This window comes from Cydia amplana, chromosome 3 (assembly GCF_948474715.1).
Source record: "Cydia amplana chromosome 3, ilCydAmpl1.1, whole genome shotgun sequence".
NCBI lineage: Eukaryota > Metazoa > Arthropoda > Insecta > Lepidoptera > Tortricidae > Cydia > Cydia amplana.
The window spans coordinates 20,675,592-20,747,680 of record NC_086071.1 but is presented as its reverse complement, the minus strand read 5'-3'; the positions used below and the strand labels follow the sequence as shown (position 1 = coordinate 20,747,680).

Sequence of the window (72,089 nt, the reverse complement as noted above, 5' to 3'; positions counted from 1 at the left end):
GAGTGAGACACGCCTGACGTAACTTACTTTCTATGCATCTCGCTCGTTCTCGCATATTAGTGCGAGCAAGATGTAGGGTCAGTTGGTCAACGGTGGCGCAGGCGGGTACTGTGGTACACAGGCATTTCGCATGAAAAGGATAGCTATAATTTATCAGCATCGTCGTTGTTCGGAAGCGCTGCGCATTCGAGCAAGATCGCACCAGTCGGGCTGCGTCAGAGTTGCGTGGTTAATGTGTGAGGAGGATTTTTTATTTTGGTAGTCGAAATCTGTGCGTAAAGGTAAGTTTTATTTTTGTTCCAGTGGCAATATCGTTAAATGTACACGCTTGATGTTTTTTTTATGCAATCCATACTTATCTAGGAAGGTGATGGGGGGAAATTAAACAAAGAATGGGCATTTGATACTTCGAAGTATTTTAATGTGTTCAAAATGGCGCCGTAGGTCACACTGGCGTAGCTCGCAAAGGTACACAGTGGTACATGAACCACCGTGAACTGTACGAAGTCCACCGTATGATCCACTGTGTACTAAAGTTGAATATACTGTTTACCTAACCATGATTTCCTTTTGTCTATGTTTTGAGTATCCAGGTCGGTAGAAGTAGTAGTTTTAGGTGTATCTGATAATATAATGTGGGTATTTTGAATGCCATGTTTTTTTTATTTTTAGAATGTATCGGCGGCCAAAGCTACGCTCTATTGGTCTCCATACCGAATAAAACATGACGGAGGCTCTAAATCAAAACGCAAAGAGACGAGCATTAGAAAAGCCGCCAAGTTAACAGGAATACCCCTAACAACCCTAAGACGCTACAATGATAAATCGATAGCTTCCGGAAATGCAAAATGATATGATGATAATCAACATCGACTGATTCAATTAAGTCTTAAAGTTGTTTGCAAAGTTGTTAATAAGTAATACATAATGAGACTGATTAATTTATACATGATATTGTTTTATTTATAATAATTTACTCTGAAATAAACCACTGTGTACCACCCCGAGCCACTGTGTAAATGAGCCCGAGCCACTGTTTCGACCCCATAGAACACGGTGGCGCATTTCCGACTTTTAAAAAAAAACACATAAAATTTTTACCTAAGATAAGATAAGAAAAGATAAGAAAAACAGAATTTAACCTTAATTCAAACTTATGCACCGACAACAACACACCCTGACGAAGAAGTTGAAGACTTCTATGACCTATTAAATAAAGCTAGCGATGAGCACCGTGCCACGTATAACCTGATTCTTGGCGACTTCAACGCTAAGATAGGGATAAGGCAGCCACTGGATGACACCAAAACAGTCGGGCCTCACGGTCTTGGAGACCGGAACGAAAGGGGCTCTCGTCTCATCCAGTTTGCCTTTGGACAAAATATGCAAATTGCAAACAGTTATTTTTTCAAAAAACCCCATCGAAGATGGACCTGGTTATCACCGAATTCCCGCACTAGAAACGAAATATACTATATAATTGCGTCTAATAACAAAATTATCAAAAACATACAAACAATAAACAACATAAAATTTAGCTCCGATCATCGTCCACTCCGTGTCAAATTAATTTTCAGCAAGTCGATTTATCGCAAACAACTCATTTTAAAAACTAAAATACAAAAACATGACAAAGATACACTCATAGTGCACAAACATAAATTTAATTTAGAAATAAATAATTACTTTGATATATTGGAAAACCATAAAGAAGATAACGTAGATAGTCAGTATAACGATATAGTCAACAGTATCAGAAATGCTAGCAACAAAATAAAAGCAACCAAAAATAAACATAAAAAGCTGACAGAAAAAACATTAAAACTTATAGATGAGAGACAGTCTTTACACCACGCAAGAAATAGCCCAGAATATAGACAAAAAGATAAATTGGTAAAACGTAGTATCCGTGCAGATATCAGGCACCATAATACAAAACTGGTAGAAATAGCTCTAACGAAAAACAAGTCCCTCAAGGCCGCAAAAAAAGGTGCATCTCAGGGGCAAAGCTGGATAACTAGCCTAAGGGACAGCAGAGGAATAAAACAGGGAGACAGGAATACAATTTTGAATATTGCTACTGAATATTATAAGGCTCTCTACTCTGATCCCCTCCGAACCCAAGATTCACCAATCGAAGACGATAGCTTCAACGCCATCCCACCAATTACAGAGCATGATGTATTCCTAGCACTTCAGAAAATGAAGTACAGCAGAAGCGCGGGTGAGGATGGCGTCACAACTGAAGCATTGAGAGTTGGGGAGCCATCATTAATTCCACATATTTGTAAATTATTTAATAAAATTATGGTAACTCAAACTTTTCCGAAAAATATGTGCCACTCGAACATAATCCTGTTGCACAAGAAGGGCGACAAGGCTGATATACGTAACTATCGCCCTATTAGCCTTGTATCCCATCTTTATAAAATATTTATAAAAATAATAGAAAACCGCATTTCGGGTCAACTTGATCTGCACCAACCACCCGAACAAGCGGGATTCCGCCCCGGCTTGTCTACCACCGACCACCTGCACACGTTAAACCAAGTTATCGAAAAATGCCACGAACATAATCTCCCCCTCTACTTAGCCTTCGTAGATTATTCAAAAGCGTTTGACAGCATATCGCACCATGCCATCTTTACAGCTCTAAGTCACCAAAACATAGCCCCTAGTTACATCCAACTTCTAAGCACCATATACAAACATAGTACAGCGGCCATAAAATTACAGTCTTCTGGCCCGTCCTTCGAAGTGCAAAGGGGAGTGAAACAAGGAGATCCGCTATCGCCGAAACTTTTCACCAATACATTAGAACATGTCTTCCAGAAGCTTGCGCCGCATTGGGGAGACAAGGGGTTGGTTGTCGGCGAGAAAAGGTTAACTAACCTTCGTTTCGCCGATGACATTGTCCTTTTTTCCCCAACGGCATCCGAGCTACATCATATGCTAGAAGACCTTAGCAACGCAAGCCTCGAGGTTGGACTGAAGATGAATATGTCAAAGACCAAAGTCATGACTAACGGCATAAAACGTAGGATTGAGGTAAACGGAGAACACATTGCATATGTCCATGAATACCTTTATTTGGGCCAAATAGTCTCTTTCCAGGCGCGACAAGAAAAAGAGGTCGATAGACGGACCGAGAACGCCTGGAAGAGCTATTGGTCCATGAAACACCTCATGAAGGGAGACCTACCTCTGTCTCTCAAACGTAGGCTCATGGACATGTGCATACTTCCAGCCAGCCTATTATGGATAGCTTTATCCATCTTTATCCACGTGATAAAATAACTGTCACTGTTTAACACCGTGGGAAAGAAAGTGACGGACACCGTTTTATCACGCTGTCACGTAGACAAGAACGACCATCATATCCGTACAGTCCTCACCTATGGTGTTCAGACTTGGTCTTTGACGGAAGCTCAGAAGTCCAAACTCGGGGTTTGTCAGAGAGCTATGGAGCGCAGCATATTAGGTGTGAAACTAAGGGATCACATCCGGAACACCACGCTGCGCTCTAAAACTCAAATAATAGATGTAGCTCGAAAAGCGGCCAAGTTAAAGTGGAACTGGGCTGGTCATGTCTGCCGCATGCCGAATGACTTATGGGCCAAGATAACCACAGAGTGGGTGCCCCGTGAGTCGAACCGGAGATCCGGCAGACCTCGTCGGCGATGGCGGGATAACTTAGACTCCTTTTTGAGCGACTGGCCAGATGTAGCTCAAAATCGGGAGGAGTGGAAGAAGAGGGGGGAGGCCTTTGCCCAGCAGTGGGACACAATAGGCTCGCAATAATAATAATAATAAAGATAAGATAAGATAAAGATAAAAATATATTTAATTGCACGGAAAGGATACAACAGTGGTTACAACACGACTTACTGGTAAGAGTTGTGCATAACTAAATTGACATGCCGAAATTCCAGGAGTCCCCGCACTAGGCTAGGCCTGTATCGCGGGAGACCAGATGTACATTGTATGTCATGCAAGTTAACTTAAGAGGAGAAAGATACCTAATTCTAATTTTAACAATTGTGTAAACTATGTAAGTCTATCTGTTATTACATTACTACTAATTTTTGTTTCTAGGTTCACCTTTAGTATCAGTTATAATATCTCAGTCTAATCAGTTATTTTTATATCTATTAAAGTTTTCAGTTAAACAGTTTTTAGAGTTATACAATTTTAGTCTAGTTTAGTTAGTATTACATTTATTCGAGAATTGTGTTAAACAATTTTTAGAAGTAATGTCTCAGTCTCATTATAATCAAGTGATAATAACCAATTAAAAAGTAACCTTTTAGCTACATGCACACTGCACAGTGCAATTAATTAATTCGCTCTGGAACTTTACGGCCGTATTGTAGATCAAAGAACTAAGGACGTCGCCAAATCGTCTCCCAAAAGCGGAATTTACCCTCGGGATAGGTAATTTAAATACGCGTTTAGAAAGTAATTCTGCATAATTTTCAGACTTAGCCGCGTTTTTATGTATCGAAAGACAGACTTTATGTATGTAGAGCTGGCGGACTGTGAGTACTTTAGCTTCTTGGTAGAGGCTGCTTGTCGGATATCGGAAGGGCTTTTTGAGCATTACCTTTAAGACCGAACGTTGAGCTCTTTCAGCACTGACTTAATATAAAAGAAATAGGCACACAAAGCAGAACAAAAACGTCAAGAAATGTGGATCCCAATGACGTTTCGCACCATTTGCATTGATGATAAAAACGCTTACGTAAATTTTGAGTCAAGATAAATGTTTCGTACAGAAAAGAGCTTAATGTCGTAAGCATTAAGTGTCAAATTTGCAAACATAAGTACCAACACTGTTAAAAAATTTAGTCCGATGGCACTAAACGTAACGTATTTACGTCAAACAACGTCAAACGAGAATAATGAACGAATGGAGTCACTTTGGTACACTTTAATATGTATTACTGTACAGGGAAACCAATTGAAGTAATAAATAAAACAAATTTAATTTAATCGGGAGCTCAAATAAAATTAATTCGTGGTTCAAATTCAAACAAATTAAATTTTTAATTCGTAAGTATACGTCTTTAAATACTAATTTCCTTGAAATAAATTCTACTTATTAAATAACTGTGTATTTAAGATCTACATTTACTCATAGCACGGGTGCACGGGGAAATTTAGATACTGATTGGATTTTTTTTATAAAGTCTACCTATACTTTATAAAAAAAATCCTGTGGTTGTCACTGTGTTCCGACAGGTTTAGCATTTACAGTTAGTCGATATAAGACCTTATTGGTGGTGTATATGTCGGAAACAGGGAAATGGGCCGAACACACAAGTGCCGTTTTGCCTTGTTTAAAACTGCATCACCCCTATCTCTTGCTATAATTAAATAGCAGTCCACTTTGCACGTCGCATAGGTTTTCTTGGAAATCTTCAATTTAAACATAATATTATTTCTTATGAATTCCATATAAAAATAAAAATAAATATTGACCTCACATCGACTCATTAGAATTTTGTTCCTTGACATCCCTTCTTTGGTACTAACAAATTAATTTATTCAAAACCATAAAATTACCACCAGATTACATAAATTATGTAATGCTATCCAAAGAACTAACCGAAAGAAATACATTCCATCCTTTTTCCTTGCTTTATCATTGTTATTTTTACATATTTTAACGGCACATTTCGTAATTGTTGACAACTTCACATTTGAGCGTTTCAAACAAGACTAAACGAAAAAGTAATGCATGATCTGTTTTGACATCACTTTTGTGGGGCCATTTTTGGCGGCTGATTGGGTATCCAGTTCTTTATACTATATCAATGTCTTTCAGCCATTAATATTGACGTCTTGGCGGCACTGCCCCATACTGAGATAGCGTATGTGATTAGAGACTGACATAGGGAGATATATATATTTTTTAAGAGTCTCAATGAGATGGTAACATAGGATTGCATCATAAATATTATTCGGCTTAAAGACATTGTTAAGTAATTTGAGACGGAACTAAAAACGACGGGAGAGTGATAAATTTAAACGAACGTATTCTGAGAACGAGAAAACCAAACGCTCGAAAATAATAAATTAATAAAACAAAGAAATATAAAAACAATACAATTTACGTTTCTAGCTAGGGTCTAAGGAAGTAAAAGAAATGCAATATAGACAAGTGTGCGATAAGACAATTCAAGGAAAAGAATAAAGAAACTTATTAACTCTTAAAGTTGAAATACAACCTAATATGAAGTCTATCGCTGACATATACGAGTGATTATACAATGCAGGCACTACTCTGGTTCCTTCAAATCTTTGCAGAATAAGTCGACATGTGCAAGACAACGGGCTGACACTCGAGATCACTTCCCATGCGACTCCAGCGCCGCCAGAGGTGCGAACGCGACAGCGCGGGGCCCAGTACGAAGGAACGAGACGGAGCATTTGCTGGGAGGGACTGCAAAGACGCCGGACCAGAGACGAGCGAAAATCATCCCTGTTACATTGTATTTAGGTTAAGATAATATGTAAATAATAAAGTTGTAGTAATTAAGTTTGGTAAAGTTAGTAGAGAGAAGTTGAGGACACTTATTTGAAAGACGCGGAAGAGATAGGTCGTCTGACTTAATTCACCATTTTCACGAACAACAAGTATCTCAATATTGTTCCAAATAGAGAGTTGTAAAGCCAGTGTCGAGTGGCAGACGAGCAGCTAATCCAAAGCTAAGTACTCTGTTAATGTGAGGTGACAAATCGGATATACTGATCAATTTATTTCATCATATTTTCATAGCGTTGTAGGGCAAGGCCGTAGGGCTTTGTCGATTTAGTGCCATAATAAAATTATCCGATTAGTCACTGAAAATTGACCCCATCGTGTGTATTTGACTGTGTTGGGCTGAGGTATTGGTTGAGAAGAAAGAAGAATATGAATTATATTCTTCTCCTTAAACCGCGCCGCGGTGATTTCGGTATCACTTCACATCATTCCCTTGTTATTTCCTGAAACTTATCAACCAATACTAGGCTATTATATTCTGATTGTGTATTTGTCTTGTAAATTTCGCTACTCTCGTTCAACCTTTAATAAAGATAGCGTAACTAGGCCAGTTTGGGAATATATAGATAATTTGTCTCCATGGTTATAATATTATAATAAAGGGTCTATATTTTTGTATGCGTAAGCTAGTGATTAGGTTAGTTATATTGGTAGTAGATCAGATTTGGTTTGTTGTAAGCAACATGTTAACCTTTATTTGAAAAGAGACCAAAAGAATAATCTGAAGGGGTTTCTTCAGCGATTCTTCCTCTTTGCAGTGTCCACCTTTCCGAATCGCGGGTAATAAACACCTATAAATTGATCTGCTTTTAATTTAGTGTTTCCTCTCATACTATTTCCATACTTGCTCTAGGCCCTAAGCCTTTATAGTTGCCTTACAGCTAGTTTGGACAGACAAGAGGGTATATTGTTAGATACCGAGTTAATATCCACTTATACCTTACATACCTGGCTTTAATAAACGACTAGAACCGATTTCAGGTAAAGCTCTGATGTGTATTGGTAGTTTTGACGCGGCTAGAGGAATTACACGACGACGCCACCCGGCCTGACTGTGGACGGCCCTAGCACGCCTTTTGGGTTCATTGTAAATTACAGATATCTAATTTCAGACACTTGTTTGATTAAGGGTTCATTGCTATTATATTACGGGGGGAATAAGCCGTTATCATTGCAACTGCGGGTCTAGGGACAAGATTAATTGCTAGTACACATCACGGTTATATGATTTGCGTAGAACAACCTGTGTCTACCTATACGAGGCGCCGAGGGTTAGCTTATAGTGGCCACTCACAAGTAATAATAAAGGTATACCAGTTAACATCAATTACTATTACAATCCAACATCATATAGTGCACTTGTGCACCTGCTAACCCTCCATACGATAACGCTAGCTAGCTTACACACTTATTAGACACAGGCTCTACGTGGGTAGCTGACGAAACAGTTCTAGAAGTTTTGGTACCTCAGAAGCTGCCTTGTTCAGTACAGTTCACTTACGCTTAGGAAAAACTGTTCCGCGCCTCTCCGGCGTTGGACGCAACACCGGTCGAGAATTAATTACTTTCGTCCCAGACGAACACGAATTATAGTGGTTCAGGCTCTTTCTGTGAGGAAGTGGTTCTGAGGTGTGTGGCCAAGGTTATTGTTTGTCCAAGCTTCACTCTATAGGGCCAGAATACCATTACATCAAGTCTGCGGAATGTCTTAGTTTCTTAAATATGTACATCGTTTTCCTAATTCTGTTAGAGAGACATTTTATTTGGGCTTTGAAATTTAAGTTTTCGTCTATAAGTAAGCCGAGATATTTGATAGAGTCGGTACGACATATTACTTCACAAGAACACGATAATAAGCTATTGACATTATTGCAATTATGAATTTTGATTAATTGTTTAGATTTAGAGGGGCTGGAAGCGGCAGATTTATGCCGTGCCCCCAGATCATTTGTTATCTGCAAATAATAACATGAATAAACATTCCTCTTCCTCTTTATCATAAACCGGAGTCTATATGAATAATCATCTATGACACGAGCTTTAACTTCATTGTGGCATCAAAAATGGCTGAATTAGTTTCAGCCGGCGTCAATAGAGGGCGGTAATTTTATACAGGGTGTCTATTAGCTCAGTTTAATGCTGTTATCGATGCCTGGGCAATAGAGGAAAAATTTTATAATGTATAAGTGAAAGGCTTTTGGTACTGCAACAGAGAATTTATTTTGGGTGTTATCGTAAATAGTAAGTACTTATTTATATCACTACACCTTATAAAAAAAGTCCTCCGCCCGTCTGTATGTTTGTATGTTCGCGATAAACTCAAAAAAACTACTGAACGGATTTTCAAGCGGTTTTCACATATCGATAGAGGGATTCTTAAGGAAGGTTTTTGTATAATTTGTTAATCCGTGCAAAGTCGCGGCGGGTCGCTAATATTATACAACTCTAACATAATATAAAATACAGGTATCGTCGTCTAGAGTCAGAGTTGACTTTTTCATTTTATAACATTAAGAAAGGATTCAGTTACGTATTTTGTAATACGTACCCATTACTCAGTACTCACCTATTACTCGCTCCGACGCATCTGTCGGATGTAGATAATTTCTCATTTACATAAAACGTATGTACATTATGTACAAACCTTCTTAATCCCAGCCTTGACTTTACATAATTACGTTTCTATTTCAAGACGCTGGAGGACGAATTAATGACATAAATAAATTATTCTAACGTACGAAGTCTAATTTAGGCGGTAAGGCGGGGGGCGGGGCGAGTAGGGATGTGAGGTGTGAGGCGTTTGAGTTTACCTCAAATGAGGTATTTTTTAAACACAAACCTCAGAGCCGTTTTAACACCTCTGTTTTGTTTAAGTTTGTCTAATTTTGTGTATGATTCAATAGGGATTATTACGCGAAACTTTTTTTAACATACTTCTAATAATAATGTCGGTTTTTTGTTTTTCTAACTGTTAAAAAAGTATTTCTGATAAATTGCAAACTGTAAAATTAAGATAAGACTTATCCAATAACAAGACTTAAACTATTATTACCTACTTTAACTAGAGATCTTTGTAGTGGTTTTTTGTTTAGATTTTTTTTTAAGCCGCATAAATGTCAATGTGGTTCAGTGAAGGGGACGGACTGAAAATCAGCGCTGCGTAGGCAATTTGTAATGAAATGACTGACGCAGCGTATGCTGAGCCCGTTCCTTTTGCCGCACAATTATTCTTATTTTTTCAATCCTTATGTTTTGTAACCTGTATGCTTTTTGTGTTGCAATAAATGGTTTCTTATTCTTATTCTTATTCTTAAACTCTGCGTAGGGGGCGCCACTCCCACAATAAGTCACAATAGGTCTACCGCAAACGAGAGAGTCGAAATTTTGTTATCTAACCTATCTATCACTCTTGCATATTCGAGCGATAAAGAGGCAGATAGCTGAGTTTCGATTTCGCGTTTCCCGGTAGGCCCTTTGTAAACAAACCGCCCTGATGTATCAATGTCATATTTGATTGTCTGTGAAAACTTGTCAAAAAACAGTTTAAGGTACAGTATGTATAAGTAGGTATACTTAAGTCGCTAGTGCTGCACTCGCTAGTGCTCGCTAGGCAAAACATTGCAGTAATACTCCCTCTATTGAAACGTTTTTGCGTGAATCAAATTTTAAATAAGTATGAAAATTGAATGTGAAATTTGTATTAGAATTCGATATGTGTTATAGGAACGGTTGAAAGAATTCATATGAAATTGGGAACACAGTTCAGAAACTGGTAAAAAAATACTTTATCATTTCTCACTCTCTTAAGTGGGTCGCTTTTGATCTACGAAGTGTGCAGAAAATGATACGTTTCTGCACTTATAAAGACTCTATTTCTGGCATATTGGCGACGGAACCTTACAATATAAATACACATACAAATAATTTATTGAGAAAAGTATAGTACAGTGGTTGCTCTTAAAGACTAATCTATATATATAAATGCAAGTGTCCTGACTGACTGACTGACTGACTGACTGACTGATTCATCAACGCAGAGCCGAAACTACAAATGCTAGAAAGTTGAAATTTGCACACTAGGTTGAATTTATAAAGTGTACAAGAAATAAGAAGCGATTTTGAAAAATTCAACCCCTAAGGGGGTTAAAAAGGGGATGAAAGGTTGTATGGGGTGCAAGTTTTATTTTAAGCTAGGAATTTGAAACTTTGTAAAAATGTACTATATTAAAAAACAAGAAAACTAATTTCTGCGTTTTCGAAAATTCATCCCCCAAGGTGGTGAAAAAGGGGTTGAAAGTTTGTATGGAGATCAAATATTTTTGTGAGTGTTGGACTTGAAACTTTGTATATGGGGATATTATTATAAGACAGGAAAAGTAATTTCAGCGTTTTTGAAAATTCATCCCCTAACAGGGTTAAAAATGGGTTGAAAGTTTGAACCCATTACAAATGCTTTGAAACTTCTTAGAAAGACATAATAGCCGATGACAAAAAAAAGGAATTGCGACGTTTTAGGTAATTCAACCCCTAAGGGGGTAAAAAAGGGGATGAAACTTTGTCCTGGGGTGCAAATTTTATTTTAAGCTAGGACCTTGAAACTTCGTAAAACGGTATTAAATTAAAAAACAAGAAAACTAATTTCTGCGTTTTCAAAAATTCATCCTCCAAGGTGGTGAAAAAGGGGTTGAAAGTTTGTATGGAGATCAAATATTTTTGTGAGTGTTGGACTTGAAACTTTGTATATGGGGATATTATTATAAGACGGGAAAAGTAATTTTAGCGTTTTTGAAAATTCATCCCCTAACAGGGTTAAAAAGGGGTTAAAAGTTTGAATCCATTACAAATGCTTTGAAACTTCTTAGAAAGACATAATAGCCGATGACAAAAAACAGGAATTGCGACGTTTTAGGTAATTCAACCCCTAAGGGGATAAAAAAGGGGATGAAACTTTGTCCTGGGGTGCAAATTTTATTTTAAGCTAGGACCTTAAAACTTCGTAAAAAGGTAATTAATTAAAAAAACAAGAAAACTAATTTCAGCGTTTTTAAAACTTCATCCCCCGAGGTGGTAAAAACGGGGTTGAAAGTTTGTACGGAGTTCAAATTTTATTTTAAGTTAGGAACTTGAAACTTCGTAAAAATATATGTTATTAAAATACAAGAAAACTGATTTCAGCGTTTTTGAATTATCATCCCCTAAGGTGGTAAAAAGGCGGTTGAAAGTTTGTATGGATATCAAACATTTTTTCGAACGCGGGACTTGAATCTTTGTATTTCGGGATATTATTAAAATACAGGAAAAATAATTTCAGCGTTTTGTAAAATTCATCCCCCAACAGGATTAAAAGGGGTTGAAAGTTTTAATCCATTACAAATGCTTTGAAACTTCTTAGAAAGGCATAATAGCCGATTACAAAAAAAGTAATTGCTATTTTTGTGGAAATTCAACCCCTAAGGGGGATAAAAAGAGGATGAAAGTTCGTCTTAGGGTGCAAATTTTATTTTAAGCTAGGAACTTGAAACTTTGCAAAAAGGTATTAAATTAAGATACAAGAAAACTTATTTCAGCGTTTTTGAAAATTCATCCCCTAAGGTGGTGAAAAAGGGGTTGGAAGTTTGACTTCGAGTTTGACTCGAACGCGCGACTTGAATCTTTCTATTTGGGGATATTACTAGAAGACAGGAAAAGTTATTTTAGCGTTTTGTAAAATTAATCCCCTAACAGGGTTAAAACAGGGGGTTGAAAGTTTGTATAGCGTTCAAATTTTATTTAAAGCTACAAACTTGAAACTTCGTAAAAATGTATTTTATCAAAAGAGAAGAAAACAAATTTCAGAGATTTTGATAATTCATCCCCCGAGGTGGTGAAAAAGGGGTTGAAAATTTGTTTGGAGGCCAAACATTTTTTTGAGTGCGGGACTTGAATCGTTGTATAAAGGCATATTATTAGAATACAAGAAAAATAATTTCAGCTTTTAATAAATCATCCCCTAAAATGATTAAAAAGGGGTTGAAAGTTTGTATAGGGTTCAAATTTTATTTAAAGCTAGGAACTTCAAACTTCGTAAATAGGTAGTTAGGTAGTCGGTTTTATTAAATAGAGGACATGAGAATCTTCTAAGGGGGTTTAGAGGGATTATATCGAGGACAATTTTATTCAGTTAGGGGCTTGAAACTTCGTAGGTTGTGAAAGACAAAGTCTCATGCGTTGTATAATATTAATAATTAACAAATGATTATCCATCCTACCGCAATCACTTGCTGCACAATGTTCTAAGCTAATGTAGAAATATATAACCACCAATATACAAATCCACGCGTACGAAGTCGCGGGCAACAGCTAGTAATTTATAAATACAAGTGATTTACAAATGCCTGAACTAGGATTCCCTGTGTTTCAGGCAGCAAAGGGCAATATTAATTATTTATTACTTATTCACTTAATTATAAACTATGGTACACAATATAAATCTTATTACCTAAACAAAAAGTGGGTTCTTAAGTATTAAATATCAGAGTACAGTAGGTATATAATAATTTTACGACTATTAGTAAGTTCTCTGTATCATCGTACGTCTTTTTTTTGAAGAGCGTTGCTATTAAGACGTGTCTTATTGGTGTTAAGTAAAATTGCTTGTTGGACATTTTTGGTCAAGTACAGCATACTATTTTCTGCATCAGCAGAATTATAAACGGGGCCAAAGTCAAGATTGCGTAAATCATCTCCAAGTTTGTTTACATTTTTAAACAGCGGCGAACATGATGTTTGCAGGTTTCGACATCGCATGCTTTAGACTCTGATACAGAGAAACTATCTAGGTCAGAAAATATGCTATTGTTCATTGGTAGTTAAACTAATGAAATAAGAAGTGCAATATAAGTATGTGAAAAGTTAGCGCTCCTAGGCGTCTAATAATCTATAGAGTTTAAATACCTTTTTTCGGCCATTTTTCTAGCTGGGCAGTCGGCTTCGCCTGTTTGGTGGTTGCATGTTTTCTTGTAGTACGAGCATGTTGCACATTTTGGTGCTTCGTCCTTTTTTGTGCACTCCTTAAATGAGTGACCCGCTTCACCACAGTGGCCGCAGATGTTAGTCTCCATTTTGCAGGTCTTCGCTGCATGATTGTAAAGCTGACATTTGAAACAGCGCGTAACCAAGGTGAAATCCCTAACAGGGCACGATGACCAATTCACAAAAACTCTGTCGTTCGTAATTAAGGCCTTGCGTATCGCTCCAGAAACTTCAATTATATAATTACAGGTCTCGGCGTCCTTTTTTCCGGATTTGTGACTGAGCTTAGTGGAAGCCATACATTTTTCGAGCGACCAATCTTGTAATTTATCGGCTAAGTTTTGATGGAATATGCACTTGAGGACTTCAGGTTCCTGCATGTGAGGTGTGTGTGGGAGACAATGTGAGGAAACCAGTAAGCGTATACGTACTAAGTATTTTTTCTGAAACACTTCAAAATAAGCTTAAAGGATGACTCACGCTAGACCGGGCCAGGGCCGTGCCGGAGCTTCCGGAGCTTCTTTTTCTATGGAAAGCACGACGTGAACACCGATCAACTGTCACAGAAAATAGCATGTCGGACGCCTCGAAGAAGAAGAATGCTTAAATACTACACTTTGAAAAGGTTCAAATTTATGGTAAATAAATTGCAAGCTCAACGTGAAAAGTCGCAAGACACATTGAGGTAAAGAATAATCTACATCACTAAATCGTGATCTCGGGTACTGTACTAAATGTTACTCTATTACGACTTTAACATCCAGTCTGTTTTGTCTTAAATAGCTTTTGAAGGCTTTTCACGTTGAATTAGGTTATCTTTCTTCTTGCTTTTTTGCTGTTTTTGTTAATATAGGTCTACTGTTTAACTGAGCCGGTTGGTAAGAATTTAAGTTATTATGTTATCTAAGAACTGGTTGGAGGTATGAAGCAACATTTTACAAGCCTTTTATTAACATCCAATCTATGTACCTATCTATGTATGTTGTAACTATGTTTGTATGGGTAAAATCTTGCAAGTTACATTTGACCCCCTCCCCGACTTCTAATGAAGCTGAATTTTGCATACATAAATGTAAGTCGGATGACAATGCAATATTATGGTACCATCGAGCTGATCTAATAATGGAGACAGTAGGTGGCCATAAGAACTCTGTGATAAAACAAAGCAACCTAATTGTGTTTGGGGTTTTTAGAATTGTCTCGATAAGTAGGTATATTAGGTGCCTGTGGAATATTTTTTTTGTCAAAAACTTATTTATTATGTTAAGTAAGTAAAAATGTAGTACATATATAAACGAGTTTTAGTCCCACAATTATTATTCTACTACATTTTACTAGAAAATTATCGCGCAATTTGTTTATCAGCCGCCTCAGAGAAGGGGTAGACCTATAGATCATTTATGTAAGCAAGCTATAGGTACGGCATGACATTGTGGGGTAACAGAGGATGAAAGAAAAAAAAACTGAACCGTGTAATTTTAAATAAAATATCTGCGTGATTTTGCTGGATTTTATTAGAATTTTAGACTAAAAATTAAATACGAAGAAAATTTCATTGAAAATGTATCTTTCGACTTTCATAATTTTACTGTCAACTTAAAAAAGGAAAAACCCATTTCATATCAAATTAAGAAACACCATCCACTGTACAATAATTTGAATTTGATCTGGCAGCACTCACGCCTCCACTATAATTGGCCACTTGTGTTCCAGTTTTGAGGCCAGCCTTGTACGTGGCAGCATTCGCAAAACACGAATGAGAAAAGGTTATTTTTGTTAATTTGAGAGAAATTTTGAGAGGCAGTTTGTGTTTGGGTACCTAGAAAAAAAAACGAGTTGATCACTCGTAGGGCCAAGGAAGGAACAGTGGTTCGGAAAAAAATAGCCGGGTACAGTGGCTCACTCAACCTAATTCCAAGATGATTTATTTGCTTTCAATACAACAGTAATCGAACAAATTCAAGTGAACGAGCAATGGTTTTTCTAACACGTAAGTGTGCTACAGTGTATATAGCGATATTTGGGCAACTGAGCCACTGTTTGCGTTGAGCCACTGTTCCCGCCTTGACCTGTTACATTAAACGTGACGTTCGGATATCAACTGCAGCTGAAGTAGGTACCTAGTTACTTACTGTTGCTGTATCGTTGTTGCCGCCTTTTTAACCGACTTCCAAATCTAAAAGGAGGAGGTTATCAATTCGGTTGTATGTTTTTTTTATTTTTTTTTTTTTTTTTTTATTTTTTTTATTTTTTTTTATGTTTGTTACTCCATATCTCCGTCATTACTGGACCGATTTTGAAAATTCTTTTTTTGATTGTATGTATATTCATACAGATTGGTCCCGTTTTTGTCAAAACCCAGTTCTGATGATGGGATCCATGAGGAATCGAGGGAACTCCTCAAATCTTAAAGGCATACATATAGTGATTTTTGTGTTTTTATCAACAAATCAAGCATATACATTCAGAAACGTGACATTTGATGAAGTGGAACTGCTGATGATGATCAGAACAGAACTCTTCAACGACGCATAGTTCACGTTTGGCGATTTGTCCTCTTCGTTATGTTTGTTAAGCAAGTTAAGTTTTTAAGCCACATTTTTGTCAAGCTCGAGTTCTGATGATGGGATCCATGAGGAATCGAGGGAACTCCTCAAATCTTAAAGGTGTGCGCATAGAGATTTTTGTATTTTCATCAGAAAATCAAGCATTTTTATTAAAAACTGTCGCATTTGATGAAGTGGAACTGCTGATGATGATCAGAACAGAACTCTTCAACGACCCATAGTTCACGTTTGGCGATTTGTCCTCTTCGTTATGTTTGTTAAGCAAGTTTAGTTTTTAAGCCACATTTCTGTCAAGCTCGAGTTCTGATGATGATATCCATAAGGAATCGAGGGAACTCCTCAAATCTTAAAGGCATACATATAGTGATTGTTGTGTTTTAATCAACAAATCAAGCATATACATTTAAAAAGTAACATTTGAGGAAGTGTAACTGCTGATGATGACCAGAACGAAACTCTTTAACGACGCATAGCTCGCGTTTGGCGATTTTTTCTTTTCGTTATGTTTGTTAAGCAAGTTAGGTTTTTAAGCCATATTTATGTCAAGCTCAAGTTCTGAACATGGGATCCATGAGAAATCCAGGGAACTCCTCAAATCTTAAAGGCACACGTATAGAATTTTCTGTATTTTCATCATAAAATAAAGCATTAACATTAAAAACTGTTGCATTTGATGAACTGGAACTGCTGATGATGATCAGAACAGAACTCTTCAACGACGCATAGTACATGTTTGGTGATTTCAAATTTCGACTTTGACTTGGACTGGGACCCGGTCTCGGATCCAGATCCGTACTCGTACCCGGATCCGGTTCGGACCCGGACCCGGACCTGGACTCGGATTCGGACTCGGACCTGGACTAGACCCAGACTCGGACCCGGACTCGGACACAGACCCGGACCTTGACCTGGAAAACCACCATGATACCTAAACTAAATAAACCACTATGATTACCTACCATAAAATTTAGGTATAAAGTATGATGAGGCCAAACCCCTCCCGCTCAAACCCCCGTACACCGCACCGCATGCGCCGTTAAGTGGGTTAGGTTAGGTTTGAACTGCTATCCTCACAGAACCGAACAAAAGTGGGTTAGGTTAGGTTAGAACTGCGAGCCTTACAGAAACGAAATGCTTCCTTTTCTACATAGCGCACCATCTACAATAATCTTTCACCGGGCCGCATAGAAGTCGGTTTTTTTTTCTTAAAAATTATTACTTGTCAATTTCCTTTTAAAATGAGTAGCTTTCGCCGACGCATTACAGCGACGCTTCATCACGTCACGTCATTCATTTCATCACCCATTTTGACAGATACAGCGCCCGCAGCAATAATGCAGCTGCAGTTGCCATCCGAACGTCACCTTATTTTCGATAGAAACTTATTTACTTTTCTCACAAATGGCGTGTCGTGCCGAAAGATATTTCAGAGCTCGCTCATTACCAGGACGGGTATGCCCGGGCCCGGGCAGGATTTATGCCGGAAGAGGCAATATCGGCCGCGCTAATGACCCGCGTTGCCCGGATATAGCACACAGAGGCTGGACAGCATACTAAAATTGCAAGTTAATGACAGGCAAATGATAGTACCGTAAAATGGGGTGAGTAGGTTTCGCGGTGCGAGTTGGGTTATGAATGGGAAGAGAAGGGATGAAGGGGGGTGAGATGGAATTTTAAGGCTACTGCTACAAAAATAATGTATTCCAATTTAAAATGGAGCTATAGTAATGCTCATAATAAAAAAAATCGATCCAACAATCTTTCAAAATCACCTTTATATGAAAACCCAGCTCACCCCAAATACGAGGGACTACGGGGTGAGGTGGGTTTTCCTGTTTATCGTCAAAGTTATGAAATGGAACTACCCAAAATAAAATAAAAACTAAAATACAAACGTCCGGAACACTTATTATATACACCATTCAGTTTGCATATGTAAAAATGAAATGTTATCGAGGTTTGAATGTCAGTTTTGACCCTACTCACCCCATTTTACGGTATATTATTTAAATATCGCCGGCTGAGAATACGTTTGTGTCATATCCATTATTGAGCAAAATCGTTTTTCATGATTTCTAAAATAACAAAAAATAAGTATACCTATGCTATAATTGACTCTAATCGGTTTTTGAAAAATTACATTTTTCAAAAATGTTGTGTCATATCCGCATTTTACTATAGGATATTTACACTTTATTAACGGAAAATCATCACAAAAGTGTGACATATCCACAACTTTTGTGTCATACATAATATCATACCTACATTGTACGTTTAACATTTACCTACTCATCACAAACGGATATGGCAATAATAAAAATGCTTTTATTTCATGATTACCACTATATTCACAATATTTGTATAGTTCTATAAATAGTAAACATACTTATGTGCCTAAATTATAAATAAATAAATATTATAGGACATTATTACACAAATTGACTAAGCCCCACGGTAAGCTCAAGAAAGCTTGTGTTGTGGGTACTCAGACAACGATATATATAATATACAAATACTAAATAAGTTCAATATTTCCCAAATGTATAACTTTTCGAGAAATTTTTTTTTTTTGCTTCTTTTCGCTCTCCTGTAAACCAATGTAAGTAGCGTATGGCACAAACGTATTCTCACCCGACGATATAAGTAATTATGTACCTAATCTTTCAATTAAGCAATAGTTGGTGTCTTATTTCACCTTCTTTTTTGTTGTTTTGACACAAAACCGTTTTAAAAAGTTCCATTTAGGTACTTTACCTTTTTCAGAAAAAAAGTACTACTTAGACTTACCTACAGCACTTACTTTTTTTGAAAATCTGACAAATTTTGGGTTATTTCCAATTTTCTACACAGAGGCATGAGGAATACTGTCTGGTTCACGATTTGGCAGCACTTAATTTTTTAAATTTCTTCTATCCATAAACAAAAAAATATAATATAAAAAATATAATAATTAAATTGTATCTAAAATTATACGATTTAGTAGGGGATTTTTTACTTTAAGTATTTTTTCTATGGCTTACGAGTTTGTTTTGCAATCTATGCAGCATTTTTTTAAATACGCAACATAGACAATTGAAAAAAAAAAATGAAATCATAAATTCGAATTCTACACTAAATTCTAATAATATTTTACTGACATACTCTGTGTGGTATTCAGGAAACGTGCTCTTTCATCACCGGAAACGGTAGAACGCCATCACGCGTGTCGCTGCCGTCATTGCGGGCCAACGTTTTTTACTATACCTACCCCTATTTTAGTAAAAAATCGACCCCCCCCCCCCCCTACTTTGGAGGCAGGGTTGTTACCACCGACTAAACTAAAAGGCCTTCAGAAACCCTAGTGTAAATTTCATTCGATAGCGTGACGTGACGTACGTACGCTAAGTGTCATTTTGTATGGGATTTCGAGTTTCCAAAACATCCCGCTTAGCGCGCTATAAAAATAAAAATATACATACCGCAAACGCGAACGCTCGTCACGCTATCGAATGAAATTTAAGTACACTAGGGGTACAGAACTTCTAGTGTAAATTTCGTTCGGTAGCGTGCCTCTGAAGCAGGGGGGTTAGATTTTGTACCAAAATAGGTTTTTAATTCAAACTATTGATATCTAATTCTTAATAAATAATGGGTTATAGGACGACCAACGCACAACCGCTTTTCCATACAAACGAAATCTTCCCTTTGAAAAGGTTAATTCACTTTCTTACAATGGTAAAATCCGGTAATGTTATGAAAACATTCTAATTCTACAATAATTGAAAATAGAATAATAGAACAATATCAAAAACTCGACAGCCAACATGATTAAGGCGACTACATTAACCAATGACCTTCAAAAGCAATAATACTTTCATAAACAGTACATTTATTAGCATCATGTTAGTCGTAGATAAGCCATATTTTTTATGATATAAGAGGCAAACGAGCAGATTAGTCGCCTGATGGTAAGCAATTACTGTCGCCCATAGACATCCATAAAACCAGAAGGGGTTTGTAAGTGCCTTGCGGGCCTTTAAGATAGGAGTAAGCTCTTTTTATGAAGATTTAAAGGTCGTAACGGTCCGGAAATACCGCAGGTGACAGTTCATTTCACAATAGTCAAATAGAAGTAGTCACGTGACTTTTCGTAGCATCTATTTTCGTTTGGTGTTTGTTGATGTACGATTGTCAATTGGCTATTCCCCCAGGTCGTCCCACGATTTCACCTCTATCTATTTACTAAAATAAACTACAATTATGACTTACGAACAACTTTTTTTGCTTCTCACATAATAAGTGTTTAACCTAGGTAATCTAATATCTAATGTGAACGCTTGACGACACTTAACCATTAAACTCCCGTGAGACACAGATATATTAATATAAATGTACCAAAGTATATACTTAAAAACTTTTGCAATATGAACACTTACTAAGTAATAATTCCGTCACTCGTAATGTAAAATGTCGTCTCACCGGGTAGTTCAACGAATTTACCGTCGTCGCCATCTTTGTTTTGTAAATTTTTTATGTATTATTCCTCTATTTATTTAATTTATTTATTTATTGGACAAAGATATTTTGTGTACAAAACGCGAGTTTTAAGTTAAATTTTGAATTATTTACCAAACTATTCGCCTTAACACACGCTTTCCTTAAAATAGAATAGATGATTGTTTCACCCGCCATTTGACATCAGCTCGTCTGACATGCAGTACATATTGCTATTATTGTCTTTAAGCGCAGTGAGTTGTATAGATCCACTAGTTCGGACCAACAACGGCTTCGTCCAAGGTGTCATTCAAAATGGTATTATCAGTTTCATGGGAATACCTTATGCAATAGTTGACCCGTTTAACCAGTTTGGGGTGAGTTTTTTAATACCAATTTTTCACGTCTGTGGCAAACAAGTACAGAGGACGAGAGGCCTATGGAATACTATGGTTGTTTCAACTCTAAGGGCATTAGATGCCCGTAAACTTAAAAAACTTATTTATTTATTTATAACTATATTATACAAATGGCGGACTTAATGCCTAATGGCATTCTGTCAACCAGTCAACCATCGGCAGTCAACTTATTGTGATTTTTCAACCTTTAGCCAAGTTACTCATCAGATGACTGTTTTTTATCAAATTGCCAAATTTTTAACGTATTTGGGGTTGGGCCCCCGGCCCATACCTAGTAAAATTGCTCAGTATAGGCTATATTTTCACCTCACAAAATTCTACTAAGGGTTGAAACAACCTCGTATAAAGATCTAGTGCATAATTATTTTCCATCGTATTTTCACGGAAACGTACGAACTTGTCTTGCTATTTCAGTCTGTCTCGTTACAAAAAGAACCGAGGTTGACTGAAGTAGCATGACAAATACGAACATTTCCGATAAAATACGATGAAAAACAATTATGCACTACATCTATACATTTACTATCAATGACATCATGATTTTGCTATCTTTGCAGGAAACGTTAGACGTTCCCCCATTTGAAGGAATCTACTCAGCTAATGGTGATAAGGCATTATGTCCACAACAAGATGACATAAGTTATAATATAATCGGCACCCTGGACTGCTTACGAATCAACGTCTACGTCCCCGAAGAAAGTAACTCTGACAGTCTACTCCCAGTCATGGTCTTCATCCACGGCGGAGATTTCAGGAGATGGAACTCTAACAGAGACACTTACGGTCCAGATTTCCTTGTCACCAAAGGCGTCATTCTAGTAACCTTTAACTATAGACTAGGCGCGTATGGATTCATGTCTATACATAGACCAGATATACCAGGTAACGCTGGATTAAGAGATCAGTGGAAAGCATTACTATGGGTCAGAGAGAATATAGTAGCTTTTGGGGGGGATAATGATGATGTTACATTGTTTGGTGAGGACGCGGGCGCTGCTTCCGTAGAAGTCCATATACTTTCAAAAAATTCTAAAGGCTTGTTCCATAAAGCTATATTACAAAGTGGATCGTTGCTTTGTGATTGGGCCATGGCAGAACCGGATACACAAGCACCGATGAAACTAGCTAAATATTTAGGACTAGATACAGATGATGTCGACGACGCTTTAAACTATTTATACAAAATTGAACCTAAAATGGTAATAACTGCCTCTATAGAAACAGGTCTAATTGAATCATTTAAACCAACAGTCGAAAAGAAATTCTTTCGTGTAAAATCTATGATAAGAGACAAGCCAAGCGAACTATTAAATGAAGCGTCATTAGAAATCCCAATTATAATAGGATTTAATAGTAGAGAAGACCAGCCTAACATGCGTTACTTCTCACATTCTCTTGATGGTTATTTTAAAAGAATCAATGCTAGTTTCAGAGCTAAGTTAAATAATTACTTCAATCTAGATGAGGAAGATGTAGATGAAGCTGAGATAATAGTTAGATATTTTTACATATCCGATGACGCCGTCGGTCCTCATACTATTGAAGCTATGTTCGATTTTGATGCTGACTTCTCTTATATGTATCCAAGTTTAAGAGGGAGCCGATACTATGTAGAAGCTGGTGCTACAGTTTATTTGTATGCATTTGATTACGCCGGTCAAAGGAACTTTATGAAGAACAGGTTTAGGGTGAATTTGAACGTTGGAGCTATACATGGGGACGAAATTGGGTATTTATTTCAACAATCGCCTGACATTCATCCTAGACGCTCAGAAACAGATAAAGATAAAGTGATCATAAATCTCATGACATATATGTGGACGGATTTTGCCAAAACCAGGTGTGATACAAGTCTATTTATAGGAGTTAGTGTAATTAAATGAAATTAGTTAATGTCAGATTATTTTAAAATATGATTTAACTGGAAGCAAACATATGCAAAAGTGTTTAGAAAGGAGAAACGTCCTTTCAAGCTATTTATAAAATATAGTTTTTGACATCTCACCTGAAGTTTTTCTTCAGCGCAACGTTACAAAAAGGCTCTCACTTAACTCTATCACTGTCACTATCTTAAATTATGTCAAAACTTACGTGATGTCTGTTCCTATAAGGGTTGTGCTCTCAAGAACAGGACATTGAACAGTGCAATTAATTTTTTCCTAAACAGTATTTTGTGCATTAAGTACATCATCATCATCATCATACCAGCCCTTAATTGCCCACTGCCCGCCACTTGTCCCGGTCTTGAGCTAATCTCATCCAGCAGTGACCCGCAATCCGGATGTGTTAAATGCATAGGTTCATAATAAGGGTTCATAATAATAGGTTCATCATAAGTCTTTAACCAGTCTGAAGCTATCCATATTAACTTCTTACCAACCTGGTTAAACGGTAGACCGCCTCTTGAGACCCAAAAGCAGCTGTTTTCTTAAATTTGGAACCCTTAGTTACTGTCTGAAAGTTCAGAATATTATTTTAGTCACTGTCAGAGGCCCTAGATCACGCTGCCGCGTTAGGCTTAAGAAGTGCTGGCTGGACGTCGTGATATCGAACATGGAAGATAACAATCCCACACCTAAGGATGCCGATCACCGGGCAAAGTGGAGAAGATTGAGTAGGAAAGCGGACTCTGGCGCTAGGCCGGGAAAACGCTAGGTTGAAAAAGAAGAGTTCTAGAAGGTTAGGTAGGTTTGTTAAATATTTGACCATAATCATTATTTCTTATATTTATTTCAGTAACCCAACTCCAGGAAGTCACGTTTTCAAATGGACCCCAGTCATTGGAGAATACTCATACGCTTTGCTAGGGGACAAGCTTCAAATGATACACCACCCCTATCATAGGAGGATGGCCTTCTGGGATAAATTCTTTCAGATTTTCGGAGAAGCTATGAGGTGGTAGAATGAAGCATGCAAAAACGGAAATATGAACTCCTTCAACTCATTATCCAGGGTTTAAGGGAAACGATCATCTGGAGGAAGACGTAACTCATGCCCCAAAAATATTTGATCATGGTTTAAATGTGCGTGTGCTATACACGCTCATTATTCCACGCGGCTGTGTCTAAAGTCCATTTATCCCTCATGATAGCCGACCTCTGGTAGGAGATGGCACTGGAAGAAGAATAAATCACCTCTTCTAGTCTTTGTCTGCCGTCTCCAATTCTCCTTCAATTGCTAGAAGAGATCCCTTAGGGATAATGATCGCTGTTGTACTAATGATGTGTGTTTGTTCCTTATGTGTGTTTTTTTGTACAATAAAGCGTTTTAACTAAACAACTTAAACTTAAAATGTCATTTTTATGAAAAAAAGACTAGTTGGGTTTTGCTTTTGTGAAATAAACTTTTGTACGTATTCCGACATTCATGAAGAAAATTTAAATAGCGGTTTGCATAAATATTTCACAGTTTTAATAATGAAGGTTCCTTGCGAAATTCGTAATGCTTTGAATTACCATTTTCTTGGTTAGCGACAGAGAGTAGTAAATATGAAGACCAACAGCCTACATACAAAATCGCATTTCCCGCGCTAGTCATATATTTTGTACTAAGGACAAGTAGGTATACGAGGTATATACATAATATATATAAAAGTTATCAGATTTTTTTTTGCAAACTATGAAAACATTTCAAGACCACAATCTAGAAGCCAAGTTCAATAGCTTTATTTAATTGACGACGTTAGCGTATAGATCAGTTTTGACACAGTCAGTGACTACGAAAGTACTGATAACCCAGTAAGGGTAGGTACTGGGTAGTACTAGGTACTGGGTTATCAGTATTTTCGATTAACTAGCCTCTTGTAGCAGTGAATTTATGCGGCTGACTTAACTTTTGGCGCAGTTTGTACTGCAGGTGACTCGGAAGACAAACAAATGGAGTATATATGCAGCTCTATTATTTAGTTTGAAATTATTACGGCGATATTTATAACTAAAAAGCATTATATCATGGGGAAATAATCTGGTTGACGTAACGGTGACCGAAGAGCTGGCGGCTTCCTCGCACAACGTATCAGCATTGCGAGACAACGAGGAAATGCCATTCAGCTTGGTACAATGCCTCAAGGGCCTATTTTAGATTTAAGCTAGTTGGGTCAATCAACTATTTCTTGTTGTTATTCTGCCCCATCAGTGAGGAGACAGAAGTAGCATAGATTGTTAGAAGAACTACTGTACCATGTTCAGTAGATGTCCCATTATGGAAAGGTCTTATAACTACCATAAAATGCAAGTTTGGTTCATTTAAATACGAAAAACCTAGAATTTTAAGAGTGACTCAGGAGACCGTAACCATATCCGAACGTGTGACGAGAAAAAGTTGATACCCAGTTATTAACTTATCATGTACCTAAATAAAAGCTATTACCTAATAAAAAAAATAGAACATTTAGTTATAATTTTGTGTCAAAGTGTAAATTTGAATAGACTGGATTAACGTTAAAAGGACCAGAGAGCGATGGATTATCGTGATGACCCAGATTTTCATTTACCCCTATTATTAGACCTACAATAGGGTGAATCAATCACTGAAACCCTTTCCCCCCCTTTCCCCCCTTTCATCCCCTCATCATCAATATTCATTAACCATCCGTCTGACTTCATACAACTCAATGTTTTAATAATCATTATCTCTTGAATAACATTATTGAGTTAGAAGTTTTCACACCTCTTAATACACCTGTTTCAATGCAAAATCAACCTTATTATCAAACTCCGCAGAACGCATTCATCAGCATTTATAAATTTGTTGAATTTCGGAGAATCACACACTCATACAGTCGGTTTAATGGAATTTGAACTATAAGGTTTAGTTAATAAGGAATTGGTGTGCTGAAAATTTAGATTAAACAATATGAACGCATTGCGCCGTTGAAAACAAGCTCCGTTCCTTGTTTGAATTTGTAACTATTACGCGGAATGCGGAATTGACTCTCGATGCCTAGAAATGTGAATTAAATTTGCATTCATCACTTTCCTAATGATATCATACGTAAACTGAAATTATATACATACCTATGTTATAAGTCAGCCGGTCTACGTATTTTCGATGATTGGTAAATAAGTACCTAGCGAAGTTGTCTTTTGTTTGGCTGAGTTTTGAGACTATTATTTAATGTTAATTATACAAACTTGAATTACTTTTTACAGTTCAAATAGACTTTGAAAGCTAAGAATCAAATTACCACTTACATTCTAAATAAACCGGTTTTAATTGTATGGAATAACCGGTTATTAGCCAAAATTTCATACAAATAAAAACCGGTTTACTTTACATTCCCTTGCGAACTAAACGTACCGAACAATCTAACCCCGTGACTAAGATATTAGAGACGTTCACACAGTTTCCCGAATATTCGTGTATTCATAGATCGTGGGTTCAAGTCCCACCCAAGACAGTGAATTTTTCCACTTTTAATTTATTTCGAAATTCGAGATATAGTTGGTCAAACCAATTTTTCAGTCAGTAAGAACCAGGAAAACTATACTCATCCTTTTCTTTTGGGTAGTAGTGTAAACCAAAGATAGAGTAAGACCAAAGAAAGTCTGCAGCGCTAGATTAAAAGTAGTTTTTAAAAATCGGTATGTGACAACACCACAGAAAATGGATTAAATAGTCTTGATACTTGTGAAATTTCTACCATATTTACCGTCTATGAAAAAATTAAGCTGTGCATTATGGTTAAATTAATTTAATTCCAACAATAGATATCACTATTAATATGCATACATACATACATACATATACTCATCATCTTCCTCGCGTTGTCCCGGCATTTTGCCACGGCTCATGGGAGCCTGGGGTCCGCTTGGCAACTAATCCCAGTAATTGGCGTGGGCACTAGTTTTTACGAAAGCGACTGCCATCTGATCTTCCAACCCAGAGGGTAAACTAGGCCCGTATTGGGATTAGTCCGGTTTCCTCACGATGTTTTCCTTCACCGAAAAGCGACTGGTAAATATCAAATGATATTTCGTACATTAAGTTCCGAAAAACTCATTGGTACGAGCCGGGGTTCATATTCATATTCATATTTATTTATTGCAACTATGGTATTTTTATAGATATTACAATGTTTGGGTAGTTCCACATGGACCCTGGGAGGGCATAGCAAACATACATGCTTAGGATCTAATCTTAAATCTATGTGTATAATATAAAAGTAAGTATATAAGTCAATTAATTGTCAATATGTGTATTCAATACAAATAGGCAACGATTTAATTATTAAGTAATGTCTAGTTAATGAGTATATAGTAATCAGAATGTAGATTTAATGTAGTAAAAGTGGGTTAATATTTCGATGCAGTATGTCAACAAATTGATTCATTTTAACCTTACTTACAAATAATGGTCGAATTTAATATTAGTGCACAAAATTAGTGGTGTTACTAAACGGACGGGTCAGTAAAAAAATCTTCTAAATTGTAGTAGCATTTGTCAATCAAATAAGTTTTAAGTCTAGTCAAAAAGGTTTTGTTACATTTTTCTGCTTTTATGCTGTTATCTATTCTGTTGTACACTTTTATGGCCATAGCGTACGGACTTGAGCTGTATAATTTTAATTTAGAGTCTGTTATTGCTTCGAACCCGCGACCTCCGGATTGCAAGTCGCACGCTCTTACCGCTAGGCCACCAGCGCTTTTCACATACATACATATACTAATATTGATAAATAATATTGGGGGAATGTGACATTTGGCTTCATCAAAATTATTGAGCTTTTGTAATATCCGCGACGGCCTAGTGGTTAAATATATATACAGCTTAGAGGGCCTAGCGCGAACACCCAAGTCCGCAAATAGCGGGCATCTTTCTCTTTTACTCCCATTAAGGCGTAGGTAGATTGACAGAGAAATTGCCCGCAATTTGCGAACTAAGGTTTTTGGAAAAAAGAAATAAACCATTAAAACAATAAACGTTATATTCAATATAAATTTAAGCTTTAACTAGTAGGTACCCATGCCGTGAGCATAAACATGGAGGTTGTGGGTTCTAGCTCGAAACCCGACTAGTAGGGTAGACCGAGGCGAATCGGGTCATTTCGCGTTTGTCGGTAAATAAATACAATTTTTAAAGGTGATACTGTTTTTATTAATATTCAGTTGGACAAATTATTTATTAATTAACAGAATCCAAGGTTCAGACATACAATAAAAGTTAAATATGATTTATGAAAAATAAAATACTAAACCTCTAAGAAAATCCGATTCGCCCCATTTTTAGGGGTAAATCGGATCAAAAAAAATTGTGTCATAAAATCTAAATTAATAATATTTAACAACGTTAAACATATGATTAAGAATCACGAAGGGCAAATACTTGAGATCAACTATAATTGGTGTCTTTAATATTGCATTTGAGCCTTAATTTTATTGTTCCTTTCTAGTTCAATTTTTTATCACACCGCAATATAAAGCGCAACATAAAATCACTCCTATATGCTACTATATGTTTTAACAATAAATCTAAAACATGCTAATGGCCTTTTAGCAACAAAAATGAATAACTTAAATGAAAATAAACAAAAAAATTAAACTTTTGCATACCAAAACTTGAACATCACATATAACCGATTCACACCATATCAGAAAATTTGTTGTTTGTTACGGGATGATAATTGCAATAGTCGATAGGCAAATAACTTCTCGGCGTCTTGGTTTAATGTTGGCTGTCCACCACGGCATTTTGCTATGCTTTGAGACATTGTGACTCGCCTTTTCAAGCTCGTGAACGGAACGTTGTACAACTCAGCCGCTCGACGTAGGGATAGCTGTTTCGTTAGAACCTTATCAGCAGCTGTAGTCATATTTTCTGCCGACCATTCCCCCTGGTGGGTCTTCTTTTTTATACGTACGCACCATCTTAAACATGCAAGCATATAATAAGCTAAACAAAACCGTCCAAAAACCCTGTTTTACAATATGATCCTAAACGCCCCCCATCAGATGATCCGAATAACCCCATATCATAGGTTTGAATTATTTTCGCTTAGCGGAAATATACTTTTAAATACAATGAAAACAAAAACAAACCAGGAAACACTATGCATGATTAACAATAAGTAACAACAATTACTAACCTTTAGCCTTTCGTGTTCACTTTTATCACGGAATGTATTTGCACATTTTTTACATCGGAGTCAAAATCACAATACACCTGTACGAGGGACTCATCGGGAACCGTCACCGTGGCTAACGCGTGAGCCTTATCCAAGGGCAGTAACTGTGGCGGGTTGCGTTAAGAACAGAGCTAACCCGGGACGCTAATTGGCTGGCTGTAACTAACCACGATTTTTCAAATTTGATAAAAATGCTTATTTTGATCCGATTTCCCCAGTGATCCGAATCGCCTCGGTCGACCCTACCAATGAGTCTCTCGAAATATTAGAGGAAGTTCATAAGATAAGTATGCCTATACCTATTAGGTGTGTTCAATTAGCTGCGAAACCTTAGTCTACACCAATATTATATTATCTACATATGGTGCAAGTATTAAGATGTATCAGTCCACTTACCCGTCATCAACTCCAAATTTTGTAAACATTGTCGTTTTTGAGCTGAAATCGCCTCGTTCTGATTATTTACTAGTGTAAAATTATTCGTCATGCGGAAAAATAACTACCGCACGCCGGTTTTGTAAGGTTTCACCATGTTTTTTCCGTTCATCACAAAACAACGAATATTTAAACGATTTTGACAAACGCATACCATTTGATAGTGAATGACGTTTACTGACTGACTGCTAAAAAAACATTGCCATATATACTATTTTAATTCGCTGTCAAATTATTGCGCTGCAGACTTTCTTTGGTCTTACTCTAGTATGATTCTCTCTGTCTATGTTTGAAATGAGACGATCCTTTGACAAACTATATACGACGAAACGTGCCGAGAAAAGATGTGCACTGCCTTTTGCCCTTAGTCTCGTCTTGGCGGGGGCACGGCCGTACCCTCAGATATGGCCTATAGCAGAAATCCGGGCGGACACACTGACATTGATTTTGATATTTGGGCCAGCAATACAGTCGGCAGTAATGTCGCACAGCATTACTGCAGTAATGCTAGCAGTCACAGCAGCAGTAATCTGAGCTGAATCCGAGCCGTACCGTAACTCTACTGAGCAATAACCCCGTGCCCACGATATTAGATACGTAAAAACAAAGTTTCCTCGAATATTCGTGATTTATGGCCACCCGAGACCATCCGACGTGATTCATGACGGACCATCATGTCCTTGTTTTATAACTATACGTGCTAAGTGGGGTATGATTTCCTACTCTTTATTAGGAGGGTGGGTCATGCGGCGTCAAATATTACGTCTAGATATGACATGGATTAGATATGTCAGTGTCAAAAGTGACGTTATTGTTTAAAGAAACGTATCTTAAAGTTCGAATCGAGCCGATGGTAATAATCGTAGCAGCAGCATACTAATTTCGGGTCAGTTTTTTAGTGAATAATATTTAGTGTATCAGGTGTCGTTTTCAGGATTGATCGAAAAAAGAGCAGTAAATAAATAATTATTCTTCTTATTTTTGCCTAATCTTATATTATATTCTTCTTATTCGTATAATTTTGGTACAGGCAAATTTTGTATATTAGATAAATAAATAAATAAATAAATCATCGAAGTTGGGGGTCAAAGTTGATCTTGGTTTATCATGGACGTTCGTTTGATCCATACAGTACCACTTTTTTTTTTTTTTGATGACCCAGGGGGAGTCCCTTATGGATCCCACTGGCCCGGGAGAAGCCTTGTGGGTATGTCCGACTTCCACGGACTAAACCCCCTGGGGTGTTCCGCCGCGCGCTTTGTAGGCGGGGTTTCGGGAACTCTATTGTAGACCTCCGATACCCCGTCGGGCCATACACACCCCTAGTGTTTTCATTCGTTAGCGTGACGTGACGTACGCGTTTGCGTTGTTATTTTGTATGGCCTTTTGGGTTTCCAAAACGTCCCGTTTGACGCCCTGTTCAGAATACCATATGTCTGGTCTTGGTGGCTGTTCCTCGTGAACTGATCTTATTTTGTCGTGTCGTTGTCATATCTAATTTTGAATTTAAATGTCTGTAGTTCCAAATATGTATGTCAGTCAGCCAGTCAGTCAGTTGGACTATGTCAGGTCGCCACGGAGGTTGGAAGCCACGACACCATACAAAAATAGACATAACGCAAACGCAAACGCACGTCACGCTAAATTTCATTCGAAAATTTACGCTAGGGGTTCTGAACGTATATAGGTATACGGGCCCTTGCCCTTGCACTGCAAATATTTCAACAAACACACAAATTGTGATCCCTCTCTGAACAGACCTGGATTTGTGGCTAATGTCCGACCCCGCGTGAGCTGGCATATTAATGTCACATTATAATTACCAGGCCTTTTATATGCTGAAGGAATTCCAATTGCTTACTGAAAAATCGGTTCAGATCAAAATAAACCATAAATAATATCATCTTCCTCGCGTTCTCCCGGCATTTTGCCACGGCTCATGGGGACCTGGGGTTCGCTTGGCAACTAATCCCAGTAATTGGCGTGGGCACTAGTTTTTACGAAAGCGACTGCCTTCCTTCTCAGAGGGTAAGCTAGGCCCGTATCTGGGGGCACGGCAGTGCCCCCGCCAAGTCGAGCAAAACAAAGAGGCACGGCCGTACCATCCTTTTCTCGAAGCAATTCAAGCCATTTTCGACGTCCTGTAATTTTGTGCTGGCTGAAGCTAGAACCCTGAATTTTCAGTGACATATAGGGCTTAACATGTTTTAGATATATTCTCAAAAATATTAAATCGAAACTTGTAGTTTTTTTAGAATTATTGTACGTCAAAGTTCCTTAGTTTCGACACTGACACACTCATTCACTCACCTACGATCATTATAATTCTAAGGCACTTCTAGCATACCCACAAGCTTCAAATTTTAAACATAAGTAAGTAGTAGTCATTATACGTATTATAAAAATTAAAGATATCTTATTGATACGGTTTTAACACCCCCTGGCACTGATTAAAATAACCGACTTGGTTTCAGATTACATCTCAAACTTTTTTGTAGTAGAAGCGTTGCGAGACTTGCACCTTTTTACATGTAATGTTTTTGATGGGATTGGGATTAGTCCGGTTTCTTCACGATGTTTTCCTTCACCGAAAAGTGGCTGGTAAATATCAAATGATATTTCGTACATAAGTTCTGAAAAACTCCTTATCCGGTACAATCCGGGATTCGAACTCGAACCCGCGACCTCCGGATTGCAAGTCGCACGCTCTTACCGCTAGGCCACCAGCGCTATAAACCTATAAAATAAATAATAACCATCACCAATAATAATAAGGCGTTCTACTAGCTCTCCAAATGGCCTCTACGTGTTGGATCTCTATCCCTACGACGCCTTATAAATGACCGGGCTTAAAAACCCGAGAGTTTGTGACGGAGATACAAATAACCATTATATTATATAGATAGAGCCATCAGAAAATAATTAATAATTAAAAATTAAAATGAAACATTCTAATACTTATTCCTTTAACACTATTTCCGTCGAGTCACTGCCTTGTTTCTGTCAAAAGGTCGTAAGTCCATACAACTAAATACTGATTTCCATCCTTTTTGTCAGTAATCTGTTCTGCTCAGTTGCCGACGCAAGGTCGTATGTCCATACAAGTATATACTGACTTACGTCTTTTTGTGAGTAATCTGTTCTGCTCAGTTGCCGACGCTCAGCACCTGTTTAATGAAAATAAAACGGTGTCCCGGGACAGAGTCGAAGTAGGGAAAAATAACCAGTCATAGCTTCCAGCAGGGAGGAAGACTGAGAGTGTTTTTTATCTACCTACATATTTAAAAGGAAAGGAGCCTTTATCAATAATACATGTCGGCTCCGTTGGGCCTCTATATTAAAGAATTTCAACGAGTGTTACTAAACAACGACATCAAAAAAACTGTACACGAATTTCGCAGTTTTTGACAGGGGTTCCGCCAATATTGATTGAAAAACCCCAATATCCGTTACAGCATAACCCCTATCTTGAAATAGTTGCGCCCTCTTGTCTCGAGTCCGGACACATTCCATTAGGAAGTGATGTTGATGTATACATCCTCGACAGAGTTTAAAAACAACTTTTTCACATTGTAAAACAAATAACGATTACACAATATCTCTCATGTATTTATCACTAGTGTTGGTTAATAGCCATATTCGAACTTTAAGATAATTACGTCAAATATTAGATATCTAAACGATATGGATCGGATATGTCAGTGTCTAACAAGTGTCAAAAGTGAAGTTTTTGTTTGACAAAACGTCACTTTTGACACTTGTTTGACACTGACATTATCCGATCCATATCGGTTAGATATCTAATATTTGACGTATCTTAAAGTTCGAATATGGCTGTATGATTCTTATTTAAGTTCTCTGCTTTAAGACTCGACTCAATTTTTCAGACTAGTCATTAAGTCGAAACTTGTGTTCTTATCGAGACCTGAGTCATTTGTAAAGACTTGAGTCCTTTAAAGAGAACTTTTTAATTATATAAGTTCCTAAAACGTCTTCTAAAACGCATTGTGAATAGGGAATGTAAACCGGTTTTTATCTGTACTAAACTTAGGTTAAAACCCGGTTTTAACCGGTTTTCCGTACAATTAAAAACCTGTTTACATTCCCTAGGTATTTGTAAACCTTGTAAAGTGTGTTCTCGCGCAAAATCTCTGCCTCCAAGGTAGGTGCTATTCATTAATCCTTCAACAAAGGACAGTAATGGTCGCCTCCCTAATATCTAGAGCTCCCGATACACGTGTTACACGCTGACACAGGTACCCGTGTTCTTAAGCCCGGCGGTATTAAGAACCCGAACTACACGAACCCGCCCGGATTCGGAAACGTTTACCCGTGTACCCGTGTATTTCGTGTACCCGTGTACACGGATCTTATTTACCCGCGGGTTCGACCCTTCACTCTCGTGTTGGGGAAATTCGTGCTTGAAGACATACGATTGAATTGGAAAATTCGATTACTTTGCAGTTTTACCGGATTGATTGGTAATGTCTAATAGGTAGGTAAGTATACTTTGTTTCAATAATTCATATTTTTAGCTTTACTCTAAATATGTAATATTAAAATTAACAATAGGTATCTTAGTATCCGTTGATTTCATTGATAGCTCGTTTTCTTCATTGTAGTTTTTTGATATTGAAAGTAAACCTAAATGATAATCTAATACAAAAGTAGCTAGTTATGCTTACTGAAAGTACCACGAACGGATATGTCATTATTTTCCTTTGTAGCGCGAGGGTGGGCAATTCTGATGCTTGAACAAACCAGTATAATAATACTATCAAGACCCGGGACATAAGTATAATAATACTAATAATATAGCCATTGATTTCCATGCAAATTTACATTTAGTCGTTTTTTCCTTTACATGGCCCCGCTTTGGGTAAAGGCCTCCTCCATTTGTTTCCTTTTTATTCTGTCTTGTGCTTTAAGCTTCCAGTCTCTACCAGCAATTCTTTGTATTTCGTCAATCCAGCGGTCTTTGGGTCTCCCTTTGCCTCTTTTTTTCCCGATAGGGCCCGCCCATTCAGTTACCCGTTTTGTCCCTCTTCTGTCTGTGATGCGAGCTACGTGTCTCGCCCATGTCCATTTCAGCTGTAGAGTGTGTTGTCCTGCGTCTATTAATTTAGTTTTCTCGCGAATGTTTTCGCTATTACATCTGTCACTGAGCTTAATGCCCAGGTTACTACGTTCAATAGCTCGCTGATATGAACGTATTTTTGTTTTTATTACGTCCTTTGTGAAGAACCATGTTTGTGCACCGTAAGATAGACAAGGCAATAAGCACGCATCTCTGACCTTTTTACAAACATAAGTAGATACTAGGTAACCTAAAAGCCCTCTTACATCGGTTAGCGTGATCGATCAATTCGCCGCCGCTCCAGTGTATTTACAATCGTGCTGATAAATAAACTGTGTTGTTTTATCTAAATGTTGAATAGCATGAAGAAAATGTACAAGAATTCATACATACAGTTCATCACAAAAAGGGATTAAGTATTTAAAATGGCCATATGGTATGCAATAAACAAAGTGCAGGTGTTTCATTCAATATACCGTGTTGTTTTTACAATATGAATTAGTGCTTTTGGTGTTATCTCTTTGTAACAAGCTTCTGCAAAAAATACAACAACTAATCATTCAGGTAGAATTATCTCATTGTTTTGTTGCAACGCGGCACTAAAGAGCATTTTGCTAATGACAAACACAGCAAGAAATGAATAATATCTGTGCCTAAGATTTATAAAGTATCTCATCACGTACGGTATGGTCTTTATTTTATCTATGCATGTTATTCTACGTCTACGACGATAAAGAACTAAACCGTAAGTACATATTTTTTGTATAGCTACCTAATTATTCCTTGAATAACGAGTTATTTTGTAAAGGGGCTGTTCATAAATTACGTCATCGATTTTTGACGTTTTTTGACCCCCCCCCCTTAAAATCATCCAAAAATCATGCTTCGAATGACCCCGTTCCTTCTACATCATCCGATTTCCAGACCCCCCCGCCCCCAATTTGAAATGACGTAATTTATGAATATCCCCATATCTTAAATTATGACAAAGGCAATACAAGATTAATTAAATTAGTATAATACATATCAATAACATTGAAAATCCGATAAAACTGATCGGATTCGATTCCAGTCGGAGCTCCTGATCCTGAATCTTTGTTTTATTTAAAGCTCTATACATTACTTCAATCTCCGCTACACGCCAAGACGGGTTAGGCCCGCGTGTATTTATGTTCCGTTCACCGTGTACACGGGTACACGGGTACACGGGTACACGGATCTTAATTACACGGGTACCCGACTACACGTGTAGAACGGGTCAGAAAACCGTGTATGTGTAGTTCGGAAACGGGTACCGAACACGTGTACACGAAACACGGACACGACCGCGAGCCCTACTAATATCTCATGACTGTGCACTAATTACTACCCTTCTAGTTTGTCAATACTGAATTTTTTGACGATTTGACGAATCTAGACTTTAAGCGTTTAAAAAACCGGCCAAGTGCGAGTCGGACTCGCGGACGAAGAGGAACCCTTCGCAAAAAACGGCAAAAAAATTACGTTTGTTGTATAGGACCTTAATCTGTATTAATTATAATAATATTCTGTTTTTATTATAGTTATGGTTGTTATAGCGGCAATACATAAATACATCATCTCTGAAAATTTTAACTGCCTATAGCTATCACGGTTCATGAAATACAGCCTGGTGACAGACAGGCGGACAGGCAGACGAACAGATCATGGCACTTTAATCTTAATTTGTGTTTTCTTTTTTATTATGTACTAGCGACCCGCCCGGGCTTTGCACGAGTTTACAGATTATACATAAACCTTCCTCTTGAATCACTCTATTTATTAAAATCAAAATCCGCATCAAAATCCGTTGCGTAGTTTTAAAGATCTAAGCATACATAGGGAAGCCAGACAGCGGGAAGCGACTTTGTTTTATACTATGTAGTGATTATCTCCTTTGTTTGTGCTTACGAATTAATTATATTCTATTCTATTATATCGTCTTGTAGACCAATTCAAGAGGAGCAAATAGTACAAAATAAAACCGTGTACTATACAAAGTACCTACATAATGGAACTCCATAAATGCGGTCTGGAACTAGACAGAGGACAACCCGCTTTATGTATTGTTCTTTAGGGATGTGACCATGATATACCAGTTCTGATATCTATTTCGGTATCAATGGTTTTTTTTATAACATTGACGATTAACGATGACATTGTGCTTGTAGGTGAAAACGAACTCGAGGTGCAGAACAGACTTGAGAAGTGGTGGCAAAAATTGGAGAATGTTGGCCTGAAGATCAGCAGATCTAAAACAGAACACATGTTCTGTGATTTTGGCGGTCTCTCCAGTTTTGCTGCCATAGAACTCGACGGCGTTACATTGCCGGTCTGCTCCGACTTCAAGTACCTCGGTTCGCTCGTACAATGCTATGGCAATATCGATCGTGACGTAAAAAACCGGATTAGCACTGGATGGATGAAATGGCGACAGGTCACGGGAACCATTTGCGATGCCCGAATGCCTCTTCGATTGAAGGGTAAAATTTATAAATCAGTCATAAGACCTGTCGTCATGTATGGATCAGAGTGTTGGCCCCTAAAGATGACGGATGAAAAGAGATTGCATGTAGCGGAGATGAGAATGGATAGGATGTGTGGTTAAGGTGGATGTGTGGCGTGACGAGAATGGATAGGATAAGGAATGAGTATATAAGAGGAAGCCTGAAAGTTGCACCCATAACAGAAAAAGTAAGGGCAAACCGCCTAGCGTGGTACGGGCATGTGAAGCGGAGGGATGAAAGTCATGTGACGAGAAAGGTATTACGAATGAATGTGGAGGGAAGTACAAGGAGAGGAAAACCGAGGAAAAGGTGGATGGACTGTGTGAGAGATGATATGAAACGAACGCAAGTGAATGATGAGATGACGGGTGACAGAGAGGTATGGAAGAGAAAGATATGCTGCGCCGACCCCAAGTGAATGGGACAAGGGCAAAAGAATGGTGATGGATTTTTTTTATAACTTTTAACCCGACTACGGCGAAGCCAATATTTTTTTACAATACCTAAATATATATTGTAAGCTAAATTAAAACCACTTCGCATTATTTTATTGAATGAGACTTCATATACATAAATGTAAGTCGGGTGACAATGCAATATATTATAGTAGGTATCAACTTTACTGATCTGATGATTGACACAGGTGGCCATAGGAACTCTGTGATAAAACAACAAAAGTGTTTCCATGCAGCCGTTGCTAGGGGATGAGCAAGATAAGTTGCGCACGAAACATAACGTATAACATAACTCATGGACATGCTCAATACTCATGGACAAATTTAGAGGAACGCAAAAAAAGGTTTAATTCCTGGATTACCGCACCTAAAGTAATCTTAAAATTAGTACCTAGTAATTAAACTTTTTCTTTATGTTCCTCTGAATTTATCCACGAGTGTAAAGCCTGACCAGGAATATATTGATTACGCGTCACGTTGCGGAATTTCACTGGAACAAATTTTTTCATACTATACTTAACTGAACTGTCACCCTATACATGAGAATAACAGCGCCCTCTTGACAATGATCATAATTATATTCCTGGTCAGGCTTTATATGAAAATCGATTCTTAAGGAGTAAACTCCTAAAACACTTCTATATCGGTATCTTTAGATACCATAACTTCGTTGTAGTACCTCCCTAAATGTGCAATTGTCTCAATCGGTATTATTCGTCTCTGAAGACATCTCTGTTTATTGTTGCCTCCGGTTTGTTGCCAGCGATCCGTGTGACAGGCTTATAATAAAGCCTACCAATTATCGGTATTAACTTCTTCTTCTTCGTCTTACATTCAAATTATATTGTTACCATCGATTCTCCATACAAATGTAGTCCTCATTTTCCTCTCTGGATATTGGCATTATGAAAAATATTTTTACAGAATTTAGTATAATTATTTACGTCATAGCTATGCCCAACCGATTTTTTTCGGTTTTTTAATAAAATTATTAAAAAACTTAGAAGCGAAAAACAGATAATGAAAAAATCGAAATAAAAACAAACGGTCAAACATAGCTATGATGAAAATACATCGAATTGTGTAAAAATATTTTCAATAATGTTAATATCCAGAGATGACAATGCTGCCGTGTCAAGCCAAACTCACGTATCTTTGAAATGGCCATTTCGAGAAAAACGACGTTAAAGTTTAAAACAAAGGATTTATCATAACTTACAAAACTATGGTCCGTTTTATGGACTTTTTTATATAATATGAATAAAAAGTACAAGAACAACCGACAAGATGTATTTAAAACAAAAAAAATATTTATATGAATTAATTATGCCAAATTAAAAATATGGACCGTCTAAAATTTCATACATTTTAAGTTACGCGAAATACGGTATCTGACGGTAATATGACGTCGGCCTTACTTCGTTGGCAGCACAATAGATACAATAGGATGGTGTTATCATGTTATGCTGATCTCCAGTAACTTATTAGTGCTTTGAAATCACATAGGTCGCATTTTTGGAAAAGTAGTTTAATTAATAAAGTAGTAATGAACATAATTAATCGTAAATTCTGTTGGAAACAAAAAAATGGTCACCAAACCTCCAGGGACCTCTGTAACAAACTTAGTACAAATCTGTAATTTCAACATAATTTTTGATATCCTATTCTTTGGAACATAACATTAGGTTTTTTATTTTATTCTTACATAAAGATAGTATCCATATTTGTTAGTTGTCAACATTATTGGATAAACTAATACAGCATTTAACTTAATAATTGTTATCAGATTATCAAAAAATCATAAAAAAAACATAATTTGGTAACTAAAGTCTCACTATCCATGCAATATCTAGTTATGTCTTTTTATCATCCTAAAAACAATCAAAAGATACCTGAAATTGGCGTAACTTATACACGCTGCGCTCGCAACAAGTTCCTACACACTACGGTTACTTACGCCAAACTCATGTATCGAAAGTTACAGCAGACACTATTTTAAATCGATTTAGCCCGGTTAACCCAAACTACTTTTCTCAAGATACGTGAGTTTGGCTTGACACGGCAGAATGGGGACTATACTTTTGTATGGATAAGGGGTTTTGGGTCGGAGGTCCCCTTTTGCCTAAATAATGACATCCCCTCACTTTGTTCTGTTTAAGTCGGTGCCAAGCTAGCTTAGACAGACTCTAGTCTAGTGAGAAATCACTACATAGTATAAAACAAAGTCGCTTCCCGCTGTCTGTCTGTCTGTCTGTCTGTCTGTCTGTCTGTATTTATGCTTTAGATCTTTAAAACTACGCAACGGATTTTGATGCGGTTTTTTAATAGATAGAGTGATTCAAGAGGAAGGTTTATGTATAATTTGTTAACCCGTGCGAAGCCGTGGCGGGTCGCTAGTTATTTTAATAAAACTCATATTATTTATGCATGCAGGCGGAAGTTTCAGTGTTACAGCCGAGTTTCAGATTACTTCAGCAAACTTCAGTCACCGCTGTTCACTTGTTTGACTTCAGAATTGCGAGATACAAAAGATTTTACTTAAGCTTTGCCAACTAAGGGAGGTTCTACGAAGCAGACAATTAAATATAATGCTGAGAATTCTGCGTTGTCTTGGGAATAAAGTTAAATGCAACATTTTGCTTGTACCAGGTGTACCAGCAAATAATTAAAACACGTATTATACTCCTCAAACTATAAAACTTTTGTTAAACAACTTTTAAAAATTATGAATCCCTTAGACTTCCTCTTCTTCATACAAAATAAATATTGCCTTTAATGTACGCTGACATCAGTGTGTTTGACGTTGCATGTCACGCTTTAAACCATAGAATTAGAATAGACAAGAACAACTGTCAATCTTCAAAAGTGCGACCAAAAATGAAATGCAAGTGTGTGCGTAAATTGTCTATGTGAGATCAAAAATAGTGATGTCATGTTACAACATATTAATAATCTGTCGATGTTTGATTGCTTTATCGACTACTTTTTCAAATGTTTTATTTTAAACGTTAAAATTCTACGACATTATGATGTATAAAATAACACCTGCACTGCTTGTGCTATCAAAATCGTTACAGCCTTATCTTAGTCTAACTCTTACTGTGTTGGAAAGTGATGTTTAAATTTACTGCTAAACATCTGCACCTTCAAAAAGGGTATAACAATCGTTATTATTTGAAGTCGGTTATAAAGGTTAATATCTTAATTATGTCTTGTGAAGAAATTATTACATAGCTATTAATATACCGACAAGTTATCGATACTGTCACCTGAACATTTTGTCAAGACCTAGCGTAAAGTAACAGTTTATGTTTTTACACAAAATATTTTAAATTATTGAGTAATATGATAAAATATTAGCACACAAAGGAAGAAAAACTTATAATCAACTGTATAATCCGGCTTCTTACACTTTTTATGCTGTTAATTTGACAAAATATCGTTAAGAAAATTTCGCTCGGAATATCATTATTCCTCTGAAATGAGTATTTGCTAGGTTTATTTGGCCCCGTGACACTGAAATCCGGTACACTACAAGACACTATCTTCATTGTATTACTTTATCAAATAGTTTTCTTCCGAATTTGTGTATATTTTTCAAATTGAAAATTACGGTGATACGCTCTAGGCCGTCCGCGGCCGTCGTCAAACTCAAAAATGGTCACGTTTTCTCATTTGTAGTCTGACTCTTTCGCACTCATGCGATGTTCATATACGTGATGGCTTCCCTTTCGCACACTTCAGCTGTCTGTCAAGCGCGAGCGCGAGAATGACAAGTCTGTGCTTTAAACATAACAAAATTTGCAATACATTGTGTCTTAGAATAAACTATAAAGTGTAATCAAAATCAAAACATAGTTATTTTTAAAAGTTGCTGAACAAATGTTGGTCAGTTTGAGGAGTACAGCCTACAGTTTAATTTAATGCTCCTGTTACACGAAACACCCTGTATACTTTGGATAGGAACGTAATTATATCAGCCACAAATCTAAAGCCACAAAGAAATTACCTATACAGTAGGTAATAGTTTAAAATGAAATGACGAAAAATGTATCGTCTACTACAGATTAGCTTTAAGTTATTTGGTTGGGGACTGAAAATCAGCGGTCTCGCTGAGTCCCATCCATTTTACTACACAAATATTTCTAAATTCTACCAGATTTTTGATTGTACATGCAATTCATTGTTTTTTGTGTAAGTAAATAAATATATTTTTATTATTTATTCTCTTTATTTATTTATCATCTTAAGTTAGGTTAATTTATAATATGGATATAAAAATAAAATACAAAAACACTTACAAAAACAATACAAAATACTTATAAACATATTATAAAAAAACCTAACCTGCCTAAGCAAGGCCCAAGCTGCCGGTGGTCAGGGCTGCAGAGAGAGGAACCGGCGGACTATCCGCGCCGTGTCCAAGATCACCGCCTTCTGCATCTGACCCTTGATCCAACCACCTAGCGAGAGTCTCTCAAGATGTTGGTCGAGACTCTTCGCTATTAGACCGTTCGCTGATACAACTATCGGGACAATGATCGTCGAATCAACATCCCACATGGCGGTTATCTCGTGAGCCAAGTCTAGGTACTTACTGGACTTGTCCTTCTCGGCTTTCACGAGATTCTCATCATGGGGGATGGTGATGTCAACGAGCACGGCCCGGCGTTGATTTATTATTAAAGTACACTGATATATACTTAATATTAATAAAGTCTGTAGACACGCCCGCTTAGATGAAGCATCTGTGGCTGATTGCTGCCACATTTGAATAAGTAATGTGTGTCGCAGCAACACGTTTCAGTCGCTTGCTGTAATTTAACATGTTTAATTAGTTCCACAGGAAATAAAAGTAATATTGGAAGAAGGAATATTAGTTATCTACTATTTAAATTAAACAGTTTGAGGATGACTCACATGACCGAGCCGTGACCGGGCCGTGTCCGGGCCAGAGCTTCAAGCGCTTATTTTTCTATGACAAATGACAGAGGTGATCACGTTAGACCGAGCCGTGTCCGGGCCGGAGCTTCCGGGGCTTCGTTTTCTATGGAAAGCATCACGTGATCACCTGTCATCTGTCATAGAAAAGTAAACGCCGGAAGCTCTGGTCCGGACACGGCCCGGTCTAACGTGAGTCATCCTTTACAATAATTTCATGTTTGAATTCCTTGGATTGCTAACTGTTCTAGTATTCTATTCAAAACGATCTAACTGTTCCAGTTTTGGTGCGAATATACGTCTTTTTAGACACGTTCTAATTTCAAATGGTGCGGTTTTAGGCAATATAGCGGTTTAGCACGTGTGCGGAGTGATATTACCTACATTTTCTGTTCATGGAATATTACACACGTGTTCTGGATTCTAGGGATATGCTAAATTTAATTTCGCAGTATCTCATATAAAACCGATTTGCATAATGATACATTAAACCTAGTACTTAAGCTCACGTTAGTATAGACGGACTGTACACCCCTTGCTAGCCGTACTTATCAAAGCTTAATGTTGTTAGATTTATACCTCCGGGGAGAATAACTTTATCTAGTTTCCTCAATACTTAAATTTTGTTTGACTAAGTATAGTTCAGTCAGCGGCGGTAATAAGCTGTGCTCAATATGATCTAACCACAACTGTATTATTAAAATGGCGTTTCAGTTTCCTTTAATACCTATCTAAATTCTTGGTCTCGTTTGTTCCTACCTAAAACTATTAGAAAAAAGTCACAGTTACCGTGTAGCGGTCCAAAAAAACTAATTCAAGTAAAATACGCCATAAAGTGCAGTTGAGGTGCGTGTCGGTACCGCCCCGGCCTAGTAGTAGGTATTCTGTGGTCCAAGTGTGAATCAACTGCAAGTTTTAGTTATTTAAAAAAAAATCAGAAATCAAATATTTATTGTAACGAAACATATAAAATGTATAAAAAGAATTGCCCTACCCAAGTCTTGTTCGCTTGGTAATAGGGTGCCCAGAAGACTGTCCGTATTGGCCCTCCGCTCCGGATAGCAAAATAAGGTGAGTTCGGGTAAGTTTCGGACGTTTTTAGGTGGGTTAAGATGATGTTGGATTTGATTTTTTTTTCTCAGCTTTTGGATAGGGTATGGACATGATTCAATTACAGAATTGATAATAATGAAATGCTCTATATAATAGAATTTTATTTTCTTTCTAGACGTCATAATGAGCACACGCTTTGAGTTATAGTGATTACACAATGAGTGTTTAAATATAGGAAACAAAATAAATTGACAGCATTCTTTTTTTACCTGGTGGTGTAAGAACGGACGAGCCTATAAGTTCGGTCCTATAGCCGGTATCATAGAGTTTACTATTGCAAAATAACCGGTATTACCCACTTATTAATATATAGAAGAATTGGCCTAGGAGTAATTCGGGCTATCATATCCGACCCGATTTTTATTTTTTTTTGCATTTTTTTCTGTCCGATCTTACACCATGCGCTAAATTTTCACCTAGAGTCAATGAACGCGTGTAGTCATTGAACCACGTGGGTTCATTGACACCATAAGCGAGTTAAGGTTGAAAAAAAGGTGATGAAAGAGGATTTAAGGATAAAATAATATGAAAGTGGAGGAATGAATATGTGGCGACTCCTCCAGCTTGTCACTGTCGACGACTTGCCACATAATTCTAACAGATGGCGTTAGTGAGGTAGAAACCTCAGAGACTTGTAATTGTCGCATTCTATTTCTATGAGAAACCTACATCGCACTTACTGAGTTTCAAATGTCAATTACTATATATACTCCTTCTGACTATCTCTCAGTGGACTTCGTTCCCCAGGCATAACACTCGCCTGGAGAGAGTACTCTCTATTGCCCTCTCTCTACTTTCACTAAACTGGTGACCTTCCGACATTGGACAGACATGAAGACCTCAAGATCCTGATGACGCCGCCTCGCAGCAAAAACCAATTCCTCTCCCTGAGTGTGCCACCTAGCATGCCTCTGTACAGTCCTGTACATATATTTATACATATAAAATACATATATGTACAGGACTGTACATTTATACAGTACAGGATATTTTTACAGGATATATATATCCTGTAAAAATATCTTGTAAATATGCATGCCTGTGGTACCTCACCTTCTCTCTCTCTCTCTGCTCGCCGCTCTGGCTCTGAGCAACTGCGCTCGTCACACTGGCTCTGAGCAGCTCCGCTCGCCTGTGACTCTGAGCATCTTCGCTCGCCACACTGGTTCGAGCACACCTGGTTTCGCTGCACGTTTCATACGTCGTCGCTGACCCCTCCGCTCAAAGGGGGGCTGATGTGGCGACTCCTCCAGCTTGTCACTGTCGACGACTTGCCACATAATTCTAACAGATGGCGTTAGTGAGGTAGAAACCTCAGAGACTTTCGTCGCATTCTATTTCTATGAGAAACCTACATCGCACTTACTGAGTTTCAAATGTCAATTACTATATATACTCCTTCTGACTATCTCTCAGTGGACTTCGGTCCCCAGGCATAACACTCGCCTGGAGAGAGTACTCTCTAGCCCTCTCGCTCTACCTTCCCTAAAAATACAACCATTTTTAATCAGTCTGCGTTTTTAAAGTCCGTCAACCAAATCTTGTCAGTAGTAAAAGGCGGCAAATTTGAAAAATCGCGGGTTAGCAACACTGTGTTCAAATAATTCCAAAACGCGTGTCATCTGTGTTTTATCTGTGGAATGTGGATCGTGAATGACAGCCGTCACCTTATTTGCTTTCATTTGGTTTTCATTCTGAATCGTTTCTGTTTCAAGAGATATTTCTGCTGTCACCATTAAATACCAATACATTAAATAAGAATAAGCAAAGCTAAGGGGCCTACAATGTACAATCATGCTCGTTGATAGTAAACATTACTAAAAATTGAGGTTATGACAAGTATTGGAAGAACTCTTTCGAACTTTTAAGATTATGTTCAGTTTTTTTGTTTTAGGGTTAAAAGGCATAAATAAAAATAAACGTATGCCTAAATCTATCCAACACGACCATAAATTGTGTCCTGGAAACCGTCCATAGGCCCACATGTCTAATATTTTCAGCAATCAGTTGTGACTATTTACAAAGGTAAACCTTTTAAACAGTATTAAGAGCCTTGATTATATCGCCGTTCTTTCGCAATATCTACCTAATCCATACATGTTTGTTGCAGGATTAAATCTTGCCCAATATAAGGCGTTCGTAGTAGGTAGTATCTTTTCAGACAATACTTACCTATGGCGGTTTATGTACGTGTACAACGCAACCAAGTCGAAAAGTGACCCTTATCTTATTTACCTTTAAATTAAATAAACACCCAAATATCAGTTGTTTTATTTTTAATATGTATATTGTACAATATATACCAATCAAAAAAATTACACAGGTATGTCATATTCATCCAGAACAGTACACTAATTTACATTAACAAGTGGCATATTATATTGTAAATAACAAATATATGCACTATCTAATTAAGTAATTATCTGCATTTTGATATGATTTTATTTTAGTAAACTTAGAAGACATAGATAGGGAACAAAGAGAATATAAGCACTACTATAGGGAGTTGTTTTTGATATCTTCAAATTTGTTCATAATTTTGATTAACATTGTTTTAACATCGCTTTTAAATTGTCCGTCCATGTTTCAATTTTTTTCAATAAACCGCGAGTGACAATTTGAATTGACGTACGCAGGGCGCGCTCAGCGGAAAAAAAAACTGTTGGTTCGATGTACATTGCTGCTTTTCTTAGCGCAATACTGCTCTTTGAGTGTTGCCCTACTTTAGTTTGCTTTACATTGCTACTGACAAGATTTGGTTGACGGACTATATCATTTATAATGATGGAAACATATTTGTTTAAGAATAAGAGATCAATTAAGTATGTGGCGTTACTTAGTTAAGTGTAGCGATCAATGCAAGATGATTTGGGAGCTTTATTGTGATTTAATATCTTCTATTAATGATCATTGATCAGTCTTAGGTAAATATTTATTTATCTAATACCTAATTTAATCAGATATCTGGGGGCACGGCAGTGCCCCCGCCAAGTCGAGCGCGAAGCAAACACTGCCGTACCATCCTTTACTGGAACCATTTCGCCGCATTTTCAGGCCCCTATTTGAGAACCTTTGGATAAGACCAGAACGCAGAAATTTTCGTCATCCAGTAAGCTATAATCACATACTTAAAATCCAAAATTTCAAGTCTGTAGGTCATTTAGTTCGGAAGTTAAGCGAAAGCAAAGTTTCGCATTTATGACACTCATTCATTCACTCACTCATGATCATCAGAATAGAATTAGTACTTCCCATAAACTCAGAGAGCTGAAATTTGGTACAGAGTTAGGGTTTAATGGCCACATAAAGGGTAAACCTAAAAATATTGCAATATCAGTCACGTTTTAAAGATCTGAGAACTGCATAAGTAAGTTTGTAATCCCATATAAATATATGATATTACAAAGTTACTGTTGCAGTTCCTACAAATAGTAGGTAAAGTAAAGGTACACTACGATGTACGATGTAAGTATGAATGAAGATATGTTTAGTTATGATATGTGTATACATAGTATGGGTATGAGTACCCGAAAACGAGGACTGCCTACAAAAAGAGATGAGATCCCACCAAAAACATTACATGTAAAAAGGTGCAAGTCTCGCAACGCTTTTACTACAATAAAGTTTTGAGATGTAATGTGAAACCGAGTCGGTTATTTTAATCAGTGCCAGGGGGTGTTAAAACCGTATCAATAAGATATATTTAATTTGTAATACATATAATGACTTGGCAATCGCACATAATGCTTTACTCGTACCGTACTCGTAAATATGTGTAATGCTCAAACTGCAATTAGCGCTAGCGTTATGTTCAATTAGAATTATTTTTAATAGGTGACGATGATCCTTTTGTCATTATGCAGCCGTGCGATGGCCAAGTCATTATACGTATTACAAATTAAAGATATCTTATTGATACGGTTTTAACACCCCCTGGCACTGATTAAAATAACCGACTTGGTTTCACATTACATCTCAAAACTTTTTTGTAGTAAAAGCGTTGCGAGACTTGCACCTTTTTACATCTAATGTTTTTGATGGGATAATGGTAACACGAATCCCTGAGAATCCCTGCATCCCTGAGAATTTAAGATCGGATGACTAGCATCCGATCTTTTACCACTTCGGATAAGACCGGATCTCGACCTACAGGCATCGTATCGAAATTCCAAATATACAGATTTGTCACAAATTTAATAAAAATAACATGAAATCTGTAAAAGAAACAAATAACGTTTCAACTTGCCAGTTATTCAAGAAAAACTGGCGAAGGGTAATTCCGGACACAAAAAAATTCTCATTTTTTGGATGTTTGCACTTAACCGTATATATATCTTGCGACTTGTTAGTCTGAGCGACAAGTGCGTCCTGAACGGGGGTGCGGGTAAAAAAAAAGCCCCGCAACAGGCAGAATTTTGAATCATACGATCTTACCCAGTGTCCGATCTTAGTCGAACTCACCTTACTGATCCGCTGAGCGAAATATTGGCCAGCTCTCTGAGCCCGTACCAGTCACTGACAGTGTCAAAAGTGACATATACGTTCACGTCTACGTAATTTGCTTTCTATACATCTCGCTCGCACATATGCGAGTACGAGAAAGATGCATAGAAAGTAAGTTACGTTCTCGATAGCGTTTATGTCAGTGCGGTACCTTACTTTTAGTTTGTACCACAGAGTTCAAGTGATACGTCAGCAGGTGCCCGACTGGTCAGCGCTTGTAAATCGCTCGCCTTTACTTTTTATCTCGCTGACGGAATAGCCTCAAATTACACTCCAACACCGTTGGTTTTTCGCCATTTTCCTTTCTTTTCCATTTTACATTTTCCTAGTTTAGATTATGATACAGTTTAAAACACGTTTCTTGTGCATTTTACTACGATTTAGTTTCCGAAGCTTATCCGATATGTAGTTTATTCATAATAAATGGGTTCCCTCATCTGGCATAATATTGTTTGTCAGAAACACATTTCGCATAACATGTATCGCAGAAACACTTTTAGTCGAATGATAATTTTGCATAACTATTACTTGGCATTACTATTTATTACGCATACAATACATTTTGCAGCATATCATTAAGCAGAAGATTACTGTTGCCGATTTTCGTTTAGCATAATTTTATGTACCATAACCCATTGAGGTACCTATATACAAGAGACGACATCTCGAACAAAATGTTTCCGCACCTCAGAGAAGTGCATGCATGCATGCGAAGCCGAAAATTGTTAATGAAGACGCCACGAGTATTTTTTGACTCAGTTAAACAACGTTGCATACAATACTTTTTCTACGACCAAACATTTACTTTGAAAACTAAATAATAGTAAATCAACAGTTATTCCATTGCTTACCGGTGAAATTAAATTATTCCATCCCTTTTATTATATTTTCTTGTGCTATTGTTGCAACTTTTTAACACGCACGAAGACATTTTTTAATTTTTATTTTTATTTTCTGTACATATGTGGCATCTCGTCAGTGGTCGGTGACGTACTAAAAGCAAAGAAGTGCATGCACTTCTCTGAGGTGCGGAAACATTTTGTTCGAGATGTCGTCTCTTGTATATACCTCAATGCCATAACCATCCTGCAGCATACTCTTATTATGGCATAATGATTTTTTCTGCTAGCAGAAAAGTGGATTAAGTAAGAACTGCGACCCCAACAAAATTGGACGTGTGCCAGAAAACAAGGTTAGGTTATGTTAGAATTGCGACCTCCTACAAAAACGAATGGCTGTCAGAAAAATAGGTTAGGTTAGGTTAGAGCTGCGACCTCGTACAAAAACGAATGGCTGTCAGAAAAATAGGTTAGGTTAGGTTAGAGCTGCGACCTACTACAAAAACGAATGGCTGTCAGAAAAATAGGTTAGGTTAGGTTAGAGCTGCGACCTCCTACGGCTACCAGAAAAGTAAGACCAACTGCCATAAAAACAGTTTCGTTAGAGCATACTAGGTACTGCAGCACATTGGTAAGTCAATTAAAACCATTTGTAACATCACCTTTAATTAAACTTGATAGCTTTATGCCACCAAAATTGTATGCAATACATTTATATCTGCGAAATCAATATTAGTTTAAAATACTATTATGATCATCAACATTAAGTATGCCAAAATTTGGTTCTGGATTATAAAACTCTGCGAAGTGATTGTATGCTAAATGATACTATGCGAAAGGTAATTCTGCCAAATGACATTTCTGCCAAATAACATTATGCAATACAAATATATGTCAAAAAAAATTCTGCAACACATTAGTAACTCATAATAAATACCTTTTCTGAATTTTATAACGTGCTCATAGTTACACTACTTTAGTGTTTACATCTTTTAATTTCTTTAGAAACATTGGTTTAATTGCCTCCTAGCCTAACCTATTTGTATAGGTATGTAGGTGCCTATTTCAATATTTAAAGTATTTAAACACAATTTAATGTACGAATATCAACCATCTATGACTTTTTTCGAGTTTTTGATTATTATAAGAGTTAGAAGCGAAAAACTAATTCAATAGCTATGTACACAAATTTCTCAAAACTCTTACCTATAATAAACAATAGAAAAAAATAACGGGTTGCACTCCGGGAGTGCCGGCAGAAGTGAAAAGTCAATGACATTGTAACAGTTTTTCGATCAGGTCACGTGTCCGTCTTACGTCTTATGCTCTCGCGAGTTTAACATTTTTTCCCCATCACAAAAGTGCACAGCGCCGCTAAAGAAGTTTTCACTTAAAAAAAAATCAAACAAAAAGGAATAGCTGTGGTTAATATACAAATCATATTACGTAAAAATACTTGCTGTAATGTCAATAACCAGAGAGAAAAATGAGGACTATTGTTAGTATGGACAAGCGGTCACGTGACGTCGTCGTACCATTTTCCTCTTAACCAAATTATCGAGAGGCAAGAAAATACAGTGCTAGTCTGGCTTCGATAAATGTCTAGAAAATTGATGTTTTCCCTCGGTAAGAAACACCGTATTAGTACGATATTAGAAGTTTTTGTTCACTATTCTGTAATAAGCATCAGAAGATATTTCTTGTAGTTACGATTCGAGTAGGTACCTAGACTTAGTTGCGAGGAAAAAATAAAGCCAAGAAACTAAACGAATATTACACGCGTCTAATATTGCTATCAGTACCCCTAGTGCAAATTTCATTCGATAGGTAGCGTTACCTAAGTCTCATTTTGTATGGGATGTTGAAAAGCGCGCCATGCAGGACGTTTTGAAAAATCGAAATCCCATTCAAAATGACACTTTACGTAAACGCGTAATGTCACGTAACGCTATCGAATGTAATTTGCACTAGGGTTACCTACATACTGTAAGGTGATATTCCGAAGTCAACTGCCGTTGCACTACTGTTGCGACATTACTGCGGCGGGGTTGACGTATTTAGTCAATTTCCTTGATAAATTGAGTGACGTTCGCCGCCGTATTACTGCCGCTCAACTCATCACTCATTTTATCAAGAAAATTGGCAGATACCTATATCGGCAACAACGCGGCCACAGTAAAATTGGCAACAGTAATGCAAATGCCGTCGACATCCGAACGTAACCTGTATTTACTACGGTTGAACCGTCAATTTTCTTAAGGTCATATTTTTAATTTCTAAGGGCCACTTGCACAAGCGGTTAAACTGTTAACTTAGTGTCAAATTGTACTGGTAACCATGACAATTCCAGATTTAACCGGTTAACCCCGGGTTAGTGGAATGGTGCAAGTGGCGCTTATTCTATGAATTGTGATAAAAAATTAACCCAGTGTAGAAACAAAGAATATCTAAAGCGAGCCCAGTTAAAAGTATTAATTTTAACGAAATGGCGTACTGCCTCTTTTAATTAATCAACTTTCATTATTTTACTCGGTCTTTAAGACCCTGAGCGCGTTAAATTAAATATTTCAGAGGTACTAAAATATGAATAGCCGAAGGGCTGAGTGTACCTACAATAAAACCGGCCAAGTTCGAGTCGGACTCGCACCGAGAAATCGATACCACCACACAATTTAAACTGAAATAGCATTTATACACAAAAGAATGAATGGTTCGCCGTATTTTGGGACCGATACGACCTTCAAACGTTCAAGAAAATAGCGTAAGGTCAATGTGGCTAATTGCGTCATAGGGACTATTCCGAATATTCCGTCTACTTGCATTTTTCTCGAACAACGAACAACATTGATAAATTCATCGACAAAGCAGCGATTGCTTTTAGTTTCAGCTTCAGCAATCAAAAGCAAATCGGTTTTTTCCCTACGATTGACAATCATAGAAATATACGCTCGTGGACGAAATAGGCCCTATGACGGAATTAGCCACATTGAACTTACTCGCATCTTAAAGGCTGGCAACGTACAGTGTAGGAAAGACAGACAATCCCACTGACATATACGGACAGGGGAACCTTGGTAATAGGGTTCCATTTGTCACCTTTTGTGTACGGATTCTTAAAAACCAAAAAGACAAATCTCTTAACAGAATACAAATGAGAAAGTAATATAATCTAGTTTGAATAATAAAAACGTTTTATACGATTCTTTGTTGCTTTAAGAGAAAAACTGTCGTGGATATTCTTTCTGAAGTGAAATGTTCCTGGGGAATAAGTCGGTCGCGATGGGCCATGAAACAGACACAAAAGAAACTAAAGTAAAGCCAACTAAACGAGATAAAGGAAAAAAGATTAAATAAAATACCCTTTTTAGTCATGCAATTTAGTACGACCGAAACCGGATTTTTCGCGAACACGGTTTTGTTCTAGTTTCGGCTGAAACCAAACCTTCGGCCGACTTGACGAAACCCTAACCGAAACTTCGGTCGGACACTTCACCGAAAATACAATGTTTTGGCGCGGCGGAAAAGTTTCATCGGTGGACCTTGTAAAATAGAGGAATACTCGTACTTCCGGGATAGCGGGATAACTACTTCCTTGAAACTTTTAAAACTATGTGTTCAAAGAATGAGTAACAAAAGTTTAGACACATGTCAACCGAAGTTTTACACCAAGAATACACACCAAGAATAGTCTTCTTCAGGCGCCTCAACAACCAGTGTACGTTGGCAGTCAGGTACGCATATTTTTGTTTGTCCTTGGCGAGGCGAAAGAGTACGCCCACCTTTTGAATCCCGGTCCATTTTCGAATGTTACGCAACCACGATTTCTTTCGACCATCATTCCTTTTTCCAGCGACCTTTCCCATCATGATCAACTGCAAGAATAAGAAAGCATCTGGTTCGTTTCTTCCCAGAACGTACATAATGTAGAATGAGTTGCCCCTGAGGTATTTCTTTTGCGCTACGACATGGGATTCTTCAAGAAACGGGCACTCAGGGTTTTCAAGGGTCGGCAACGCTTAAGTGGCTCCTCCGATGTTGCTTATGTCCTTGAGTGACGGTGACCGCTTCCCATCAGGCAGTTCGTCTGCTCGTTTGCTGACTATTACAAAATCGACCGACAGACATATAACACAAGACATTTAGCAATTCACGGGCGAAAATCCGCTATTTCAATGGCCGCAGATTGCCTTAGAAGGTAAATCTGTCTCAACACACAAATGTCACGCGAATTTGAACCGTAATGCTCGGGTCTTCAGGGAAATTAATGACAGAATTAATGTAATGGCCTGTGTACTTGGCCGTCTGTTTACCGCGATTTTTTTAAAGCGATGAAAAAGTGGAATTAAGAAAGGAAATGCGGTTAGATTTCGGTGTTTTTTAAAGTCACACGAATTTGCTGGACAAAAGACGCTTTAGTGACAATCGTGTTACGCTCTCGTTTTAAAACGACATATTTAATTTATCTGAAACTTGGCATGAACATTTATCACTACTAGTATAAAACAAAGTCGCTTCCCGCTGTCTGTCTGTCCCTATGTATGCTTAGATCTTTAAAACTACGCAACGGATTTTGATGCGGATTAAAAGAAGGTTTTGAAGAGGAATGTTTATGTATAATTTGTTAACCCGTGCGAAGCCGTCGCGGGTCGCTAACATACATTTATGATTGGTGCTAGTTTACGTTGCTAATAATTGTTATAGGTACCATAAACCGGACAAGTGCGAGTCGGACTCGCCTACCGAGAGTTCCGTACTTTTTAGTATTTCTTGTTATAGCGGCAACAGAAATACATCATCTGTGAAAATGTCAACTGTCTAGCTATCACGGTTCATGATATACAGCCTGGTGAAAGACAGATAGACGGACAGAGGAGTCTTAGTAATAGGGTCCCGTTTTTACCCTTTGGGTACGGAACCCTATTAAAGCGCAGCTAAACACTGTTTACTAAAAGTGTAGCTCTCTCTATAGACTTAAGTGTAAATATACACTCACACAAACATAGCAACAGGATTTACAAACGTTACTGGAATATATTTAAATAGACCACATCGCACTGACTCCGCGTCATCAATTAAAACGCATTCATTCCATGACCACTAACTATTAAATCTATTAATACGAGTATTTTAGCCATCCCACAAACAAGCACACCTATTAAACTAATTTGACCACAAATAATGTAATGTTTTACAGCTAGTATATTCACCTCGTGGTGGTGAGGTGAAAATGTTTCTATTGCAATCCTTCTGTCCCTGTCACACGATGTGTGGGATCACCAATTGTACCAGAATTTGTTCTCCTCTCGGGCCGCAGGGGCAGCAGGGGGCGGGGGAAACAAATATTATACACATTGTATGACCCTCCCCCCCTCTTCGCTAGATCTTTGGTGATATCTACTTGCTGTTTTCGAGCAAGACGTTTCCTAAGTCTAATTTAATACAAATGTCTCGATATAATAACCATTTTGACGTTTTCTACACCAATATCGATTTTGAAATTTGCCGCAGCAATGCAGTGAGCAGCAATATGACGCCGCATTACTGTCACAGTAATGCTAATGTAGTTTGTATCCGGGTACCTTTATAAGTACCTAAGATTGTTGGGACTGAAAATCGTCTGAGATGCTTCGTCTAATGGAAACTGATCTGTGTATTCATAAGAACCTTTGCTAATTGCTACGCTCTCTAAACGAACTAGTATGTAAATTCAGGATATTCCAGCTTTATATCAAACGCTATCTAGAATTCTAGACTGAGATATTTGCTGTTTAGGTACCTACGCTAGACAAACACTGAAGTACTGAAACAAAATCGTCTAACCTCTGCAACCCTAGTGTAAATTTCATTCGATAGCGTGACGTGACGTACGCGTTTGCGTTAAGTGCCATTTTGCACCACGGGATTAATGGGATTTTGAGTTTTCAAAACATCCCGCTTGGCGCGCTGTCAAAATCCCATACAAAAATAGACATAACGCAAACGCGAACGCTCGTAACGCTATCGAATGAAATTTACACTAGGGGTTCTGGGTGCCTAGCCAAGGTGACAATCGCTTGCGCTACAACAACTAAACGCTTTTGTGTCTGTCTCTTCTATATTAGTGCGACAGTGACAGTTGCGTTCCGTTCGCTACGGAACAACGATTGGCAAGTTGGCTACGCTCCCTGCCGATAATGTCTACGTTAAGTGGCGCCGCAGACGCCATCGTTAAAACAAGCCGGAACGATCTGTGGCAAATGGATGCCATGGATGGTAAGTGCGGTTTAAGCACATTCATGTCCATTACGAAGATGCGCTCAAGTACAGTTAGCAGCAATAATTGTTAGCGAACGAGGTGTTCAAAATGATCTTGATGCGACTTTATTGTTAAGAGAATAAGAGCGCGTCAAGGTAATTTTGAACACCTCGCCCGCTTAGAAACTTCTGCTGCTGACTGTACATATTAATTAATAAGGATCTCATTACACCGACATAGCAACAAGAAGTTTTTTTCGCGGTGTCATATATATAGGTATGGTGTACTTCCGTTTGGCCCAAATACATTTCGCCAAATTTCACTTCCCAACAAACTTATCGCAATAGTTTCATTTCCCAAAGGAACCTTTAGCAAAGTTACACTTCGCATATAACTTATTTGGTCAAATTATCATTTGGCATGATTTTACTTTGTCAAATGTTATTAGGACAAAAACTTATTTAGCAAACGTTTTTTATTGGCTAATATTATATTCCAAAAAGATGTTTGCTCAAATTGTCACTTCGCAAATTTGGCAAATAGGCATCTCTATTTAAATTTGAACCTAAATTCGTTCTGTTAGAATTTTGAATTTAGCTACTCTACTCAGGATCAGTAGCTTTCTCCATTCTTACTGAGAAAAAATGTCCAGAAGTTTTTGGTGCATTTGTATGAAATTTTGGGGCCACTTTTTACTCGTATTAGGGTCGAAAGAGCTCGTGATTCTGACTGGAAATAATACAAAAAATCACAGTTCTGTGTAATGCAGATTGGGGGTAATCTTCATAAATTAAGTTATAGTAGGTACAATGCAGTACCAAAAAAATTACTATGTTTATTAAATTTTTAATCATCAAAATGTCAATCGATCGATTTGATCATCCCGTCTGGATACCGCTTTACCAGTTACACTACACTGAATGGGATTGGCAACTGTCAATGGTTTGCATAGATGGCACCATCATAGCTTGCCGGGGCTTGCCCCTTCTCTAGTTGAGTTCTATGAGATTTGGCTTAAAGGGCTGGAATCTAGGGCATAAAATTCTAAGTATATAAAAAAGAAGAATTTGACACAATTCTAGGGATTGACAGAGCAATCTATGCTGGCGCCATCTGCTAAATACTTTGACCGGCCAATCCCATTGATTACCGAATCTTAATTCCTTAATTTTTATTTTAGGTCCTTATATAATTCTAAAATATTATTACAGATATGTTCATGGTTCAACAAATTACATCCGTTTGCGTAAAACATAACCAAAATGATAAAGTATTTCAAATGAAAGCAAAAATAAAAATACTGCAGGCCCTCTATTGGTATGTAAATTGTATGCCATGTAATATTTTGGGACACGTAAGTTATGCTTAATGATACATTTGACTAAATAATACTTGGTAAAATGAAACTTGACCAAGTAATTATTTGCTAAACAATAACTTGCCAAAAAAGACTATTGCTAACTGAAAAATTGCGATAAGTTGTTTTGCCAAACATTTTTTTGGGAAATGATAATTTGGGAAACATAGTTTGGGATGTGATACTTTGGGAAACGTTTTTGGCCCATTCATTAGTAAACCATAGGTATATACTTACCGCTTAAAATATCAAAACAAAATCAAACCAAATCAATACGAAATAGGAAAAAACTGAAAATTTGCTTTTGATTATGTACTTAGCCACACATGTGGATAAAATGCAACATTCTCATTTGTTTCTTACATTTACAAACCGTATTTTTGTTACGTTAAAGTCGATAGACTTTTAATCATATAATTTAGTTAGGAAATCAAAATAAAACATACTTAAATAATATTTTGCCGAAGCAAACTTACAAACTTTGTGAATATGTAATTTAAAATCCTATACGTCGTTTTATGGCAACGTGCCAAACGAGCGAACCGTAAAGAAACAATGCAATAATATACTTTTCACCTCAGCAGCTCGAACAAGGGTACTTTGCTACTTAAAAACAGTGAGCAAAATCGCATTTTGCTCACTGAGTGAGCAAAATCGCACTTTGCTCATTTTGTCTCACTCAGTGAGCAAAATCGCACTTTGCTCATTTTGTCTCACTCAGTGAGCAAAATGCGATTTTGCTCACTGTTTTTAAGTAGCAAAGTACCCTTGTTCGAGCTGCTGAGGTGAAAACTTAATTGTTGGTAAAATCTTAATAAAACATGAGTGAATAGAGGTAAGTGATGAAGAAGGAATACATTTTTCGGGTTCTCTAATATGTTCTCACTGCTGAGGTGAAAAGTTTTGTGAACTACACGAGATCAAAGTTATTTACATCTCGTGCGCTTTTGAGTCCCTTACTACGCTCAAGATTCTAAATTAGATTCATTCGCTTGCACGGGACTCAAAATAAGCACTCGAAGAAATATCAAAGTTTGATCTCTTGTTGTACAAATAACTATTTTCTACTCCCGTACTTTTATTTGTCATTTAAAGGGTCGTGCACACACCTTTAAAACCCTTCACGCCACTCGCCTTTTTTGACCTCTCTTAAACAACGGTTGCATAAAATACTATTTCACCCCACCAGCTCGGAAAGGCTTACTTTGCACTTCAAAAACGGATGCAACTTTGCTATCAGTAATTCACATGTGATCAAAGTAATCAAGGGTGAATCAACTTTTTTGAGTTACTCACTCTCTCTTTAATTTTTGAGTTGCTCTTTCATTTGATATGTAACAAGATATAGTTTGAAAAACTTTATTTTTTAAGTTTCCCATTAACCCCCCCAAAAGTGGCTCCCATGTTTAAAATTCGTTTGTTTGCGTTGAGTCACAAACTTGCATATGTGTACCAATTTTCACCTTAATTGGTCCAGTAGTTTCGTAGGAAACATTTAAAAAAAACCCGTAGGGCTAGGGGTCAAAGACTAAGTAATTAAGTTCGACTCACGCTTGACTGCAGATTTCTAATAGGTTTTCCTGTCATCTATAGGTACCTAAAGAACTATTTTGTGTATTTTTCCAAAATTTTAATTTTAGACCCAGTAGTTTCGGAGATAAGGGGGGATTGGTCATTTTTTGCCTATTTTCTTGAATAACCGCTAAACTATTTATCCTAAAATTATAAAAAAATACATTTGAGATTCTTACAATAAGCTCTTTCATTTGATATGTAACAGGATATAGATAGTTAGAAAAACTTTATTTTTAATTTTCTCATTTACCCCCTGTTGCGAACGCAACCTTTATTTGTATAAAATCTCAATACCTATATTCCTAATGCAGTAGCTAAACGCGGCCGTCGGGCTCGGCTAGTATTCGGAAGCTTTTCTTAAGCGCCAATAGGAGCGCTCCACATACTTTGTATCGCGGCCAATTAGAGGCACCTACATTTAAACCACCTTTTGTACTATCCAAATTATGCAAATCACTCTCTCATCAGCCTTGTCAGTATATCATGACTGTTATTCCATAATGCAGGATCTCGCTCAGGTAATCCGGATCCAGCACGTGTATGATACGTCTCATTATGTGCTCGGCGTCGGGTAATATGTCACGTGGGGCCATCGATTCTATTTATCACGCGTACCTAGGGGTCACAAAATCGTGCGTATTTTAGAAAACCGGTTTTTCGGTTTTTGTGCAACAGCAAAACCGGATTTCCGGTTTTTTCGGTGATTTCGATTTTACATATAATTTTAAAATAAGCAAGTATTTTAGGATCAATGCTTTATTATTCCGTCTGCCACGACATTACTATTTACTCTATCTTTACAAAGACCATCAAATTCCATCACTAAAGTTTTTAACCTCATGGTCAGCAATTCTGAAACGGAATGCCTGTACGGCTACCATCAGTTTGGCACTGACATAAACGCCATCAAGAACGTAATTTACTTTCTATGCATCTCGCTCGTACTCGCATATTAGTGCAAACGAGATGTATAGAAAGTAGAAAGCGTTTATGTCAGTTTTGACACTGTCAATGACTCATGGTACGGGCTCTGAGCAAAATATTACGTGACAACGGGGTTGACATAGTCCTCCTTCAGGAAACACACACCGCTGATAATACTCAACTCGCTAAACGAGGTAAGTTAGAAGGGATTTGATTTGGTTGCAGCCACTACATCAGCTGAGGATATAAGAAATCTGATGTGGAAGGCGATCATAGACTGCCAGACTGACTGATCATGGACTGGACAGATAGGAATAACACTTTCTTAGTCATTTCTAACAAAGGCAAAGGAACCTGAAGGAACAAAGAAGAAGAAAACTGTACATTTACTACAATCAACATTTTTAACTAGAGATCAACGAGCGTTCCTACTAAAATATTATATAAACTACGTACTACAGGAAATTAAGGGATATTTAGTGAAAATAGTAAGCAGTCTTTTATATAATACGTATACGAACTTCGTATAATGTATTGTGTTGTTTTAAATATAATAACAAACTGCATTAATTGTTGCTCATCAAAATAATTAAACTATTTATGTTTATAAAAATGTAAAATCGAAAACCTCGAAAAAGCCGGTTTTATCAAAGTCAAAACCCGGTTTTGGCAATTGGCTGAAAACTCGGTTTTTCTATTTCGGTGAAACTGGGTTTGTGACCCTACGCGTACCTATAATATTTTTAACACGTGTATTCGTGGCAAGGGCAACACCCGCAACGCGCATCTAATGGATGATTGTAGGTAGAACTTATTCTTAAGCTGATATATGTTATTTTAGTTATTACGACGAAAGTGGAGAACCCGCGCCAAATCGCCTTTTCACACAATGTAGTCCTCATTTTCCTCTTTGGATATTAACATTATTGAGAATATTTTGACACTATTTGTTGTATGTATATCAATCACGCTATAACGTTTGATATTTTTTTTTATTCTTGATTACTAAAAGAGTTGGGAGCATTTAAAAATTTGTATGAAATTTGTTTTTCGCTCCCACTTCGCTCCTAAATTTTACCATGATCAAAAACTCGAGAAAAGTGAAACATAGGGAGGGGCATAGCTATGGGTAATATACACCCAATTATGTAAAAATATTTTCCATATTATCAGTATCCAGAGAGGAAAATAGGGACTACGTTTATATGGAGAAACGGTCGTCCCCTTTCTTCTAAATTTGAAATGCCGATTCAAATAATTATTAGACTAAAGAAATTGGTAAAAAAATGACGCAGTGATTTTTTAGTAAAAAGTAGGTAGCTGAATTTTCGGACGAAAACTATAACTTATTTATACTTAATATTTTTTTTACAGGCTTTCATTTAATTTGCCCTGTAGTATGTTTGTGAGTTAGTGTGGATCAAATCTTGGAAGCAAAAAATTCGACCCATTCTCGATTGCCGTTTGAGCTGAAATTTTGCATACGTTTTTAGCATAAACAATCTTGATGTGTCTTTTAATTGAAAAACACATTTAAAAATAAGTTAAGTACGGTAAATATGTAACAATTTTATTATGAATCTAATTTTTTATTTTTATTTATTTATTTATTATTGCCTTTTGTAAGTAATATTATTCTTACCTAAGATACTTCTTTTACAAAATGTCATTAAAAATTAAAACAACAGTAATTTAACTGTAACAAAACATATATTATCAATTCAAAATATTCTCCTTTAATACACAAACGAAAAAACTCATTATAAAAAATATAATATTTAAAACTTTCGCGTTTTGAACACATATTAACTCACATTTATAGACGGGCCTATCCCGAAATTTATTTTATTACCTTTATTTACCAACGTTTCGACACAGGTTTCACATTTATATAATAGGTACCCGTCTATAAATGTGTGTTAATAATATTTTTATTAAAATTATCAATAATATGCCGCAGTAAAAAATGTTATCGTATACCATCTTTAAGATTGTATACATGTATCTTGTAATTTTTTCATTCAAAGGACTGATGCATTCCCCCGGAACGTTCCACCAATTTGTAAAATCCTTATACACGGTTGCCTTCTTGACCAGAGTGTCGTCGTTCAGCATTGCACACATCACGCACAGGTTTTCTTTAGTGTGGTAGGAATAATGGTTTCGCCATTTGAAGAAACTGTAGTATCTGCAATTTTAATTAGTACTTTTATAGTAGTTACTTAAATTGCATCATACAGAATTACGCTCATGACTCTTATTATGAATCATTATAAAAACAAACCCACACAGAAATATAGAAGTGCTGTTTAGCTATCTGCGGAAAAATAAGCTGGCAAAAGCCTGAGTAGCCATATAATAAAACCATTAGTTATATTATTATGCACATCACCTGTTAATGATATTCACCATAGGGGTGACACCTATGGTTTTAAAATCAGTGTATAAACTTTAAATCTATAGATAAAAAATATCGCTTGATAACGGGCATCTTCCTGTTTACTAAACTTTTCAGAGAATAATATTTAATAATAGAATAATTACATATAATTTGTCTACATCGCTACGATCAGTTTATAATGGGACATTTTAAGTACCTATCTTTGTCTTTTATGATATCATTCATTTGTTTCGCCAAATCGGGTACATTTAGTTTACCAGCATGCAAATAAATACCATCTGGCATGAATCTGAAACATTCAACAATTAATGTTATGGTTCCTCTACACTTGGCTCATCATATTGGCCCAATATGGTGGGCCAACGTGTAGAGAGAGTAGTGGTGTCGGATGGCTTATGGCGCGGCGAATGGCGATAGGATGGCCGCGGTGTCGGTTTTTCGTCCGCACATCAAAGGTAGTGGGCCAGCGATGGCGGTACGCATCTACACGTGGCCCAATCCACAGTGCATTGCAAAGAGAATTAAATCACTACGTTTTAAGAGTCGGCACTCTCGAACAAGCCTTGAACCGAACTATGAACGTACATTGTGCCATCACACCAAATACATGTCAATGCTACCAACACAAAAAAACGCTAGGGCTCGACACTTCCGGTTGGTTCCTAGTGTTCCTACTGTTTATATCGATAAATGTGCGATACGTGCTGCTGTATTTACTGTACTACTGTAACAGTACATTTTGAGAATCACGTGGATTAATAAAAAAAAGCAGAATCTAAACAATTTTATTTTATACATGATAAAGATAAGATAGTTTATTATTCAAGTATGCATATTATAATGCAATTATGAATTCGCGCGCATTCCTTTTTAATCTGTTTCCCTTTTTATTGAAGGCACTGAATGGAAAATGATTTCCACAAATGAACTTGTTTCCATTCAGCTTTTGAATAGGTAAATACGCCAAATCCTCATTTCTTGTTAGCTTTGCCCATAATCGACATCTGAAATAAAGGGATTATCGATAAATTTGGTCGTACACTATTTGTGTCTTAGGTTACCTAGTTTTTAGGGTTCCGTACCCAAAGGGTAAAAACGGGACCCTATTACTAAGACTCCGCTGTCCGTCCGTCCGTCCGTCCGTCCGTCCGTCCGTCTGTCACCAGGCTGTATCTCACGAACCGTGTTAGCTAGACAGTTGAAATTTTCACAGATGATGTATTTCTGTTGCCGCTATAACAACAAATACTAAAAACAGAATAAAATAAAGATTTAAGTGGGGCTCCCATACAACAAACGTGATTTTTGACCGAAGTTAAGCAACGTCGGGCGGGGTCAGTACTTGGATGGGTGACCGTTTTTTTGCTTGTTTTGCTCTATTTTTTGTTGATGGTGCGGAACCCTCCGTGCGCGAGTACGACTCGCACTTGGCCGGTTTTTTTACTCAAGAAGACTTTATTCACAAAATATTTTCGTTTTAATCATGGATTGTACTTACTCGACCTAAAACAGCTGATTAAGTGGCACGGGAATTAGAAAGTATTACATTTATTGTCAACAAATCTTTTATTGGGGGCACTTTAAGTTAATTGGCAATGTTTACGTCATATTATTATTACATTTATATATATTGGCATTGAATATATATTATATGTAATAATAATATGACGTATATCTTTCTATTTTGCATTTAAGGAAATCTTAAAGAATGCACAATAATCTGTGAACGGTTTTTTAGTATAAGTACTATGTACATACAGGGTGGACCCGAATAACCCGGGCAATTTTAATACGTAAGGTAAGGTGGGGTAAGACGACACCGGGGTAAGACTATCACTTGTATGGAATCCTTGTACTGTTAGTCTTGCCCCACCTTACCTTATTCATTGATCATATTATAACATTAAAATATTATATAAACATAAAACTATTTCTGGAATTATTACATATTATAATACCTGTACCTAAGGTTACATGAAACAAAATGAATCAAATTTGCAATGTTTTTTTTTGTAAATCTGACAGCGTATACCGTATAAAGTTTAAATATCTGGGAGACCGAGCTTTGATTGGAAAACATATACCTACCTAAAAACTCAAAAAAATTTCATTCGAAATCGTTAGAGCCGTTTCCGAGATCCCCGAAATATATACAAGAATTGCTCGTTTAATAGATTAGTTGTTATAAATTAGCTTTTCTAATACAAGAAAAATTAAATATATATCCTATTCTTACTATATTATAAATGCGAAAGTATCTGTCTGTCTGTCTGTTATCTCGTCACGCTTAAACCGCTGAACCAATATCATCTTGATGATATTTGGCATGGAGTTAGTTTGAGGCCCGGGGAAGGACAAAGGATCTGGGGGCACGGCAGTGCCGCCGCCAAGTCGAGCAAAACAAAGTGGCACGGCCGTACCATCAAATCTCAATAACATTCTATCAAAATAACATTTAATGCACTTTACAATCCCTTAGTTTTGTCACTGACACAATCACTCACGATCATCATTATTCTAAGGTACTTCTAGCATACCCAAATTTGAAACGTAATTTGGTTTTAGCTTTTTAAGCCAATAAAAATCTAATAATACTGCAATATTAGTCAAGTTCTAAAGATCTAATAACTGCATAAATAAGTTTGTAATCCCATAGAAATATATGCGATAACAACGTTACCTTTTAGTTCTTACAATTAGTAGGGAAAGTAAAGGTACACTACAATGTACGATGTGAGTATGAATAAAGATGTGTATAGTTATGATATGTGTATACATAGTATCAGTATGGTATGGGTATGATTACCTGAAAAGAAGGACAGCCTACAAAAAGAGATGGGATCGTATCAAAAACATTACATGTAAAAAGATGCAAGTCTCGCAACGCAGTTCTTCTACTACAAAAAAGTTTTGAGATGTAATGGGAAACCAAGTCGGTTATTTTAGTCAGTGCCAGGGGGTATTAAAATCGTAATACTATTAGATACCTTATTAGGGGTCCGTAGCCAAATGGCAAAAAACGGAATCCTTATGGATTCGTCATGTCTGTCTGTCTGTGATAGTCTTACCCCACCTTACCTCATATGTGGTCAAACAATTTTTTGTGTTATGAATTTATGAAGGCAGCATATTCGATTTCTTCAGATTAACTTACACAATAACTTCTTCTCACTGTGCACCTATTTACTTATTTCTTAGTATCATTTCCTATACGGCCATATACCAGATCATACACCTTGTACCTATTTACATGCAGATACATAATGACACTTTTTAATTTAATGAATAGTTTTGTATGTATGTATGTATGTATGTAAGTAGGTATTGTTTTGAAATATGTACATTTTACTAAGAAAGAGAGATTAGTTGCCATTAAAATCAAGGAAACGATTAGTCAAATACGTAGTTTTTAGTGTATTATTATTATTATTATTGGGGTTTTGTGGGCCTTTGAGTGTCGCTTCGACCAAGCTATGATCTATTGTGACAGCCCTTTAAAGTTCACTACTGATGCCCGTTGAATCCAGGAAGCTCCAGATTCTTTGGGCCGTAATGCTCTGTACCTCATAGGGTTCCAGTATGTGTCGCCCTAGGTAGGTACTTCTTTTGGACATTAGTGGTCCGCAGGAACAGAGAATGTGCATAGCAGTCTCCTCTGACTCCTGACAGAACCTGCATGTCGCATCTTGTTTTTTCCCTATTCGGAACATGTGTTTGTTCAACTTGCAGTGTCCAGTCAAAATTCTAGTCACCGCGCAAGTTTTGTGTCTTTTGAGCCCTAGAAGCTCCTTAGCAGTTTTGCTGTTGAACCCTTTGATTAGAGCTTTCGAGTGTTCTTGTCCTCTGACGAACTTCCACCAATCGATTGCTCTCGCTTTTTCCATGTTGTTGAGCAGAGAATATGCGTCCCGTTTTGTGATTCCACAAAACGGTTCTGGGCCGACCAGGGGTGTGTCTGCGCCCTTCCTAGCAAGTTCATCCGCTTCTTCGTTTCCGTTAATGTCGGAGTGCCCTGGTACCCATCTAAGTATGACTTTGTTGGAGTTAGCCAGTGCATTTAGGTTTGATTTACAGTTCTGGACTAGTTTTGAGTTTGACTCAAGAGATTCTAGTGCCAGCAGAGCAGCCTGGCTGTCTGAGTTGATGTAGATATGCTGGTGTCTCAGGTTTCTATCCAGGTTGATCTCCGCACATTTGTTGATGGCGAAGACTTCTGCCTGGAAGATTGAGGCCTGTGTGCCCATGCTGACGCTAACTCTGAGCTTAGGTCTCTCACCATAGATCCCGCATCCTACATCATTGCCTTTCTTGGAACCATCCGTATACCAATTGAGGCTTCCCTCTTCGACGAACATTTGGTCGTTAGACCATTTGTCTCTAGGAGGTATTTCTACTGTGTACAGTTTAGTGAAGTGACATTGAGTGTGCGTGTCATCTGTGGGCATGCTAAGGGTTCTATTTGCAAAAACCCAGGCCTTTAGTTTGGTTAATGCTTGAGAGCGCCATTTTGGCCTGTTTAGCGTGCAGACTCTGTAGATGCACTGCTTGGCCTCCTTTTGCACCTGCAAGTGGAGTGGTATAATGTCCAGCAGTGCATCTAGGGCCGCCCCCGGCGTCGAGGAGAAGGCGCCTGTTGCTGTTAAACAAGCCGTGCGTTGCAGGCTGTTTAATGTGTCTATTGCTGTCTTTTGGCTGGTTTTGTTACACCAGACTGCGGAAGCGTAGGTGATAATTGGCCTCACTACAGCTGTGTATAACCACATAGCAATTTTGGGTCTTATGCCCCATCTTGCTCCTGCCATGCGACAGCATGACCACATGGCCATTTTCGCTTTTTGTGTGATGTTTCTCAGGTGAGGGTTCCAAGTTAACTTTTGGTCGAAAGTGACCCCTAGGTACTTGACCTCGTCTGAGAATGATATTATTTGTCCATTAAGTCTTGGTTCTGTGAGCTTTTCGAGCTTCCGTTTTCTTGTGAATGGTACTATCACGGTCTTGCTCGGATTAATGGACAAGTCATTTTCTCGACACCATTTGAATATGGTGTTTAGAGCTCCCTGCATTATGTTCGATATCGTGTGGAGGCAAGGGCCTTTGACGATGACTACAAGGTCGTCGGCATATCCTTGTGTGTCATAGTCTTGGCCTGACATGATTGCAAGAAGTTGGTCCACTGCTAGGGTCCATAAGAGTGGGGATAGAACGCCTCCTTGTGGGCACCCTTTTGTGGTATAAAATTCATGCTCTATAGTATTGAGGGTTAGTTTTTTTTTCCCCTAGCTTCTCGTGGGATTTGTATGGAGAACGCTAAAGTTTTTAGTGTATCATACTTTCGTAGATTAGTCGTCCGAAACTAAAATTAAAGAAGGTAAATATGTTCGATGCCGCTTCAGTATGGTTAAAGTATATTATTGTAGATTAAAATATACATAAATAATAGTTTTAACTACCAAAATAAGTTAAGAAAACAATTCCTGTGCCATGTTCTAATTTCCGTGCTAGTAAAATCTAATTCCCATGGACACACTAATTCCCGTGCCCCGACCAAAATTTTAAATTGAAATAACTTTTATAGTTTTATGAATATTTTTACCCCATAAGAAAATTAATGTTTATTATATTTTTGATCAAATTATCAGCATATTTTTTTTTGTGTAATGTTAGTATTTCAAAATTCCATGGGAATTAGACAAAAATGCTCGTTTGGTGAAATTGACCCAGCTAGTCCTGCTTACACGCCTGACGCCACAAACTTCACATTTCCTTAAAGATTTGGCCCCCATTTAAATAACAGCTAAAGTTATTTTGTCTAAAACACAATAAAAAATAAACACGTACATATTACCGTGTTCAAGACAATTTAAAATGACGTTATTGACGTTTTACTACCGATCATACCAACCTAAAGAAAAGTATAATACTTACGTCTGTGTTTGAAATCAAGTATGGTATGTGCTACCAAAATGCAACAGCAGTTATTTTAATTCGATAAGATTATTTCTATGCCTCAACGTTGGTAACAAGTACGTTCCTAATTTATCATACTATGGGGTGTCGATGGGCTGGTGCATGCTCGAACGCGGTCGAGTGTGGACGTTTGTGCACAATATCATTTGTTTTTTTTTATTAAAATTACGAGCACGTGTGGCCTCATTATGGAAGTAATGAAGGAATAGGAAATTTACGCAGACAGTAAGTACATTTACAATTTAAATAAATAAATAAAACAATACATACTTATAATTAAATAAATGAATATTAGATATATAGGTATACATAGTAAGTGCCTACATGGCACAATTTGCACAGCTATGTTGGTAAGCTAGTAACAAAATTAAATATAAATTATAATATGCTCTAAAATAATTTAAGCAAATTATAAGGTAACATAAAATTTAAAAAAATATTTATTTATTTTAAAAAATCTAAAATTTTCGGAAAGTAGGTATCATCAAAAAACTCCTTCAGCTTCCACGCCATTTGTTTTTAATTACTTGAAGAAAATATTGGTACTTGGCGTATAGATAAATTGCTGCAACGGCTAATGCTTCCACGTCCATCTTGGAAACCGGTTAGGTCACAACTGAATGTAACCATCGTGTAGTTGCGGTCCAACCATCACAAGGCCATCTCGCTGGCCCAGCGCTGGGCCATCGTGTAGAGGAGCCATTATATTTTATTTAAAATAAATATGATGAGACATCATTACAACAATCAACCCACAGTAAGTTCAATTTATGAGGTTTTTCGTTGTTAAGAATTTAGTCAAGTACACACAAAACGTCTTATATTATGAATATACATTCATAATCAACACTCAAATGTCGGGATTCGACCCCGGAACTTCAGCTTAATCTTCCGCTTTATTATCAGACCGACTATGTAAATATCTCATTATATAACAGAGTTTTTCTGAAAGTAGTATTTGGTACAAACAGCAACACTAGCTATACATCGGTGGACCTTATTACAAATGGCACAAGAGATAAGAGATAAAGAGATAAAAGATAGTTTATTCAAGTAGGCATCATTACAATGCGCTTATGAACGTCAAATAAAGCTAGGTATACCGGCTCCAACCCTACACCTCTGCCCCGAGAAGACTTAAATCTCCCCTCAATTTAACAGAGTGGACGATGGTACCTTTTTAGGAAAATAATCAGAATGTTACCGTGTGTAGTTAGCGCCCCCGTAAACCACCGGCACCGCGTAGTTCTCAAGCGCCGTCAGCAATTTCTCAGTCACGTAGTCTTCGCTAAAGGAATTCTCAAAGGAGAGATAAAAATAGTACTGCTCTTGGATCAATTTCAAGCACTCTTCCATATTTGTCCGTGGACATTTTTTCGAAGCCCAGTCACATTCTCCGAATATATCAATCTCCAAACCATATTTACTTATTTCATGTCGTAGCTTAAAGGCGAGTTGTTCTCTTTTACTTTTAGATTCGCAGCGCGAAACAAACCAGGCAGCAGTCTTCTTTTTTTTCTCTAGTATCTTTTTTGTTTCTTCATCGATTGGCTGCATCGAATCCAATTTCAACCAGTGCATAATTTGATTTGGACCAATTATGTCGCCCGTAATATTTCTAACAGTTATGTATGCGTAAATTAGATCAGAATCTAGTCTGTAAGTCCAAGTCCAATTGAAATAGCCGTTGTATCTCTTGTCACAAACCGGGTGGTATTGCGAGGGCTCCGTACTGGTAAACACATATTTTTGATGCGGACTCCGTATTTTTGGGCCAGGCACATATTCATAAGCCTTCATGTCCCAAGAATTATACACAACTGCGTCGAATTGTGAGATGTCCGGAAAAAACGATCCATTTGCGGTTACGTAGCAATTGTTGTATTTACATTTGTTTCTGATATATACATTTTGCCCTTGACCCCACTCTTTCATTGGCCAATTAATCGAAGGTGACCATTCCAATATATATTTCATATTTTTCTCTCTATGTAATAAGTTAGATGAATTATTATATAAATCCGACTGATATACTAACGACAGTATTAGAAATCCTAACATTACTATAAAAACCATATTCGTTTTGACATTATTTTCATGTTTCTTCTAGAAAGATTTATTCCCATCAGGTTGCCGCGACCGCCAGTTGCGCAGAAGTGAGACACAGCGATCGGACCCTTCGTTCCTCACCTGTGGTTTTCGCCTTAGCCGAAGCCAGAGTCGCGCAATGTCGTGGGCGAGCCGTAACAGCCTTTTGAGGGCGGATAAGTGCAACACACCCCTTGTCTTCAGAGCTTGTCTTGTATACAGAAGCGGCCGTCCCCTTTCCTTTTAAAAGTGTTGGTTTTCTCGCAGTATGCGACCAAAAGTCCCCAACATAGATATGAGCATGGGTATTTGTTCCGCATTCAAGTGAAACTTGAAATTCCTGCTCCGAGTAAATATTCCGTCATAATTGCAAGGCCGGCACTCTGTAGAGCGAGAAATTTTGGCACAAGACACTAAGGCACAGAAGGTGAATGGTTCCCTTTTTAATTAAAACAACTCTCATAATGTTTTGTACAAATATTTCATTACACAAACGGGTGTACCCCTTGTTTTTACCTTAAATTTAGAAATTTTACAGCCGTGGTCACGGAAATTAAGACTGACGTCCCAGCAAATGTCAACGGAGACATAAATAAAACACCACTGAACTACCTGAAATTAGTTTGTAATAAAAACTTTCTACAAAAAAACTAAAACCGACTTCAAAAAGGATGAAATGCTTAAAATATTATCCTTTACCAACTGATATGTTTGAAGTTGGTGTTAAACCAAATTTTTAAGCATACCATGATTTTGGTGCGATTCAATAAGGACAATGGACGTACTTTCTGTAGGTACAGTCGACGTTAAAAACATGTTTACACTTTTCGCCTTATTACAAAGGAGTAAGGTGCAAAAGTGTAAACATATCTGTGACGTCGACTGTACCTAAGAACACACCTCAGAACACTCGATCAAACCTTCTTGGCGCAGTCCGTACCTACCATGTTTGTCGGCACATTAGTGTAAATCCAATGCATTTTTTTGCCGTCGTATTTTTTAAAGAGCATTTCTTACAAATGCTTGAACAGTCTATAGCACGCAAGTGTGGGATTGGGACTGAGTTATTTCCCGTCCCTTATCCAGAGGACTACATTTCAAAATATAAAACAATTCAAGGAATTTACCTTCTTGCCAAATTTCACCTAAAGCGGTTCAGTTGTTTAGCCATGAAAAGGCGACAAAGAGGCAGACATAATTAATTGCACATTTACAATAGTTATTAGTACAGTTCTAATGGGATTTATAGCCATATAGCTGATTATTTTTGACTGCAGGTATTGTTACTATTTGGCTTGGCACCGACTTCAAACATATCAGTTGGTAACGCATAGACTTTAAAAAGGATAATATTTTATTTCATCCTTTTTGAAGTCGGTTTTCTTTTTTTTGTAAAAGTTTTTATTTAATAATGTATGGAAATAGTCACGTAACTTTTCATAGCGTCTGTGATCCCGCTACATTTTTACTTTTCGTTTAGCGTTTGTCGATGTACTAGTACGATTTCATTGTCATCTTGACCTTCTGGTCAAGTCCCTAAGTAAAAAATTAGGTACGTCACACTAGGTGTAAATCTGCTTTCCATAATGTCAATATCCAAGGGGCCAGTGTAAGTATATTGACATTATGGAAAACAGTTTTACACAATTTATGGCTCTGCCCATATAATAAAGTAAAGGGGTCTGCCCCTTCGTTTTTCGGATTTACATTGGTATTTGAAAAGTTATTTACCAATTAGTAAATTAAAATTTAGGAAGTTATTACGCAAAAACTAGACTCAGAAAATGGCTACATTTGTTCAGATTCAGATATTTATTCATAAAATTTAGTATTTTACATGTCATTTTACAATAGGTATACGAATAATTAAATTAAATTATTACTAACTAGTGACTATTTTAAATATACATTTTACAAACAGGTCCTTTTACGGTACTTATCTGCTTAGATTCCGTTTTTTTTTTTATGTGGTCGGGTTGGCTAGCCTACTGACAAAGTCGTCGACTGCATAACACGCCAGTTCGGTTAAAAGTGCTTTGACTTTTTTATCGAATATTGCATCGCTAGATTCAATTATTTCAGCAGGAAGCGAGTTGTACAAACTTCAATGACAAAAAGAAGCTGAAAGTATCCTACAAGTCATTTCGTAGTTCAAACACACACACACACACACACACACACACACTTACTGATCCCAAATATTTATAGTAAACCAAATCATAATATATGCATGTCGGAGCGAGACACTAGACAGACGTATTGCAGCATTACAGTTCATAGACGCCTGTAAAAGTCGATTAGCAATGTTTGGCTACGTATTATTTGCTTGTAACGAAATAATAAAGTTTCGTAGTGAATAACGCCACCATCTATTGGCGTATTGTCGAACTAAGATGACAGGTTGGAACGTCAAGAGATGTATCTTGAGTGAACGTAGGCACGAGCAGGCATTTTTTGTCGTTATGTTGGTTGACTGGTCAGGCAGGTTTACTAACTTGAATTGGAGGCGGGAGCG

The 72,089-nt window shown here is 37.3% G+C and overlaps 2 protein-coding genes across 2 annotated transcripts; one reads left to right on the top strand and one right to left on the bottom strand.

The window, feature by feature from the left end:
• Positions 1-21,553: 21,553 nt before the first annotated feature.
• LOC134662725 (acetylcholinesterase-like) lies at positions 21,554-23,919 on the top strand. Its single transcript, XM_063518996.1, has 2 exons — positions 21,554-22,857; positions 23,754-23,919. The coding sequence occupies exons 1-2, from the start codon at positions 21,554-21,556 to the stop codon at positions 23,917-23,919; spliced, it is 1,470 nt and encodes a 489-aa protein (XP_063375066.1).
• A 130-nt stretch (positions 23,920-24,049) lies between these two features.
• Positions 24,050-68,905, bottom strand: LOC134662724 (alpha-(1,3)-fucosyltransferase C-like). The gene is made up of 4 exons (XM_063518995.1): positions 68,691-68,905; positions 61,716-61,808; positions 61,196-61,306; positions 24,050-24,131 (listed from the first exon to the last, which is right to left on the bottom strand). The coding sequence occupies exons 1-4, from the start codon at positions 68,840-68,842 to the stop codon at positions 24,050-24,052; spliced, it is 438 nt and encodes a 145-aa protein (XP_063375065.1). The 5' UTR covers positions 68,843-68,905.
• Positions 68,906-72,089: the final 3,184 nt, after the last annotated feature.

Excerpts from the sequence above, each read along its gene's own strand:
- LOC134662725 (XM_063518996.1), top strand. The coding sequence starts at position 21,554 with ATGATTTTGCTATCTTTGCAGGAAACGTTAGACGTTCCCCCATTTGAA. Across the intron at positions 22,858-23,753 it reads ACGGATTTTGCCAAAACCAG|TAACCCAACTCCAGGAAGTC; the intron begins GTGTGATACAAG and ends TATTTATTTCAG.
- LOC134662724 (XM_063518995.1), bottom strand. The coding sequence starts at position 68,842 with ATGGAAGAGTGCTTGAAATTGATCCAAGAGCAGTACTATTTTTATCTC. Across the intron at positions 61,307-61,715 it reads ATCATAAAAGACAAAGATAG|ATACTACAGTTTCTTCAAAT; the intron begins GTACTTAAAATG and ends TTAAAATTGCAG. Across the intron at positions 24,132-61,195 it reads CTGGTCAAGAAGGCAACCGT|TGCCATCTCCTACCAGAGGT; the intron begins GTATAAGGATTT and ends TTCTTCTTCCAG.